General features: G+C 44.1%; 3 protein-coding genes and 1 long non-coding RNA gene across 4 annotated transcripts; 2 read left to right on the top strand and 2 right to left on the bottom strand.

The window, feature by feature from the left end:
• Positions 1-12,686: 12,686 nt before the first annotated feature.
• Positions 12,687-13,375, top strand: LOC139404545 (uncharacterized). The gene is made up of 3 exons (XR_011633845.1): positions 12,687-12,770; positions 12,967-12,993; positions 13,103-13,375. It is a non-coding gene; the product is annotated as an uncharacterized lncRNA (long non-coding RNA).
• Positions 13,376-13,820: 445 nt separating this feature from the next.
• LOC139404547 (KRR1 small subunit processome component homolog) lies at positions 13,821-25,695 on the bottom strand. Its single transcript, XM_071147247.1, has 10 exons — positions 25,605-25,695; positions 25,129-25,304; positions 22,214-22,348; positions 21,931-22,056; positions 20,959-21,042; positions 19,777-19,833; positions 18,616-18,786; positions 16,535-16,612; positions 16,071-16,167; positions 13,821-14,815 (listed from the first exon to the last, which is right to left on the bottom strand). Exons 1-10 carry the CDS (start codon positions 25,678-25,680, stop codon positions 14,673-14,675), a joined length of 1,143 nt encoding a protein of 380 aa, XP_071003348.1. The 5' UTR covers positions 25,681-25,695; the 3' UTR covers positions 13,821-14,672.
• Positions 25,696-27,516: 1,821 nt separating this feature from the next.
• On the bottom strand, positions 27,517-38,868 carry LOC139404546 (uncharacterized). The gene is made up of 15 exons (XM_071147246.1): positions 38,785-38,868; positions 38,402-38,495; positions 37,834-38,106; positions 37,235-37,528; positions 36,578-36,829; positions 35,686-36,006; positions 33,284-33,369; positions 32,890-33,109; positions 32,397-32,558; positions 31,943-32,133; positions 31,596-31,747; positions 31,148-31,405; positions 30,598-30,751; positions 29,935-30,067; positions 27,517-27,641 (listed from the first exon to the last, which is right to left on the bottom strand). Exons 1-15 carry the CDS (start codon positions 38,866-38,868, stop codon positions 27,517-27,519), a joined length of 2,799 nt encoding a protein of 932 aa, XP_071003347.1.
• Positions 38,869-40,351: 1,483 nt separating this feature from the next.
• LOC139404549 (crystal protein-like) lies at positions 40,352-49,346 on the top strand. The gene is made up of 8 exons (XM_071147249.1): positions 40,352-40,922; positions 41,166-41,367; positions 42,143-42,276; positions 44,271-44,398; positions 45,235-45,353; positions 45,704-45,844; positions 46,485-46,657; positions 48,894-49,346. The coding sequence occupies exons 1-8, from the start codon at positions 40,404-40,406 to the stop codon at positions 49,344-49,346; spliced, it is 1,869 nt and encodes a 622-aa protein (XP_071003350.1). The 5' UTR covers positions 40,352-40,403.
• The last annotated feature ends 22,032 nt before the right edge of the window (positions 49,347-71,378 follow it).

Here is a 71,378-nt window from a genome sequence, read left to right as displayed (position 1 = left end):
ATGGGGGTGGCAGCATCATGTTGTTGGGGGGGAGAGGGTGCTTTGCTGCAGGAGGGACTTGTGCACTTTACAAAATAGATGGCATCATGAGATGGGAAATTATTTTGAAGCGGCATCTCAAGACATCAGTCAGGATGTTAAAGCTTGGTCGCAAATCGGTCTTCCAAATGGACAATGACCCCAAGCATACTTCCAATGTTGTGTCAAAATGGCTTAAGGACAACAAAGTCAAGTTATTGGAGTGGCCATCACAAAGCCCTGACCTCAATCCTATAGGAAATGTGAGGGCAGAACTGAAAAAGCGTGTGCGAGCAAGGAGGCCTACAAACCTGACTCAGTTACACCAGCTCTGTCAGGAGGATTGGACCAAAATTCACCCAACTTATTGTGGGAAGCTTGTGGAAGGCTACCTGAAATGTTTGACCCTGTCACACCCTGACCATAGAGAGCCATCGGGGTTCTCTATGGTGTAATAGGTCACAGCATGACTAGGGGGGTTTTCTAGTTATTATAGTTCTATGTTGGTGTGTGAGTATGGTTCCCAATTGGAGGCAGCTGAATATCGTTGCCTCTAATTGGGGATCATACTTAGTGTGTCCCTTTTCCCACCTGCGTTGGGGGATATTGTTTTGTTGTGTTTGAGTGCCATTGTGAGCTACACATTTCACGTTCGTTATATCTTTGTTGTTTTTTTTGGAAGTTTCACTATTAATAAAATGTGGAACTCTCCTTGGTCCACTTATTTAGACCACGATCGTGACAGACCCAAGTTATTAAACAATTTGAAGGCAGTGCTACCAAATACACTCAATTAGTATGTAAACTTCTGACCCACTGGGAATGTGACGAAAGAAATAAAAGCTGAAATAAATCATTCTCTCTACTATTATTCTGACATTTCACATTATTAAAATAAAGTGGTGATCCTAACTGACCTAAAACAGGGAATTTTTACTGGGATTAAATGTCAGGAATTGTGGAAAAACTGAGTTTAAATGTATTTGGCTAAGGTGTAGGTAAACTTCCAACTTCAACTGTATATGTTAATCATTAACATGGTTTTACAACCATAAAACAAATGAGTGTGTCACCTTTCTGGGTTTATGCTGTCCTCATTTGAATCATGTTACAGGATGCTGGAGAAAAGGCAGGTGCAGCTGACAAATATCAACGTCGTTCCCTTTGGCATTTGGCAAAACGTAAGCATAAACAGCTCACTTTGCATGAACAGTTTATACGATAAAGGAACCTCTGTCAAAAGGCTCTTCTTTAATGCCCTTCTCCTGTTGTCTCCGTCAGATTGATGAGCACCTCAGATTCATGATTCTGAAGGATGAAGTGCACCCTGAATTGGACACCTGTATCATTGTTGAATATAAAGGTAGTCATCATGTCCTTTGTAAGAGCACGTGGTGCTAGCTTCTCCAGAGCCCTGGGTTCAATTCCTGCAGTCACAGGAAGTCACTTCATAAAAGGGTCTGCTAAGTGGTATATACACCGAGTGTATGAAACATTAGGAACACCTTCCTAATATTGAATTTCACCCCCCTTTGCCATCAGAACAACCTCAATTGGACTCTATTGGCATGGACTCTACAAGGTATTGAAAGTGTTCCACAGGGATGCTGGCCCATGTTGACTCCAAAGCTTCCCACAGTTGTGTCAAGTTAGATGGATTTCTTTTGGGTGGTGAACCATTCTTGATACACACGGGAAACTGTTGAGCATGAAAAACCCAGCAGCGCTGCAGTTCTTGACACACTCAAACCGGTGTGCCTGGTACCTACTACCATACCCCCTTCAAAGGCACTGAAATATTTTGTCTTGCCCATTTACCCTCTGAATGACACGCATACACAACCCATGTCTCAAGGGTTAAACATCCTTCTTTAACCTGTCTCCTCCCCTTCATCTACACTGATTGGAGTGGATTTAAATAAGTGATCATACCCTTCACCTGGATTCACCTGGTTAGTCTATTTCACGGAAAGAGCATGTGTTCCTAATGTTTTGTCCAGTCAGTGTACAAGTGCAGGTCACACATTCTGACTTTCATCCCACTTTATCCACCAACAGATTATACATCCATATAAAGATGGGCTCCATCAGGATAATTAAGACTCATTATTTTATTGAACATGCACATCCTGTCTGATTCAGGTCCTGGTCAGTTCAGTAGTAAAAGTATATGCCAGCGCCACCTGGTAGGCATACGATGCATCTTAAAGCCTTATCTCATTTGACGGGTGCATCTGATCCTGGTTCTCCCACCCAGGTCATATGATCCTCAACACGGTGGACTGCACCAGGCCAAACTACGGCCGACTGCCCCACAATGTAGACCTGATGATGAGCGACTTTGCTGGAGGGGCGTCTGGCTTCCCCATGACCTTCAGTGGAGGAAAATACACAGGTGAGGTGGACAGGTATACAGCATCCAAATGTATAGCCGGACAAATAACAGAGAAATGAATTGCTCCCTTGGGTTTTCCTGGCTATTGACTGCAGATGGAGTGAATTTCAATTGTATTTCCTCTCTCCTTATCTCCTCCTCAAAGCACATCGGAACAGATATGAGGTTACTTCCCTCAGATGTTGTCCTCCAATGCATTTTGAGGAGGAGGCAAGGGGAGAGGAAGCGAGGAATCAAGGAAACACAACTGAGATTCACTCATTGACTAGTGTCGATTTCACCCTGCAGAGAGCTGGAAAGCTGATTTCATCAAGAATGAAAGGAAGAAGCTCATGAACTACAAGACCCAGCTGGTAAAATCCTTGCAGCCCAAGATCTACTGCCCGTTTGCCGGTTACTTTGTCGAAGCACATCCCTCAGACAGGTATTACAAAATGTTTAATATTTTGTGTACAAATTCCGTTCTAGGTTGAGGTTAGGTTTTGACCCCTCTTATTGCTTCAATTGGAGTCACTCAATATAACTTGCATCCCAATTTGACATTGACAACTGACATAAGTTAACTGACAGGTACATTAAGGAAACTAACACGAAAAACAAAGCGGAGGAGCTCAATGCCCTGATCAAGAAGAGCGCTCCAGGCATAACAACATGGACACCCAAGCCAGGCGCTGTGCTCGATCTGGCACTGGCTCTGATGAGCCCCAGCCGGTAGGATTGCTCATCAATCAGCAAATCGTGTGTGTGTCCATGTCTGTCATATCAGTCCATACTCCATAGAAATGCCAACAATCATCAATAATCACAAATCACATTTTGGTGTTTGTTTCCCTCTGTTGTCAATACCATTATTACCTAACTTCCCTACATTGTTAACCACTATTACATCACTTCCCTACATTGTCTACCATTATTGCATCACTTCCTTACATTGTCAACCATTTTTACCTCACTTCCTTACATTGTCTGCCATTATTATCTCACTTCCCTACATTGTCTGCCATTATTATCTCACTTCCCTACATTGTCTACCATTATGTTCTCTTTCTACATTATGTTTTTTCCTACATCATTTAATTCCTTTTTAATGTTGTAACCCAGGTAAAATGCACTTTAAATCATGTATGATTTGACTATAACCACAGGAAAGCCATCACCGACCCTCCATCCGGGACAAACATCTATAAGGACAGTTGGGACTTTGATTTGTACGTGGATGAACTGAACAGGGCCATCACCGCTGAGATATTTAAACATAATTGCTGGATCCAATTTTATTACATCTGGGCAGGGTTTAAAAACTACAATCTAGTTGTCCGGGTAAATATTGCAGTCCATATAAAAGTCCTCACAGCTCTTAGTGCTCTACTGCACATCTACAAGCTGACTCCTGGGGTGGATTCATTAGTCGCAGACTGTTGCAAAACGTTTTTTCAACAGAAACCGATTACTGTTTACTCTTGGAACCAAACGGAAGCCTGAATTTGTCCAATAGAAACTTGTTTTCATTGCAAAATGTTTTTCGTTTGGATTAAACTTTTTTGCAACAGTCTGCAATTTAGGAATACACTCCTGGTAACTCCTGACTCGCATTCAGTAGGCAGTAAAACATGCAAGGACATTTTTAAATATTATTGGACAATCTCAATTTTAAAACGTTTCTAGGTTTTGTACCGACTGAACGCGACCCCTTCCATTCACTTCCTCTCTCTGCAGATTTCTGGAATGTTTAAAACATGTACGTACTCTCTCACGGACACAGACTAAGCCTATTCCTGAATTTAAAAATATTAAAAGCTCAATGGAGAATCTCTATCGAATTTTTGGGGGGTTCCAGGACTAGGTTTAATTTATGTCCAGGAAACTGCCCTTGGAACAGCTGATTTTGGCTGCTTGGATTGCCAGATGGGCAGGCTTGACACTTTAGGGACTATGACCCTTGGTTCCATTGTGCCAGGCATGTTCAATCAATTTGAAAAATAAAAATACATTTTTAACCCAAATCTAGTGGGTATGAGGGTCGAACTTAGAACAAATATTTTCCAATTCTTCTCATTCTTTTTCTACTTTTAAGATTCTGGTAATTCTTTAGATCTGTGTATTGATTCCGATTATTCTGGTTATTCATATTCTTATCTGATATTTATCATAACTGCAGGTCAGTGAATAATGCAAATTGTTTGAATTCCAACTAAACATAGCCTAACTGTTTGTAATATGTATTTAAGGTCATAGAGACAGATGAGGACTTCATTCCGATAGCCAATGGCTACAACTATCTTGTGGACTTCATGGATCTGTCCTTCCCTACTCAGAGGCCCACTAGAGAGCACCCTTATGAGGAGGTGAGCATGGCTACAACACCTGCTCACCTATATACTATTAAGTACACTGCACTCAACTTGAGAAGAACCAAAACAATCATTGTGGAGCAGGAACATAGCATGTTACAAATCTGTCATAAGGGTGGCAGGTAGCCTAACAGTTAAGAGCACTGGGCCAGTTAACGAAAGGTTGCTCGTTCAAATCCCTGAGCTTACTATGTGAAAAATATTTTGATGTTCCCTTGAGCAAGGCACTTACAGTGCATTCGGAAAGTATTCAGACCCCTTTACTTTTCCACATTTTGTTATATTACAGCCTTATTCTAAAATGGATTAAATAAAATAAATCCTCATCAGTCTACACAATACCCCATTTTGACAAAGCGAAAAAAGGTTTTAGAATTATTTTAGCAAATGTCAAGAAATTATAAAATACCTTTTTTACATAAATATTCAGACCCTTTGCTATGAGACTCGAAATTGAGCTCAGGTGCATCATCCTGTTTCCATTCATCATCCTTGAGATGTTTGTCCAACTTGACTGGAGTCCACCGGTTGTAAATTCAATTGATTGGACATGATTTGGAAAGGCACAGACCTGTCTATATAAGGTCCCACAGTTGACAGTGCATGTCAAACCAAAACCAAGCCATGAGGTCGAAGGAATTGCCCATAGAGCTCCGAGACAGGATTTTGTCGAGGCACAGATCTGGAGAAGGGTATCAAAAATGATCTGCACCATTGAAGTTCTCCTAGAACACAGTGGCCTCCCTCATTCTTAAATGGAAGACATTTGGATATTACATATTACATTCACAAATGCAGACTGAATACACATATTACATTCACAAAGCGTAAGGCAGACTGAATACACATAGTACATTCACAAAGGCAGACTGAATACACATATTACATTCACAAAGAGTAAGGCAGACTGAATACACATATTACATTCACGAAGCGTAAGGCAGACTGAATACACATATTACATACACAAAGCGTAAGGCAGACTGAATACACATATTACATTCACAAAGGCAGACTGAATACACATATTACATTCACAAAGGCAGACTGAATACACATACTACATTCACAAAGCATAAGGCAGACTGAATACACATATTACATTCACAAAGCGTAAGGCAGACTGAATACACATATTACATTCACAAAGGCAGACTGAATACACATATTACATTCACAAAGGCAGACTGAATACACATATTACATTCACAAAGCATAAGGCAGACTGAATACACATTACATTCACAAAGGCAGACTGAATACACATATTACATTCACAAAGCGTAAGGCAGACTGAATACACATACTACATTCACAAAGCGTAAGGCAGACTGAATACACATATTACATTCACAAAGGCAGACTGAATACACATATTACATTCACAAAGGCAGACTGAATACACATATTACATTCACAAAGCATAAGGCAGACTGAATACACATTACATTCACAAAGGCAGACTGAATACACATATTACATTCACAAAGCGTAAGGCAGACTGAATACACATATTACATTCACAAAGCGTAAGGCAGACTGAATACACATTACATTCACAAAGGCAGACTGAATACACATAGTACATTCACAAAGCGTAAGGCAGACTGAATACACATATTACATTCACAAAGGCAGACTGAATACACATATTACATTCACAAAGGCAGACTGAATACACATTACATTCACAAAGCGTAAGGCAGACTGAATACACATATTACATTCACAAAGCGTAAGGCAGACTGAATACACATTACATTCACAAAGCACAAGGCAGACTGAATACATATTACATTCACAAAGCGTAAGGCAGACTGAATACACATATTACATTCACAAAGCATAAGGCAGACTGAATACACATATTACATTCACAAAGCGTAAGGCAGACTGAATACACATATTACATTCACGAAGCGTAAGGCAGACTGAATCACATATTACATTCACAAAGTCAGACTGAATCACATATTACATTCACAAAGTCAGACTGAATCACATATTACATTCACAAAGTCAGACTGAATCACATATTACATTCACAAAGTCAGACTGAATCACATATTACATTCACAAAGGCAGACTGAATACACATTACATTCACAAAGCATAAGGCAGACTGAATACACATATTACATTCACAAAGGCAGACTGAATACACATATTACATTCACAAAGCGTAAGGCAGACTGAATACACATAGTACATTCACAAAGGCAGACTGAATACACATATTACATTCACAAAGAGTAAGGCAGACTGAATACACATATTACATTCACGAAGCGTAAGGCAGACTGAATACACATATTACATACACAAAGCGTAAGGCAGACTGAATACACATATTACATTCACAAAGGCAGACTGAATACACATATTACATTCACAAAGGCAGACTGAATACACATACTACATTCACAAAGCATAAGGCAGACTGAATACACATATTACATTCACAAAGCGTAAGGCAGACTGAATACACATATTACATTCACAAAGGCAGACTGAATACACATAGTACATTCACAAAGGCAGACTGAATACACATATTACATTCACAAAGGCAGACTGAATACACATATTACATTCACAAAGCATAAGGCAGACTGAATACACATTACATTCACAAAGGCAGACTGAATACACATATTACATTCACAAAGCGTAAGGCAGACTGAATACACATACTACATTCACAAAGCGTAAGGCAGACTGAATACACATATTACATTCACAAAGGCAGACTGAATACACATATTACATTCACAAAGGCAGACTGAATACACATATTACATTCACAAAGCATAAGGCAGACTGAATACACATTACATTCACAAAGGCAGACTGAATACACATATTACATTCACAAAGCGTAAGGCAGACTGAATACACATATTACATTCACAAAGCGTAAGGCAGACTGAATACACATTACATTCACAAAGGCAGACTGAATACACATAGTACATTCACAAAGCGTAAGGCAGACTGAATACACATATTACATTCACAAAGGCAGACTGAATACACATATTACATTCACAAAGGCAGACTGAATACACATTACATTCACAAAGCGTAAGGCAGACTGAATACACATATTACATTCACAAAGCGTAAGGCAGACTGAATACACATTACATTCACAAAGCACAAGGCAGACTGAATACATATTACATTCACAAAGCGTAAGGCAGACTGAATACACATATTACATTCACAAAGCATAAGGCAGACTGAATACACATATTACATTCACAAAGCGTAAGGCAGACTGAATACACATATTACATTCACGAAGCGTAAGGCAGACTGAATACACATATTACATTCACAAAGCGTAAGGCAGACTGAATACACATAGTACATTCACAAAGGCAGACTGAATACACATAGTACATTCACAAAGCATAAGGCAGACTGAATACACATATTACATTCACAAAGCAGAAGACAGACTGAATACACATATTACATTCACGAAGCGTAAGGCAGACTGAATACATATATTACATTCACAAAGCGTAAGGCAGACTGAATACACATAGTACATTCACAAAGGCAGACTGAATACACATAGTACATTCACAAAGGCAGACTGAATACACATAGTACATTCACAAAGCATAAGGCAGACTGAATACACATATTACATTCAAAGCATAAGGCAGACTGAATACACATATTACATTCACGAAGCGTAAGGCAGACTGAATACACATATTACATTCACAAAGCGTAAGGCAGACTGAATACACATATTACATTCACAAAGGCAGACTGAATACACATATTACATTCACAAAGGCAGACTGAATACACATACTACATTCACAAAGCATAAGGCAGACTGAATACACATATTACATTCACAAAGCGTAAGGCAGACTGAATACACATATTACATTCACAAAGGCAGACTGAATACACATATTACATTCACAAAGGCAGACTGAATACACATATTACATTCACAAAGCATAAGGCAGACTGAATACACATTACATTCAAAGGCAGACTGAATACACACATTACATTCACAAAGCGTAAGGCAGACTGAATACACATATTACATTCACAAAGGCAGACTGAATACACATATTACATTCACAAAGCGTAAGGCAGACTGAATACACATATTACATTCACAAAGGCAGACTGAATACAGATATTACATTCACAAAGGCAGACTGAATACACATATTACATTCACAAAGCATAAGGCAGACTGAATACACATTACATTCACAAAGGCAGACTGAATACACACATTACATTCACAAAGCGTAAGGCAGACTGAATACACATATTACATTCACAAAGGCAGACTGAATACACATATTACATTCACAAAGCGTAAGGCAGACTGAATACACATATTACATTCACAAAGCGTAAGGCAGACTGAATACACATATTACATTCACAAAGGCAGACTGAATACACATAGTACATTCACAAAGGCAGACTGAATACACATATTACATTCACAAAGGCAGACTGAATACACATATTACATTCACAAAGGCAGACTGAATACACATATTACATTCACAAAGGCAGACTGAATACACATTACATTCACAAAGCGTAAGGCAGACTGAATACACATATTACATTCACAAAGCATAAGGCAGACTGAATACACATATTACATTCACAAAGCATAAGGCAGACTGAATACACATATTACATTCACAAAGCATAAGGCAGACTGAATACACATATTACATTCACAAAGCATAAGGCAGACTGAATACACATTACATTCACAAAGGCAGACTGAATACACATATTACATTCACAAAGCGTAAGGCAGACTGAATACACATATTACATTCACAAAGCGTAAGGCAGACTGAATACACATTACATTCACAAAGGCAGACTGAATACACATAGTACATTCACAAAGCGTAAGGCAGACTGAATACACATATTACATTCACAAAGGCAGACTGAATACACATATTACATTCACAAAGGCAGACTGAATACACATTACATTCACAAAGCGTAAGGCAGACTGAATACACATATTACATTCACAAAGCGTAAGGCAGACTGAATACACATTACATTCACAAAGCACAAGGCAGACTGAATACATATTACATTCACAAAGCGTAAGGCAGACTGAATACACATATTACATTCACAAAGCATAAGGCAGACTGAATACACATATTACATTCACAAAGCGTAAGGCAGACTGAATACACATATTACATTCACGAAGCGTAAGGCAGACTGAATACACATATTACATTCACAAAGCGTAAGGCAGACTGAATACACATAGTACATTCACAAAGGCAGACTGAATACACATAGTACATTCACAAAGCATAAGGCAGACTGAATACACATATTACATTCACAAAGCAGAAGACAGACTGAATACACATATTACATTCACGAAGCGTAAGGCAGACTGAATACATATATTACATTCACAAAGCGTAAGGCAGACTGAATACACATAGTACATTCACAAAGGCAGACTGAATACACATAGTACATTCACAAAGGCAGACTGAATACACATAGTACATTCACAAAGCATAAGGCAGACTGAATACACATATTACATTCAAAGCATAAGGCAGACTGAATACACATAGTACATTCACAAAGCATAAGGCAGACTGAATACACATATTACATTCACAAAGGCAGACTGAATACACATATTACATTCACAAAGCGTAAGGCAGACTGAATACACATATTACATTCACAAAGGCAGACTGAATACACATATTACATTCACAAAGCGTAAGGCAGACTGAATACACATATACCAAATGAAATCAAATTGTATTGGTCACATACACATATTTAAAGATGTTATTGCAGGTGTAAAGAAATGCGTGTGTTCCTAGCTCCAACAGTGCAGTAATATCTAACAATTCATGTACACTGAAAGGAAAATTCCACCCCAAAACTATTTTGGTATTTGTTTCATTAGTCCATTGTATATATAGTCCCAAAAAGTGTTACATGTCAGCAATTTCAAGACACAGTCAGAAGTTTACATACACCTTAGCCAAATACATTTAAATCTAGTTTTTCACAATTCCTGACTTTTAATCCTAGTAAAAATACCCTGTCTTAGGTCAGTTAGGATCACCACTTTATTTTAAGAATTTGAAATGTCAGAATAATAGTAGAGAGAATTATTTATTTAAGCTTTTATTTATTTCATCACATTCCCAGTGGGTCAGAAGTTGACATACACTCAATTAGTATTTGGTAGCATTGCCTTTAAATTGATTCACTTGGGTCAAACGTTTCGGATAGCCTCCCACAAGCTTCCCACAATAAGTTCGGTGAATTTTGGCCCATTCCTCCTGACAGAGCTGGTGTAACTGAGTCAGGTTTGTAGGCCTCCTTGCTCGCACACGCTTTTTCAGTTCTGCCCACACATTTTCTCTGGGAATGAGGTCAGGGCTTTGTGATGGCCACTCCCAATACCTTGACATTGTTGTCCTTAAGCCATTTTGCCACAACTTTGGAAGTATGCTTGGGGTCATTGTCCATTTGGAAGACCCATTTGCGACCAAGCTTTAACTTCCTGTCTGATGTCGCTTCAATATATTCACATCATTTTCTTACCTCATGATGCCATGTATTTTGTGAAGTGCACCAGTCCCTCCTGCAGCAAAGCACCACCAAAACATGCTGCTGCCACCCCCGTGCTTCACGGTTGGGATGGTGTTCTTCGGCTTGCAAGCCTCCCCCTTTTTCCTCCAAACATAACGATGGTCATTATGGCCAAACAGTTCTATTTTTGTTTCATCAGACCAGAGGACATTTCTCCAAAAAGTACGATCTTTGTCCCCATGTGCAGTTGCAAACCATAGTCTGGCATTTTCATGGCGGTTTTGGAGCAGTGGCTTCTTCCCTGCTGAGCGGCCATTCAGGTTATGTCGACATAGGATTCGTTTTACTGTGGAAATAGATACTTTTGTACCTATTCACTCCAGCATCTTCACAAGGTCCTTTGCTTTTGTTCTGAGATTGATTTGCACTTTTCGCACCAAAGTATGCTCGTCTCTAGGAGACAGAACGCATCCCCTTCCTGAACGGTATGGCGGCTGTGTGGTCCCATGGTGTTTATACTTGCGTACTATTGCTTGTACAGATGAACGTGGTACCTTCAGGCATTTGGGAATTTCTCCCAAGGATTAACCAAACTTGTGGAGGTCTACAATTTTTTTCTGAGGTCTTGGCTGATTTCTTTTGATTTTCCCATGATGTCAAGCAAACAGGCACTGAGTTTGAAGGTAGGCCTTGAAACACATCCACAGGTACACCTACAATTGACTCAAAATATGTCAATTAGCCTATCAGAAGCTTTTAAAGCCATGACATAATTTTATGTAATTTTCCAAGCTGTTTAAAGGCACAGTCAACTTATTGTATGTAAACGTCTGACCCACTGGAATTGTGATACAGTGAATTATAAGTGAAATAATCTGTCTGTAAACAATTTTTGGAAAAATCACTTGTGTCATGCACAAAGTAGATGTCCTAGCCGACTTGCCAAAACTATAGTTTGTTAACAAGAAATTTGTGGAGTTGTTGAAAAACAAGTTAATGACTCCAACCTAAGTGTATTTAAACATCTGACATCAACTGTATAGAACTTTCAAAATACAGAAATGCAGCCGGTATGATGCATTTTGCATCATAAGATTCTGCGTTGTGCATCATATGATGCAAAATGAATCATTTCTGGAACACCTGGGGATTTTTTGAAAGGTTATTGGACTTATGCAACCTTGCACACATTGTACTTTCCCTTCGGCAAAAAATAAAATTATAATTCTAAGATGCTCTGATTTTAGAAATATGGAAACATTTTAGATAAATTAAAAGGATGTGCATTGCTTTCTCCAGGGGAAACGTGGTTGAGATGTTACCATACCAGAACGGGTTGGAAGAATGCAGCTCTTGTGAGGGTGCAAACAATCAATGCCAGGCCAAGCTCTGCCGTGAGTCTGTCAGCTACCATTTGCCACACCCAATAAAATAACAAGATGCAGGACAACCCTGTGGTCTGAATCTTCAACATATTCCTCCACAACACCCCCAATACTCTTTCCCTTGTACATGCTACACCTTCAACACCCAAAACCATGTTCTATTCGTGACATAATAAAGCTGCCTTGTTGTCTTCTCTCTTTACAGACGATCCAAAACGAGATGAACAGAAAAGTATGTTTTGAATACACAATCCTTCATTTAAATGAACTTCCTAAACCACAATGGCAGAATGTGTTCTTTGTGACCAACATTAGCCTTTACTTTTCTCACCTGTGTACAGGTTACAGATGGACCCCCGACTGGGACCCCACCCTGGCCACCTGTGGCCCCTGCTGCATGGCCATATTGGCCATCCGACCCCTGGCCCTTCTCCTCACCTTTGTCGCCGCATTTGGAGTACACAGACTGTACCCAAGCATATTTTTTTACGAATAGCTGAGAGGTTTAGATTAATTGACCTGCACTGTTCTCATTGTTGTCATGGCTTTCTCAATGTGGTCCTGTCTTTTTAAAATTCCTGCAGAGCCTCAAACCAAACTCCCATTGTGGTACAATAAAGTGAACTACTACTAAAATGTATATGCTGCTTTTGCTGCTTCCATTAATGTGTTAAAGGGAAAGTTTACCCCAAAACGTAACCAAAAGTTGATTTACTGACCTCAAGGAGTTATGCAGCAGTCTTTAATACAAACTCTAAAGTAAACAATGCCTAAAATAAGAGCAGGAAAAATAGTTCTCAAATAGCTCACATAAATTTCACAATCTGTGTTTCTGTTAAATTACATTTTTGAAAATAACTGTTTCTCCCCCAAAAATCATGTTTGCTTAACAATGAGCAATTGTTGGCAAAAGCACAAACAAGTCTGGGACCAGGCTCACCAACCACTGACAGCAGAACTCATAACGCAAGAGCTTATGAAGGTTGAAGAGCGGTGTCTAAAATCATCTCATTTGGCCTAACAGGAATATCAATTCTACAAATACAGAATAAGAGATTATCATATACTTGTTTTATTGAGTCTTTAGAAGTAGCAACACCAAATTACAAAGAATGCAGCCCAACACACAGTTCTCCTAAACATCACAATGCTATGTCACTGTTCAGCAGTCCTCTAGGCCCATTTCTGCAACACTTGACGTCTGTAGCAGCACACGACAACAATGTTCATTTAATCATGAACTAAAACTTTCAGTGCCTTTTCTCAAAGCCTGCAGGTATATAGCTTAATACCTTGTTAATCATTTATAATAAGGACTATAAAAAAAAGCTTTAAAAGCTTTTAATAGTATGCATGTTTTTTTTAATGAGTATATTAACAGACTAAGTCAGCATCATTATGAAACATTACTAGCCTTCCAATGCATTATACTTGCAGTCTTCATAAAGTAGAGTGCTTACTGTAAATATTAACATGGACAGGTGTTGGTGGAAAGCAGTACAAGTTGTTCTGAGGATTAGGACAAGAGGAGGAATCTGTGGCGTCGGGGATAAACCAGGTGAACCACATTCTGTGCACGTCTTACAAACAGTTGCTAAACAATATTGAAGAACGGGCCTCGGTCACAGGCTAACTAGGTAACACTGAGGCATTGGGTGTCACATATAGGGAGACACCTTTACTGTATACTGTCTCCTCTGAGGACATGGCATTCCATATTAATTTCCTCAAAACTATGAGGAAGATTCATTCATCTCTGTGAGGAATTGGGGATATTCTATTAATATCCCAAATACATCTTTAGACAAACCCATGTCCTGACAAACCTGACGTCCTTCACGCCAGTGATCTGCATACCTCGTTTGAATGCAGCAATAGTGAACATTGTCCATTGTCCAAGCTTTTCCAAGGTTAGCCCTTGTTCTTTTTCTTCTTGTCATAGGCGGGTTTGGTCTGTGGGACAGGGTTAACAGAGGGGGCTCCTAGCTTCTTGGTCTTGGCTTTCCTTACCTTAGCCTTGATGGCCTCAATGTTGATTTTGGCTTCTGAGGGAGCTAGATAAAAACATGGTAAAATAAAAAATAACATTAAACAGCTAGGTGTGGCTGTGTGGGAGTATGTGGTCAGGCAATGCTTCATTTAACCAGTCAGTTAATGATATCTAGAAGAATCATTTCAAAGTGCATCAAATCATTTTATTATAATAGAATGTTTCTGAACACCTCTATATTCATATGGAGTATAATATTTGTGTGCCTAACTTTCACACTCATTACTATTCACGATTCATTCAGGGTTATCCGTCATCACTCATTACTATTCACGATTCATTCAGGGTTATCCGTCATCACTTATTACTATTCACGATTCATTCAGGGTTATCCGTAATCACTCATTACTATTCACGATTCATTCAGGGTTATCCGTAATCACTTATTACTATTCACGATTCATTCAGGGTTATCCGTAATCACTCATTACGATTCATTCAGGGTTATCCGTCATCACTCATTACTATTCACGATTCATTCAGGGTTATCCGTAATCACTCATTACTATTCACGATTCATTCAGGGTTATCCGTAATCACTCATTACTATTCACGATTCATTCAGGGTTATCCGTCATCACTCATTACTATTCACGATTCATTCAGGGTTATCCGTCATCACTCATTACTATTCACGATTCATTCAGGGTTATCCGTCATCACTCATTACTATTCACGATTCATTCAGGGTTATCCGTCATCACTCATTACTATTCACGATTCATTCAGGGTTATCCGTAATCACTCATTACTATTCACGATTCATTCAGGGTTATCCGTCATCACTCATTACTATTCACGATTCATTCAGGGTTATCCGTCATCACTCATTACTATTCACGATTCATTCAGGGTTATCCGTCATCACTCATTACTATTCACGATTCATTCAGGGTTATCCGTCATCACTCATTACTATTCATTCAGGGTTATCCGTCATCACTCATTACTATTCACGATTCATTCAGGGTTATCCGTAATCACGGTAGCGTCCACATTATCCATATCATGAAAGCAACAACCAAAGTCTAGGAGGAAGGGTAGGCCAGCTGATAAAGATGAGTCTTAAGGCCGGCTTTAAAAAGCCCCAAGAATGTGGGGAAGAGAGTTTCAAAAGATCTGTGAGTGGGAGGAAAGGGCCTGGTTGCCTAACTGGTGTGGGACATGAAGCAGTCTGGCATGGCTTGAAGGAAGTGGGTGCAAAGGTCAGGTGGAGAGAAGGTAGTTAAGAACATAATTATTCAAATGATTCACTGTACCTTTGTTGGTCTTCTTCATAACAGGTTTCTCCTTAGGAGGAATAAAGGCCCTGTTTCGCTCCTCTTGCCTCTTAGACAACACCTCGGCTTGTTTCACCTTGGAAACACAGACACAATCAAATGGATTTGGCACAGTAAATCCTGTTGTGTGTCTTTTGAAGGTCATTAGTTTCTCATGCAATGCTATACAAACAGTAACTGGTGCATAGCTATCAAGTCCCGTGATGGTTGCGTCTTTTGAAGGTCATTCGTTTCTCATGCAATGCTATACAAACAGTAACTGGTGCATAGCTATCAAGTCCCGTGATGGTTGCGTCTTTTGAAGGTCATTCGTTTCTCATGCAATGCTATACAAACAGTAACTGGTGCATAGCTATCAAGTCCAGTGATGGTTGCGACACCTAAGGACAAAGCTGGGTCAAGTAACAGCTACGTGATAACAGCCAAGTGATATCCATGGTTACCTTTATCTCTTCCATCTTCTTCCTCTTCTTAACACTCTCTCGAAGGAAGAACTCTCCCGTTGCCAGTTCCTTGTCAATCTAGACAACCAGGAAACACAACAAAACAGTGAATCCAGGAACATGGGTATGAACAAGCTTAGTGATAGGTTTAGTGATGGATGGGTTATATCAAGTAGTTATAGACCAAGTCATCTGTTGATGTTAGGCTCTATGGCTGTTGTATGTTATAGTACAAGGATGATTAAAAAAGATTGGGAACTTCTAAGCAATTTGCGGGCCGGAAAAGGGGCAGTTTAAAATATATTCATAAGACGCTCAAGAGTGGTCTGGAGTAATCATTTACAGGCTTGGAGTAATCATTTCCAGGTCTGGAGTAATCATTTCCAGGCTTGGAGTAATCATTTCCAGGCTTGGAGTAATCATTTCCAGGTCTGGAGTAATCATTTCCAGGTCTGGAGTAATCATTTCCAGGCTTGGAGTAATCATTTCCAGGTCTGGAGTAATCATTTACAGGCTTGGAGTAATCATTTCCAGGTCTGGAGTAATCATTTCCAGGTCTGGAGTAATCATTTCCAGGCTTGGAGTAATCATTTCCAGGCTTGGAGTAATCATTTCCAGGCTTGGAGTAATCATTTCCAGGCTTGGAGTAATCATTTCCAGGTCTGGAGTAATCATTTCCAGGCTTGGAGTAATCATTTCCAGGTCTGGAGTAATCATTTCCAGGCTTGGAGTAATCATTTCCAGGCTTGGAGTAATCATTTCCAGGTCTGGAGTAATCATTTCCAGGCTTGGAGTAATCATTTCCAGGCTTGGAGTAATCATTTCCAGGTCTGGAGTAATCATTTCCAGGCTTGGAGTAATAATTTCCAGGCTTGGAGTAATCATTTCCAGGTCTGGAGTAATCATTTCCAGGCTTGGAGTAATCATTTCCAGGCTTGGAGTAATAATTTCCAGGCTTGGAGTAATAATTTCCAGGCTTGGAGTAATAATTTCCAGGCTTGGAGTAATAATTTCCAGGCTTGGAGTAATAATTTCCAGGCTTGGAGTAATAATTTCCAGGCTTGGAGTAATAATTTCCAGGCCACTCTTGAACTTCTAAAACTAAATAGAAATTACGCAGAAATAATGGACTCCTTTTTTTTTTAAGTGCCCTTTTTCCAGCTCGCAAATTGCTTTTGACTTACAAATCAGTTTTAAAAAATCTGTGCCCTCCGCTGAATTTTGAAATCCCAATGTGGGCCTGGAGCCAAAGTTATTACACACCCCTGTTACAGTATGTGGAAGAGGACTTGTCAATGTCCTGTGTTATCTTGAAACTGAACTTTAAAAATATATATTTTTTATTGTACTGTGCTTGCACTTTGTATGCTACGTTTGACGTGCCATCTACATGAAGATTAGTATACTGGGCTGACATGTATGACACAGGAACCGATACAAATAAATATATCATGCCTGTGTGGGGGTTCTGACCCACTAACCTGGCTCTCAGGCTGCTGCGGGGGGAGGCGGTTCTGACCCACTAACCTGGCTCTCAGGCTGCTGCGGGGGGAGGCGGTTCTGACCCACTAACCTGGCTCTCAGGCTGCTGCAGGGGGGAGGCGGTTCTGACCCACTAACCTGGCTCTCAGGCTGCAGCGGGGGGAGACGGTTCTGACCCACTAACCTGGCTCTCAGGCTGCTGCGGGGGGAGGCGGTTCTGACCCACTAACCTGTCTCTCAGGCTGCTGCGGGGGAGGCGGTTCTGACCTACTAACCTGGCTCTCAGGCTGCTGCGGGGGGGAGGCGGTTCTGACCCACTAACCTGGCTCTCAGGCTGCTGCAGGGGGGAGGCGGTTCTGACCCACTAATCTGGCTCTCAGGCTGCTGCGGGGGGAGGCGGTTCTGACCCACTAACCTGTCTCTCAGGCTGCTGCGGGGGGAGGCGGTTCTGACCCACTAACCTGGCTCTCAGGCTGCTGCGGGGGGAGGCGGTTCTGACCTACTAACCTGGCTCTCAGGCTGCTGCGGGGGGAGGCGGTTCTGACCCACTAACCTGGCTCTCAGGCTGCTGCGGGGGGAGGCGGTTCTGACCCACTAACCTGGCTCTCAGGCTGCTGCGGGGGGAAAGGCGTGTACTCCTTCTTTGTCGTCTTTTTCTTAGGCTCCTTGCGCTTGGTCAGGTTCTTGTGTCGGAAGTTGGGTAGGAATCGCTCCCAGCTCTGCAGCCGCAGCTCGGGGTCCTTGGACAGCTCGCGCTTGATCATGAGCGTCTGCGGCCGACCCCAATCGAACGGTCGCAAGAGGAAAGAGGGAGAAAGGTGTTGGAAGAATTAACTTGGATTATTGAAACGGAGGGCGGTTGAAGTCAGACGACATGCTGGTAACTACATGGCAAAGCTCCAGAAATGATGCAGTAGTTCAAGCCAGTTCCTTCATTAAAAAGGGGCAATCTGCAATTGCTACATCCATTTTTGTACTTTTAAATAAATAAATATATATATATATATCCCTTGTTCTTTTTCTTCTTGTCATACACACCCATTGATTCGTGAAGAGTATAATTCGGCAGAACCCAAAATATAAGATTGTTTGTAAACAATATCATTGTAAACAAACACGGTGTAGCTTCAACAAACATCTTTAAACTATAATTTTGACATCTTGGATCAGTCCTTGCATCCATAGCCGTCTATGAATTTGAGTGGTTACATTTCTCAAAGGCCCATCCCTCATGGGATTTAAAGGATTGCTCCTTTAAATCCCTTGAGCCACAGCATTAAAGAAGCAACACCTCACATTTTTGATTTATTTGACTGCTTAGAAACGCCTAAAATAGCTTAAGTATGGCTTCCTCCCTGACCATATTAAAAAAAAACAGTTTTGTTTTGCTAAGATTTTGGTTATTGTTGACAACCTCGTGTACGAGAGCCAATCGGAATAAAGGAATTTGTAAACTGTCCAAACACGATAAAAAACTTGAAAATAAGTTATGACAGATAGAATAAGTCGGTCTGGAGCATGTTGTTCTCAGCTGTCAAGGAACTTCAAACTTCCCCTTTTGGGATCATGGTAAGTTCAAGTCATCTATTCTAAAGGACTCCAGTTTGTTTTGGACTTCCTCTGTGGCGTCAACAAAAACCCCACATCCTCTTACATAGAACAGTGTCGGTTGCTTTAAGTTTACCACGAACCATGACAAAGTACCACATAGACCACCTTTCTCCTCCTCATTGGATGTGGAGGAGAAAGGTATCAATTACCTTGATGTTGTAGATGGGGTGGATGTTCTTCATGGTATCCAACACCACTTTCCGTACCTACATACGAAAAAATAATATTTTAGCAGATAATAATTGAGTCACTCAAAGCACAAAAAACAATTATTGCTCACTCCAGGGAAGTTAAATATACTCCCCCCCCCCCCCCCAATTTCGTGATATTAAATTGGTAGTTAGTCTTGTCCCGTCGCTGCAACTCCCCTATGGACTCGGGAGAGGCGAAGGTCGAGAGCCATGCATCCTACAAAACACGACCCTGCCAAGCCACACTGCTTCTTGACACACTGCTTGTTAATCCCGGAAGCCAGCCGCACCAATGTGTCAGAAGAAACACAGTACAGCTGGCGACCGGGGTCAGCTTGCAGCGCCTGGCCCGCCACAAGGAGTCGCTAGAGCGCGACGGGAAAAGGAAACCCTCCCCTAACCCGGACGACGCTGGGCCACATTCTCATTTACAGCAACAACCAGCGGAATAGTAACAGGGGAGAGACATTAGTCAATTGGAGGCTGGGGATGATTAGGTGGCCATGATAGTATGAGTGCCAGATTGGGAATTTAGCCAGGACACCGGGGTTCACCCTTACTCTTATGATAACTGCCATGGGATCTTTAGTGTCCACAGAGAGTCAGGACACCCGTTTTATGTCCCAATCCAAAAGACTGCACCCTACACAGGGCAATGTCCCCAATCACTGCCCTGGGGCATTGGGATAAAAAAAATGTAAACCAGAGAAAAGAGTGCCTCCTACTGGCCTTCCAACACCACTTCCAGCAGAATCTGGTCTCCCATCCAGGGACCGACCAGGAACAACCCTGCTTAGCTTCCGAGGCTATAGTGATAGTATGCATCTGAAAGGGATTTATTACCATCAATTGAAACATTTGTACGGCCTAATCTCCCTATGGAGAGGTGGGCCTAAGCCAATTCAATAAATTATTTGTTGCCATAGCAGAAATGGGCACCTGATGAATTCAACAGGCTTATTTCAGTGGTTCCAGTGTGTGGTTAAGAGAGAGAGCAGCATAGTGCTCAGTAGGGAAAAAGCATTTAGAAACGTAATGAAATGGAGAGGTACTACCTAAAAACACATATTTGCCTTACAAAATGTTTTGCTATGGTGTACCCTACTGAACATGGTCCTGATTGAGGAAATCAGCGCTTACCTCTTTGAGGCCGTTGAAGGGTCCCAGGGCTGACACAGTGTTCCCCTGCACCATGACGTAGCAATTGGTGAGCAGCTCCAATGCCTGAGGGGGAAACAGGTTAGATAAATGCCTGTAAGAGGGAGGTTGAATGTGTTCCACGGAGAGCAATCTCCATCCGCCGAGAGTACCGCTACTACGACCGCCGACAGTACCGCTACTACTGAACACCTGCACTGCCTCTCCGCACCTTAGCACAGACATACTTGCTGATACCAGACTTTTTTACTACTGCACAATTGAAACACTTGCCCTCCAATCCCCCCTTTCTCTGATACATGTGTAAATATTTGACTATAAATTGGGCCTTCCTGTATTATACTTACGCTAAATAGTTTATTCTATTCTACTGAGCCATTTACATTGTTTGTATTCTGATCTTTTATTATTGTTGTTGTTGTTATTGTTGTTGCACTGTCGTGAAGGAACCTGCAAGTAAGCATTTCATTGGATGCTGTATACCATGTGTATCCTGTGCTGTTTACCATGTGTATCCTGTGCTGTTTACCATGTGTATCCTGTACAGAAGACCAACAAAACTTTAAACTTCTTACTGCACAGTGCTTCTTACTGCACAGAATAATTTCCCTCTCCATATCCCCTACAAGAGTAAATATACTTACTTTGAATAAGTGCTTTTACTTTTATATTTATTTTGCACACTCTCCAGCTATATACTGTCCTCATTTTTTCTTCTACTTATTTGAATTCAATATTTTTGTTGTAGCACTGTTGAGAGGAGAGCTTGCAAGTAAATGTATACACCCTGTGCATATGACAAATAAACTTTGATTTGATGAGCTGACTGATTCTGAAACGTTGGGAGGTGTTAATAACACTATGCTGCCACCTAGTGATGCTAACATCTAAACACAAAACTACTATGTATCACATTGAACGCTCTCCCTGGCTGCATGGTTGAACAAGACGCACCTTGAGTGTAGATCCTTTAGGTCCGATGAGTCTCTGCCTCCTCTTCACAAACCGTTCTCTGGTTCTGACCAGCGTGCCAATTTTGATGATGTCACACGCCATGTCATCCTCCAAAATACGCACGGCCTAAAGGTGGAAGACAGAAGAAAACATCAACCAAATGAAGATGCTTGTACTGGTTTCTTTCTTTGGGGTAAGTATAGAGTTTTGACTATTCTTCCACATTATCAGGATCATTGTTGGAAGTTCAACTATGAATTGATGAACAAGAGAGCATGCCTACCTGCTCAAAAGGCACACTTCTGGCCAACAGCTTGATGAGGTCCCGTGCCCTCACAACGGCATATGGGTCAAAGGTCTTTTTGGTGGTGCAAACAGTGATGCTGCCCTCGATCAAATCCAGGGTGGCCTTGATGTGCTGTTGATGAGGAAGAAAAGAACATCAATGTTTTGGACAATTTAAAGGCTGTGTGCCTAAATCTAGGAGAGGATCATTCATCCTCACATGGCTACATATCTGCATGTTCACAGACACCTATACACGGGCTGATAAGAATGGATCAACTCTTGTCAACATGTAACATTATTCTTAAAGCTGGAACCCTTAATGGTGAAATTACCTCGTCACATTGTGATCTTACAACAAATAAGTTACTGCAAACAAAATGTCCCCCTGAGACATCATTGCACAGTCCAGGGGAGGCTGCTGATGGGAGGACAGCTCATAATGGCTGGAACAGAGTGAATGGAATGGCATCACACATGGAAACCATGTGTTTGATACTACTCAAACCCAGCCATTACCACAAGCCCATTCTCCCCAATGAAGGTGCCACCAACCTCCCGTGTTGCACACGCTATAGAACAGCAGAATACGTACTGCCATTTCTTACCACCGCTCGACACACCTCTCCTCTGTTTCATCCACAAAACAAAAACAATAACATAGGTGCTGGTCCAGACAGTGACACCACAGACAGATTAATGAGCCAGATATTTCACCGGATGTGTAAATGTGAAGCATCCGGTTGGCGTTGCTACAAGGGCTGGGGGGTATACCATATTTCATGATATACTGGTATTGATGCAGGGACCGGTTTGGGGTTTTACTTTACCTTCTATACTGAATGTTTGGTTTGTTAAATGTGATACACCATGTGTAATGTCAATTTTTATAATTCACTTCGCTACTTGAGTCATCTCGCTCCACTTTCTCTCCGTGCCATTTTCCACACAGACCTTGTCACTCAAGGAGCGCATTTGATGTTCCTCAACCACGAGACACTTGCCTTCAGTCTGCATGGTCAATGTATCAATGTTGATGACAACAATGCTTTTCACTTTGCTTCTTAATAATAATCCACTAGCGTTCTATAATGACACTATTAGTTTGTGTTTCTTACATCAGCAAACAGCTAGTCTGTCTTTTCTTAGCAAGTTGCCCTAAATCTTGAGAGACAGTAATTGTTAGCCACTAATGCTAATAGCTAGCTAATAAAGACACTGAGTATGAGCAAACGTAGCTACCTAACACAGCCTGATAATACCAGTGATGGTGTAGATCTAAATCAGCATGTTGTTTGTGCAACAGTATCTTCAAAATCAAAGAGGAATATGCAAAGCAAGAATATGTTAGCTACATCAAGTAGCTAAGAGAACACATGAAATGTAGCCAAAGCTTTGGGGTCCCCTAGGAAACACTTACTAACAATTTAGTTCCTACCCAATCACAATAACTCCTCACGGGCATTTTCATTCGTTGTCATCTCAAACACTGTATTCAAAGAGCCCACTATTATAATCTAACTATAGAATTAGAATAGTCATTATATTTCCATGATTCCAACAGTTTTGCTCTAATTCGCAAGTCACATAGCAATTGCAACATTTGGTTAAAAATACATCCTAGATTATTTGCCCATATCGTGCAGCCCTATGTGGCAGTGTGGAAATTATCAATTGAGCAGTGGTGTAAAGTACTTAAGTAAAACATACTTTCAAGTACTACTTAAGTAGTTTTTTGGTATCTGTCCTTTACTATTTTTTTTAAACTTTTGACAACATTTACTTTACTACATTCCTAAACAAAATACTGTACTTTTTACTCCATACATTATGACACCTAAAAGTACTCGTTACATTTTGAATGCTTAGCAGGACAGAAAAATGGTCCAATTCACGCACTTTAAGAGAACATCCCTGGTCATCCACTGCCTCGGATCTTGAGGACTCACTAAACACAAATGCTTTGTTTGTAAATTATGTCTGAGTGTTGGAGCCCCTGGCTATCCATACATTTTTTTTAAAACAAGAAAATGGTGCCATCTGGTTTTGATAATTAAGTTAATTATATCAATTACATTTCCTTTTGATACTTAAGTATATTTAAAACCAAATACTTTTAGAATTTTACTCAAGTAGTATTTTACTGGGTGACACTCACTCGAGTCACTTTCTATTAACGCATCTATACTTTTACTCAAGTATGACAATTGGGTACTTTTTCCACCACTGCAATTGAGTGCATGAAATGCAGAAATGATAAGTGCTGAAATTTGTTTTGGTTGAAGTTGAATTGAACAGTATAAAACAATCAGAATGGAGACCCATTGAAATCACTTATAATGTATGTGTTGCCACCCTAGGATCACTCACTACTCAAAGCAAATGTAGAACCTTTATTATTCAAAAACTAAAAAGACTGTCACACCATACATTTTTTTTTAAATACCGTGATATAATATTATGGCCGTATTGCTACTCACAACCAAATATGGTGATGAGAGGAAGCCCACTGCCCGGCAGTGTGAGATGATGGAGCGAGATGGATTTTGTCCGACATTCTGCTAATTTTCTACTATTCCTACATCATTTTTTAAACGTTTTAATTATATATTGCCATTGACTCTGGAATAGACCCTATAACTGCCCCGTGGGTTTAGTTCAACTGCCCATCAGAGTCCAAAATACATTTTATATTCCAATAAACAATGGAGACACTATAGCCTCGAGACATTGTTAAAGCTATAACTTCGATCTCATGGATGGTTAAATCCTTGCATTCATAGCTCTGAATATGAATTTGAGTGGCTACATTTCTCCAGCAACTTCCCTCAGCTTTTAACCAAACCCGTATCAGAATGGAAGCTTTGTTATTATTTCAACTGCATATTTCCCTTTTAAATTGGCTTAACTTACTGAATCGCCTAATGCTTTTTGCACCAGTGGCCAGCATTCTTTCAGGTATGCCTCTCTATACTTCGGAAAGAGAGTGGCGAAACTGCTCTCCTCCAGTAGACCTTTGGGGTTGTCATCTTTTGTGAATGCTGGCTCCTTCCATCCATCGGGAACAGCGAAGAGTTGAGATTCATCCACTGAAAATACAAGATTAAAGCTAGGATATAACACACCTAACGTTATAGCTAGCTTCATAACTAGGTAGGTAAATTGCATGCACGTTTTCCCATAGAACAAACGTTATTTCACTGAGAACAAATTGGTAGCAGTCTTCAAGCAGTGCTCATACTAGCAAAATAAATAATCATGAGGCCGGGCGCGAGCTACACAAATCAAGGGAAATCAGGCTTCTGCTCAGATACATGTATCCAGAAACGTGGACTATTATTAAGAAATAATACATTTGTTTCTGATACTAGACAATGTCGTTGTAATACCTTGGTTTGTGTTCTTTTTCGACTTCTTCTCCGACCGCGTTTCATTCACGCTTCCCTCGTTAGTGGAGGACGCCATTTTTGTGATGCCGGAAATATAGACCGGAACTGCGTAGTTTGGAACTAAGATGAGGGTTGCATTCAAAATTGCTGCGTTGCATTACGTGCTAAGAGCGTTCTTGAAACTATATCCCAATGTGTAAGAGTCTTTGCAAAATTGTGCCACAACAACCCTTTCGATCCTTACAATATTTGCTATTATTTATCTATCCTTCATATTGATTTGTCGTTCCTATCACTACATTATTGGAGCGGTAGGTAGCCTAGAGCCTAGATACGATCAATGATTTGGACAACATTGATTCTTGGTTTTGTCGGGTTTAGCTGTACAGTGCGTCTCTACAATGTGTGTGATGATCGGTGTTCTATTGACTTGAATATGATTTGTGTGTGGTTGGTTTGAGTTTTGGTAGCCGTTTTTTAGTTTTCGGCCAGTAACCGAAAGGTTGCTAGATCGAATCCCTGAGCTGACAAGGTAAACATCTGTCGTTCTGCCCCTGTACAAGACAGTTAACCCACTGTTCCTAGGCCGTCGTTCTCATTTCGGAAGTCACTGGTGTCTTCAGAACTCCTATAGCTAGTTGCATTGAAATAGCTATAGAAAATGCTCCATTATTAAATACAGTTTTGCAACAATTTATACGCCGCCATTTTTTAAGTGTTAAGATTTTGGCTATTAATTGTAACTAGCGTTAGCACATTGCCTGGAAGTCTATGGGAATAGCTAGCATGTTAGCTGCTACCATAGATGTCAATGCATTGTGCTTATGCCTAGAAGTATATGGGAATAGCTAGAATGCTAGCTTCTCCCATAGACGTCAAGTCAATGTGCTAATGCTAGTTAGCAACTTCCTTCAAAGTGCATATTTATTGGAGTTGCGGGCAGTGCGCCTCTCAAACACTTCGGTATAATTAAATTGGCTTGAACAATATAAATGCAACAATTTCAAAGATTTTACTGAGTTAGTTCATTTAAGGAAATCAGTCAACTGAAATAAATTAGGCCAGTTATCTATGGATTTCACATGACTGGGTAGTGGTGCAGCTATGGGTGGGCCTTGGAGGGCATAGGCCCAGCCAATCATCATGAGTTTTTCCACACACAGGCCTTATTAGACAGAAATACTTCCAAGCCTGGTAAGGTCTACAGTTGTATTCAGTGAATGTGACAAACAGTTTGATTTGATGTCTGAGTGTTGCAGTGTGCCTCTGGCTATCGGTAAAAAAAAAAAAAGTGCCATTTGGTTAAGGAATTTTAATTATTTATACTTGTACATTTTTGCAATTACATCTACTTTTGATACTTAAGTTTATTTAAAAGCAAATACTTTTACTCAAGTAGTATTTCGCTGGGTGACTTTCACTTGAGTCATTTTCTATAATGTCTCTACTTTTACTCAAGTTTGACAATTAGGTACTTTTTCCACGACCACACACACACCATTCAGGTGGATGTATTATCTTGGCAATGGAGAAATGCTCACTAACAGGGACATACAAATTTGTACACAGTATTTGAGAGAAATAAGCTGTGTGTGTATGGACAATCTGTGATTTTTTTTATTTCACCTCATGAAACATGGGACCAGCACTTCACATGTTTCATTTATATTTTGGTTCAGTGTAGTTAAGTCATTTGATATATTGGCAAGTGGTTTGGGTGTGCCCGTCACAATTTGTCGACTGAGGTAGCCTACCACCAATAGCATTAGAAGCCACCGTACACCTACTGGTGGCATTTAATGTTAATTGTTCATTTTGGCAATATTTACTTAGTGAAGACATCTGTACAAAACATATTGAATGAATCCCTGATACTCAGGACAAAAGGAAAAATAGATGTGGTTCTGTGTTTTTATTGAGGCCTTGCTCTCTCATAATAATTCATTATAGCCTTTGTTGCGCTCACACCAAGCATCGTCAACATCAAGACACCCATGGTTCCTCCCACAACGTAGATCATTGTCAAAGCCTCATCCCCTGCAAGGAAACAGACACATTGAATTATAGCTGTACTCTGTAAGGGTGATGTGTATGCTTCCATACACCCGCAATTTGTTTAATAACCTTTAAAATGTTGATACATTTTCAACTTGAACTTTCCGGGTCTTCTCAACTCCCATCTCTAGTTGCAGGTGAAACATTGGAATTTAGTAAATGCTCCATAATCAAATAACATTTTTGCTTCATGAAGTAATAGAACAGGATACCTTTAGCATCTGATATTTTAAGTATAAATTGTCCACCAATATTTGATTTTAAAAGACGAAGTTCCCATTAATATTGACCACATGGAAAATGTAATTAAATCTGATTTCTAATAATACTTTTACCCGACTTAGGACCAACATTTCTCCATGTTTTCACCATCATTGTAAAGCCCTAGATATTTTTGCTGCTTTGACAAAGTCTTTTCTGAAGAGTTATTTATTTCATACGATTAGAGATACATTAAGAAAAAAACTTGTCCCTCATTTTAAGGTCAAACCTGTTACGTGAACTGAACTCACGTTTTAATATGATGAACCTAATCGATTTTAAATAATTTTTTCAAAAGACACATCTTAGTCAAATCATAATGTAAAAGCTGGTTCTACTCTTTCTGGTGGAAAACTGAGCAGGTTGAGCATAACATGTTAATAACCCCGTTAGCCATATACAGGCTAGAAATGTTTTAACAGTTAAATTTATTTTGTAAAGCTTGCATTCAATTGTCCCTCCCTGTTGCATACAACAAACTTCCATCCCCCGTCACAAGAGGATTTAGGGCTGATTTAAGATGAAATCGTCAACCCTGTCCCTTTAATTGACACTTACAATTACTATAGTCAGTGCCTATTATTTAACCTTGATGGGGGAAAAAAACAAGTATTATGTTGAACATGTGTTCATTATGACAGAATGTTAAAATCAGGTGAAAAAAAAGAAAAGTTACAACACCCAAAAGGGACAAATTTCCTGGAACCACCCAACAATTATACACCAGCATCTTAGTCATCTCTCATTGATTGGGACAGGCGGGTGTCAAAGCGATGGCATTTACAAAATGGCCTCCAACACTCTACTCAGCACACTGGATGCAGTCTATCACAGTGCCATCTGTTTCATCATCAAAGCACCATATACCACCCACCACTGGCCCTCGCTACATATTCGTCGCTAGACCCACTGGCTCCAGGTCATCTATAAGTCTTTGCTAGGTAAAGCTCCGCCTTCTCAGCGCACTGGTCACCATAACACCCACCCGTAGCATGCGCTCCAGCAGGTATATCTCACTGGTCATCCCCAAAGCAAACACCTTTGGCCACCTTTCCTTCCAGTTCTCTGCTGCCAATGACTGGAACAAACTGCAAAAATCGCTGACGTTGGAGACATATCTCCCTCACTAACTTTAAGCATCAGCTATCTGAGCAGCTTACCGATCGCTGCAGCTGTACACAGACCATCTGTAAATAGCCCATCCAACTACCTACCTTACCCCCATATTGTTTTTATTTACTTTTTTTGTTGTTGCTCTTTTGTACACCAGTATTTCTACTTGCACATCTATCACCCCAGTGTTAATTTGCTAAATTGTAATTACTTCGCTGCTATGGCCTATTTATTGCCTTACCTCCTTACGCCATTTGCACACACTATAGACTTTTTCTATTGTGTTATTGACTGTACGTTTTACACATGGAATAAATACTGTTGTTTGTCTCTCACTGCTTTACTTTATCTTGGCCAGGCCGCAGTTGTAAATGAGAACTTGTTCTCAACTGGCCTACCTGGTTAAATAAATGTGAAATAAAATAAAGAATTGACACTTGATTTCTGAGTTGCGGTCATGACATGAAACACTTTGGCGTGGACACCTAAGTGTCTTGATCGATCCGGAAGATCGGAAACAGACAATATGGTGGAGTACACATTGTTAAGATCACCTCATTGAGCAATAATGTATTTCATTTTATAAACTGAGCATTTTCTAAGTTCCAATGCTCCACGACGGCAGTTGAGAAGACACTGGTAAGTTCCAATTATGGAAGTATCGCCATGTAACAGTTTGTTGAAAAATTGCTGCTGGTGATTTACACGAGTTAAGGTGTAACTGCTGCATGGAAGCATTCACATATCCCTGTTACAAACTGAATTAGTATCCAATACATCATTTGGAGCATCCCCAGGTACCACAGGCCTGTTCAAGAATGTTACAGAAGTTTCAGAAATAAATGTATAGATTAAAACGATATCGGCAACGCTCAAAACGTTTCACATCACACCAACTCACAGTTGGAGAGTTTGGTCCCTGGTGCCGCCTCGGGGGTGACCATCAGTGGTCCTGCAGACACGACCACAGCTACATTGATGTATGGATCCCATCTAGCTGTTGATCTCTTTGAAAGTCTGTGGGTGGTACAGTTCTACAGAGAATCATAGGAAAATAGGTATAAAAACAATAATGACCAAGTCATTACTAATAAATGTGCATAACTGTTTGTCCGATCAATACAGATGTTTGTTGAGCAAAGGTGAATATCAGCTTTAAAAAGATGCACTATGCAGAAATCTCAACCATTTCCTGGTTGCTAAAATGCTAATAGTTTGCCTAATTTCAGTTTGTGACTAAACAAGTAAGTATAGTGTAAGAATCATTATACCATCTAAACCGCTGTGAAATATTTTCAGCCGTTGGAAGCTGGTGTACAAAAACTAAAGAGACACAAAAACTAAACTTAGAATTGGAAAGCATAGAAATAGCTCATATAGAAAGATCTACCGCTTCTTAGACTTACTTTCAATTAAAATGACTGCTCTGTAACACATTTCTATGTGTATTTGTAAGGTCTAATACATATGTCCTAATCATTCTTACCATTTTTAAACTGAACAACTACTAAGATTTTCAATATATTTATAATGGCAAATAGACTTGAACTTGTTAGAAATTTACCGTAGTACAGTCCTCATCGTGACTGCATATCCGGGCCAGGCAGTGCATGTAGATGGGTAACTCCTTGGGCATAGTGAACATGTGAATGGAGAATCTGCTCCTCTGTGACACACCGTTCACAGACAGCCAATGAAAGGTGCTGTCAACAGGGCAGCTGAGGACAAGAGAATAGGGAATGATCCCAAACTGCTTTTTTTTAAGTCTTGAAAATCCAGGGTCATGCCCAGTAGGTTTGAAACAGAAGATAATGTTTGAAAACATGGAGGTACCATGTTGTCCAAAAACAAATAATATTTTATACCTCAACAAAAGAACCCTATACTCTAATAACCTATCCCCACCATCACATAATGCCTCTACATGACATTTTATATTGCTCGATTGAACGCAGCCCCGAGTTTAGAATACCATATTTCACACCAGGGTCATATTCACTAGAAATCAAACAGAAGAAAATGGACTAAAACAGGCGAGGCTACCTGAACTTCTCCAATAACAAACTCTTGTTTTTTGTGTGCACAAATGAATATGACCCAGTACAGTAACCCACCCATCTAGGAGAAAGAAGCCCTTGGTTTCGTCTTGTGGATCCGGGCTCTCTGTGGCCCAGCAGGAAATCACTTCTAGCAGGACCTCCGAGGCGAACGTGTTGTTTGTCAGGAGGGCCACCTCGAAGAAGAGTACGTCACTGAGGTGGAGGGCGATGGAGTCTCTGTAGCCGTAGGAGAAGGAGTTGTCGCTGTACATGGTCATGGCCAGACCCAGCTGATGGGAGGAGTTGTACTCCACCACAGAGTGGGAGGTGATCCTGGAGGGGGTAGAGAGGGGATTCTGATCCATTGTATGAATCAAAAGATTACTTGTACATTTCAAAAGGTACCGGTAATATTCCCTCCATTTGCAAGCCTTGCCAGGCTACAGGACCAGTTTTTCCTTGTAGGTCACCTAATCAGAAACATCTCCTGGCCCCAGAATTACTCCGATCTATCTTTTCTTACCACTCCAGATCTACGTTTATCTGGGTGTTGCGGACATAGTTCCGGGGGTAGATGCACTTCCAGATAACCTTGAGATCTCTTCGTGTGATGGTCCTCTCTCTGCTCAAGGTCACTGTCAGAGTATTCCGGAACTCGATGTGTGTTCTGTTCACCTGGACACACACAAGCATGTAAACACACACACATTCGCACAAGCATACGCATGCACAAACATACAATCCCATTTAATCCGCAGTGCTGTGCACAATGGCATAATTACATTACAGTAGTGCTTGGCAGGTATCCAGTGTGACCGGTTATAGATTCCATTATAATCCCTTTGCATATCTGAATGCATGGTCACTCACCAGCCGTATCGTTCCACACTGCGAGGGTTTACGCAACACGTGGAAGTGGTAGAGCGTCTCGCTCTCCTCCATGGTACAACGGCCTTCATTCAAGACAACCGTCACGTCGCCACCAAAGTAGCCAATCAGGAAGGCTTTGGCGATACCTCCGGCCATCGATCTCGTCAGGCACTGGGTGAACATCCCTTTTTCTGTTGGAATTAATTTCTTTACCCTCAAAAGGATTCAGCGTCTTATTCATTAGGCACAGAACAGAAGAAACCAGACAAACAAGGAGGGACTGCCTGAACTTCTCCAATGAAAATGCTTGTTTTCCATTGCAACACGTTTAAAACAAAACGTTATCCGTTGTGTGCCCTATTGAACATGACCCATCAGTAAACAGGGGTGGTGTAGTATTGAATACAAAAAAAGGTACACCAACAGACATATTGATAACAAGAAGCTAACTGACCATAACAGACAGGATGTGAGGCAGGGGTAGGAGGGGGAACGAAGGCGGGCCCGACGTCATAGAAGCCATGTTGACACACACAGGTATAGGAGTTCAGAGTGTTGACGCACAAAGAGTTGGCATCACACCTGTTCAGGTCAGGCGTCGCACACTCATCTGGGTCTGTCCAAAAGGGAGGGTAAAGTTACCCCTAGGCGCTGCTTTTGGGTCAGTTTCTCATTTCCCCCACTAATGGTTAAGGTTAGAATTGGGAGAGGGGAAGCTGACTTTACAATGGAGCATAAAAAAACAGCAGCAGCATTCTGTGTAATGCACAGAGTTCCATTATTTCAGTGATAGTGTGCCAAGCAACATACAAACCCCACATTTGGGACAGGTAACCGCCTAGGTAGGCAAGAATTATAGTTTGAGCGCATCACACAAGTTTAAAAGACATGAAATGTTAAAAGAAATCTGACGATACTCCATGCGATGCTGTTAGTGGTTCTCTTACCATCCCAGTAGATGATCCCGTCCTTGACTGTGATATTGGGCGGCTGGAGGGACTGGATATGGTCCAGCTGCTCGCCAGGTGGTAGCGGTAAGTCTACGTCGGTTATGGAAGCGTCAAAGCCTTGAAAGGTAATCTTAGTTTTGGATTCGCCTTCCAGCTCCTTGAACGCAACCAACTCCACCCTGGTCTTAATTGGGTACTCTTTCAAAAGCTCCTCCAGCTATGGGCATGAATAAATGTCAGTGAGAGGGAGGCCAGGGTTGTGTTCATAAGACCACATGACAGAATTTTTTTATTTTTTGTAATATGTTTAAGTTAACGTTTCTTGTCAAGTCCAAGTAGTCCCTCTCGGTTTCAGTCAGTTTTATTCCATTTGGTGCCCAAAGACACTCACTAGTTTTTCGTAGATGCGCTTCAGCTCAGCCCAGGGCTCAGTCTTTGGGTCCAACACCATTAACCAAGGCACAATAAAGGCTAGAACTGAGAAAACAAAACATCAACCCTACAGCAAAACAAAGCCATAAACATTGTGTACATGGAAAGTCTGAGTATATAAGCCAAAGCAGTTTAATTTCATAAGTAATAGCATAAAAATGCACGAGAAGACAATTAACAAAGCACTCGTTTAAAGAAAACGCTTTAACTGATCATATCAAGTGCATGTAGAATAGCAAATCTGTTCCTGCAACATCCATTTCTTCCTCTCCTAAACCCACCCAACAATATAAACATCCATTTCTTCCTCTCCTAAACCCACCCAACAATATAAACATCCATTTCTACCTCTCCTAAACCCACCCAACAATATAAACATCAATTTCTTCCTCTCCTAAACCCACCCAACAATATAAACATCCATTTCTTCCTCTCCTAAACCCACCCAACAATATAAACATCCATTTCTTCCTCTCCTAAACCCACCCAACAATATAAACATCCATTTCTTCCTCTCCTAAACCCACCCAACAATATAAACATCAATTTCTTCCTCTCCTAAACCCACCCAACAATATAAACATCCATTTCTTCCTCTCCTAAACCCACCCAGCAATATAAACATCCATTTATTCCTCTCCTAAACCCACCCAACAATATAAACATCCATTTCTTCCTCTCCTAAACCCACCCAACAATAAACATCTGGCGTAGGTTCAGTAGACAAACGTCATGGAACACGGGATCGAAATGACGTTAATAGAGATAACGTGCTTCCTTACTCTACGCATCAGAGGCACGTTTGCACATACAATACCAGTCAATACCAGTCAAAGGTTTGGACACACCTACTCATTCAAGGGTTATTCTTTATTTTTACTATTTTCTACATTTTAGAATAATAGTGACGACATCAAAACTATGAAATAACACATCTGGAATCATGTAGTAACCAAACAAGTGTTAAACATGTCAAAATATATTTTAGATTCTTCAAAGTAGCCACCCTTTGCCTTGATGACAGCTTTACACACTCTTGGCATTCTCTCAACCAGCTTCATGAGGTTTTCACCTGGAATGCATATCAATTAACAGGTGTGCCTTAAGTGAAATTTCTTAATGCGTTTGAGCCAATCATTTGTGTTGTGACAATGTAGGGTTGGTATAGACAGCCCTATTTGGTAAAAGACCAAGTCCATATTATGGCAAGAACAGCTCAAATAAGCAAAGAGAAATGACAGTACATCATTACTTTACGACATGAAGGTCAATCATTACAGAAAATGTCAAGAACTTTGAAAGTTTCTTCAAGTACAGTCGCAAAAACCTTCAAGTGCTATGATGAAACTAGCTCTCACGAGGACCGCCACAGGAGAGGAATACCCAGAATTATCTGCTGCAGAGGATAAGTTCATTATAGTTACCAGCCTCAGAAATTGCATCCCAAATAAATGCTTCAGAGTTCAAGTAACAGACATCAACTGTTCAGAGGAGATTGCGTGAATCAGGCCTTCATGGTTGAATTGCTACAAAGAAACCACAACTAGACACCATTAAGAAGAAGAGACTTGCTTGGGCCAAGAAACACGAGCAATGGACATTAAACTGGTGCAAATCTGTCCTTGGTTCTGATGTGTCCAAATTCAAGATTTTTGGTTCCAACCGCCGTGTCTTTGTGAGAGGCAGACTAGGTGAAGCATGTAGGTGGTGTGATGGTGCTTTGCTGGTGACACTCAATTATTTATTTAGAATTCAAGGCACACTTAACCAGCATGGCTACCACAGCATTCTGCAGTGATACACCTTCTCATCTGGTTTGCGCTTAGTGGGACTATCATTTGTTTTTCAACAGGGCAATGACCCAAAACACCTACATAAGGGCTATTTGACCAAGAAGGAGAGTGGTGGAGTGCTGCATCAGATGACCTGGGTCCACAATCACTGACCATAACCCAAATTAGGTGGTTTGGGATGAGTTGGACCGCAGAGTGAAGGAAAAGCAGCCAACAAGTGCTCACCATATGTATGAAGACTGTTGGAAAAGCATTCCAATGTGACTACCTCATGAAGTTGGTTGAGAGAATGTGAAGAGTGCGCAAAGCTGTCATTAAGGCAAAGGGTGGCTACATTGAAGAATCTAAAATCTAAAATATATTTTGTTTAACACTTTTTGGTTACTACATGATTCCATGTGTGTTATTTCATAGTTTTGATGTCTTTACTATTATTCTACAACGTAGAAAATAGTAAAAATAAAGAAAAACCCTTGAATGAGTAGGTGTCCAAACCTTTGACTGGTACTGTATATATGATAATTCCACAACGTTGTGCCCTACTGAACACAGCCCAGATGACACCAACCTTTGTCTTCATTCGGCCTCAGGGTGGACGCCACCGGCAGCACGAGGGCGTTGACGGAAACGTTGACTCCATCGAAACACACCAGGGCCGGGTCGGCGCTCCACTCGCCGTCACACTCTTCCCACACGTCCAGGGCATAGCGCGCACCCTCAATGAGCCCCAGGAGGGGGAGCAAAGGCTCCATCAGCCAGCCTTGCTGGATGGTCGAGCCATTGTCATAAGACAGCTGGTACTGAAAGGCCAGGCCCTGTCCGGTCCCACCAATCCACAGCGCTGTAGAGTCCTCAGGACGGTAGCGCAGTTCTGAAACACCTCTGGGTCCTAGGAGAGAGAAGAACGGAGTAGGGTGCAGTTGACCCAAGATAGTAGCTACTAAAAAACAATTGGATACCACGAAATTGGGGAGAAAAATTCACACACACAAAAAAAATAAAAATAGGATTGGGGGAAGGGAATGTGATCCTAGATCTGTACCTAGGGGAAACATCACCCCTGAAAAGAGAGAGGAGAAAGCAAATACCCGCCCAACATAGCAGATACAGGTCTGCAATACTGTAGTGGTCTTCAATACTGGTCCTATAGTCTCTACAGGGTGGGCAGGTTTGTGTTCCAGCCCAGTACTGCTGCCATACATACTGTCTACTGAACTAATCAATCAATCACGAATAGTTGAATCAGGTGTTGGATTGGAACAAAAGCATGTACATAAAAGCATGTGATCGCACTTTATTTAATCACCAATCAAGCTGATTAAATGATTAGGTTATCGTTATTCATTTTATCCATTCAATCCCCCCTAAATGAATCTCTAACCTAGTCAAAAATAGACATGAGCTGCCCAAACATCAATCACGCAACCGCTCAACATGAGCCCAGTTTGGCTCCAGTTTACCTGTGCGAGCGAGTACGGTCTTGGAGCTCATGACCACGCTGTCTCCACACAGCGCCTCTACTCTAGCCAAGTACTGGCTGCACGGCAGAAGGCTGGCCACCGTGTGGCTGGTGAGCAGGGTGGTGTAGTGGAGCACCCCCTGGTGGTAGATCCTGAACATGGAGATAGAAGAAGTGTTCCTCACCACCCAGCTCAGGGTGTAGTTGTCCGGCCCCGAGGAGGTCTGCCACAGGTTCTCGATTTCTGAGTGGACTAAAGAGAAGGCCGATAGTCATTTCCAAAAGTGTTCACCGTAAGCAAAGTAGGAGAAAGGCAATTCAAGACTGTGTGAAACCAGTGCCTTGGATGAACAGATGTTATGGGTTTACTTTGGCTGCATGTCAATAGAAGTGATTTCCTCTTTTCTCCTTCCCCTCATTTGCAGTGATCAGAGAACTCTGTTAGAATAGGTGAAAACACCCGTCCTACCCTCCTCAGAACACCGGTCCTACCCTCCTCAGAACACCGGTCCTACCCTCCTCAGAACACCGGTCCTACCCTCCTCAGAACACCGGTCCTACCCTCAGATTTGCGCATATAAAAGGGAAGGAGACGAGGGGATGAAACTTAAGGCTATTGACACTCAGCCTAGCATAGCATCAACTAGGTGGATCTTACCAGTATTCCCTTTGATGAGGACCATTCTGCTGTGGCGAGCCTCCGTGCCTGCCTGGCACACCGTCTGCAGGCCAAACTTCACCCTGCTACAGGGCGGCAGGTCAGATTGAGAGAACACAAAGGTGTCCAGTGTGTGCCTGAATGACCTCTCCTCCAATACATGGTTGGTGCCATTGAGGTAGAGGACCGTGACAAGGAAGAAGGAGAACTTGCGGTTGTCGGGACAGTCCCAGGACACTGTGACACTGCTGCTGTTCCACGTCGTCACCTGGAAATGTCTGGGGACTTCTGGGTCTGGATATGAATAGCAATTATGCAGCAATATGTAACAAAGTAATTACTCCATAAATATCAATACAACACAGTGCTACTCATCAGTAGCGAGCTCATGGGACAGGACATAAGTTATATTCCTCAAAAATCTATACTTTATTATTTTATATCATCAAAAAGGCCTGTAAATAACAGTTTGAACCTCTAAGAAAGATCGGTGCGATTACACAGGGTGACAACGACTAGAGCTACCAAGAGTGTATTCACTAGGAACTAGTGTATTAGTTTTGCTACAGTATGCACTAATGAATACACCCCAACTGTACCTGTGATAGTGGAGAGACAGGTAAGCGAGTGGCTGCCTGCCACCTCCACACAGGCAGCATAGGAACTGCAGGATTCCAGGGCTGTGAAGCGGTAGTGGTTGGAGTGGGTACTGTCCACACTAAGGGCAGCGTAGGCCTTCATCTCAGAGTGGTATAGGGACACAGAGTGGACGGGGACAGGGGCAGCCGGGGGCTGCATCTTCTCTTTCCAGGACACCAGTAACATGGAGGTACTCCTGGACTCCAGCTTCAAGGGGTAGCGCACGGTGTGACCTAGGAGAGGAGATGGGAGTGATGACTACATTTATGACCTGCACACCAGTGGTATAGTAGGCATATTCCCAGATCATCACCTGAATTCTGTCTCCATCTTGATTTCACTTTTGCTCTCACTCCCTTTTGAGTCTCATGTCTGTCTGCCTTTCTGACGATCCATGTTTCCATCTACCTACCTTCATTCATCTCTCTCCTTCCATCTCCCTCCCTCCATTTATTTATCCCTCTCCCTTTGTGGCTCTCTCGGTCCCCCTCTCTCTCTCAAACAAAGACAAAGACGTAACAACGTTACCGAGCATGAGGATGAAGTTTGGATCCTGATAGAGGTACAGAGTGCTGTTTTCACACGCAAACACCTCATTGGTGGAGAACAACTCCAGGGCTTCCTAAGAGCGATAACATGAGAATGGACAAACATTAATCTTTCATTCAAAAGGGACATTATGGTGACACCAGATAAGAGGAGAATGTCATCACTTATATTACAGGTCTACCCACCAGAGTGCTATTGATGGGCTGTTGGTCAGGTTTATGTATACTTCTGAACTCAATGGAATGTGAACCTTCAAGTGAAGAAAACAATTATTATACTGTATCCTGATCTAATGAACACCAATGGTAATCTCAGAATCACAGAACTAAAATATTGCATAATTTGTTTAGATCAATGGATACAGAACAGTGTTTGTACTTAAATAAAGTCAATGAGTGGAAGTGTGGAAGACCTGGGAAGATGGAGAATATCCACTTCCGAACCATGACACCATAATGAAGTGTCAATTTGTGTTCCACAGTAGTGGCAACTGTCAAAGACGAAAATGTGTCCTCTCTCCAAATGGATTTCAATTTGGTGGTGTTCAACCATAAATGTCCTTCTGGCCAACTGTAGAGAATCAAAGTGAACAAGACACATAGGTGTAAGTTAGTGCCAAGTGCATGGTTCAGAAGTTTGGCATGATTATGTGTTTATGAAATACTGGACTTGTTTACCTCCCAAACAAGGAATTGTTGCTGATTTTCCAACATATGGAGAAAGTAAAACTACTGCAGCTTCCTGCAGATTGTAAGAAGCTAACGTTACAACCAAAACCTCGCGTCCCGGGAGGAAATTAAACTAAATATATGTTTGTGTGTAACTCATAATTGATGTGGAAACAGCATAGCCACTCAGTATCAATTACAAACACGACAATAACGCACTTAGCACGCACAGGCTACTTACCGAGAGATATCGTGTGAGGTACAAGAATGAACAATATAAATGGAAACGCGAAACAGGTCCTGCAAAAGCAAATTCGGTGTTCTTTATCAATAATCATGGCCACCTTAATTCACCATTAAATGAATAATACAAGAACGAAATTAAGTATATGTTTAGCCTACATGTTTCTTGCGGCTGTTATTTTGCACTCAGGTATGGGTAAGCGTGATTGAGTTGACGAAAACAAACGACTGACCTGACGTCATCGACTAATAATGACTAACAGGTGCAGGTCAATCTGATAGGGCCCACTGTCTTGGTGCAGGTTTGATCACAAATGATTTGCATAATATCATATATTATGATGTTTAACTAATGTTACAGATATGGATTGGGGGGAGGGGAATCTGATCCTAGATCTGTATCTAGAGGAAACGTCACACAGAGCAATATTGTGACCACCCAAGAATGAGCTGAGCTTCACATCATGGGAACCTATTATCTCGTTAGGTAAAGGAAAGACCACCTGCCTCCCATTACTGGAAGTGCATCACAGGGTCCTGGCTATCCCAAGTATATCAGTCATGAGTCCTAATTCACAGTTGTCTGACAAGGGAAGTTCTGTCTGAGAACTGTCCAATTGGCCAAATTAGTGTCATGAGTATCCACACAGGCCTCTGTAAGAACCAAAGATTCTTATTGTTAAACCCAAGATCGTTCACATGGGGCTTTTACATGGGAATCATTTTCACACTGTGAACACTCAATCAAGGAGGTGGGCAGAGCCAAGCGCAAACTATAAATATATTATTGGTGCATATTAGTGTTAATTTGCATATTTCTGTTAGGGAACGCCTACTCTCTTTGTCTTTGTCTTGATTGATATAGTCCCTCTGACCTGCCACTCGACTTCCTCTCCTTACCAAATATGGTATGAAAAGGAAAGCCTGAAAAGGAAGAAGCATTTCCCCCTTACTCATCTGTGTAGGAGTTTAGGCTTCCATTTTCTGCACCAGCTAGGACGCAACTGGAGAATGATCTGACCTGACTGAGAGACCCTGGCTAATACTTTCTAATAATTCATTCAGGAAAGATGGAGAGCTGTCACTGTTTCTTGCTGCTTTGCTCACTGGTCTTTGCGATGTCTTTTGCAGAGGAGGCAACGTTTGAGAATGAGATCGACCTTACAGAGTTTATTAGAAGGATTTCTTCCTCTGGACTACTGGTCAGGGATCAGCCTCTGGCTATCAACAGGGACCTTCGCGTTGAAACAAACTCACTGGAGGAGCTTGGAGATCCAGAGGATTCCATTCCCATCTGGACTGATGAGGAACCAGTCATCCAGAATACACTCAACACCAGGACTACCATCCCTGATATTCCTGACTATGGCCCCATAGTGTTGACCAACAATGGGTTGATCAAGGGACTCACAGTGGAAAAGTCCCACATATTTTATGGGATACCGTACGCGGACCCACCTGTGGCCACGCACCGCTGGAAGCCCCCCAGACCGGTGACCCCGTGGCCGGGGGTCCACGACGCCACGTACCCGAGGGACGCCTGTATGCAAGGCTGCAGTGGCCCTATATCTGACAGGTGCCCTCAGAAGGTAGGGGACTAACACAGATGGGCTCGATAATTATGTTGTTATGATTTAGCACAATGTTCTAGCAGTGTGTCATGTGCAGCGTGTTGACAGTGAAACATGAAATTAACAAAGTCCTGAATAATCTCCCGATAACATCCAGGAATGTCTTTGATTCATCAATAATGTGAGTATTTTATTTGCCGTGTGAAATGGCGTGTGAAATGTGAATATTTGGTTTCTGAAATGAAACGTGTCTTCCCATAGGTGAGTGAGAACTGCCTCTACCTCAACATATTTGTACCTCTGGATGTTAACTTCAGTTCCCCTTTACTGACAACCCTGCCAGTGATGGTGTGGATCCACGGGGGAGATTTCATTGCTGGCTCAGCCTCCAAGCCCCTGTACGATGGGAGGTTCATCAGTAACTTCACTCACACTGTGGTGGTGAGCATGGCGTATCGGCTAGGTAAGACAGGTGTTCTTTAGCTCCGGGGTGGAGTTTCTCTAGGTACATATCTAGGATCCGTTTCCCTAAACCTAACCTTAACCATTAGTGGGGGAAATGCCAAACTGACCAGGGTCCGTATTTCAAGGGAACGTCACCCTACACCTCTTCACTATACAACCTTTATCTAGTTATCCAGGCTAGTTTCCTTGAGATCAAATCGTTTCTTTCATAAGAGACCTGGAACAGGGCAGAGACAGTCCAGAGACCTTTTGTGATTCATTAGTGTGTTTGCTGATTACATTATCTTACACAGTCCCAAAACTAGGATGGTGATTTCAAACATTTCTGAACAGAGAGCTTGTCTGATTTAGCAGAAGACCCTGGGTATATCAACTTGCTGTATATATAATATACTTTTCTCAAGTGGACTTAGACTTCTACCATCCCCTCCTCAATAAATACCATTTGGTGGGTGTAGCGAGTTGCGACCCTGTGGTGGCCTGATCAATATGGGTATGTGAGACCATTGAGAAAAGGCCATTATCTGTGTGGGTGTCAGAAGAGGCTGGTGGGCAGAGATGGGAGGATGGGTTAATTGTAATGGCTGGAATGGCATAAATAGAACCATATCAAAACGCCATGTGTTGATGTGTTTGAATCCGTTCCATCAATTCCACTTCAGACATTATGATTAGCCAGTCCTCCTATATCTCTGCCCACCAGTCTCCTCTGAGAGGTGTATTGTTTTGTGTATAGTTTTTCATGGTCCAAGGAACTTGCTGTATCATTGCAGGGGCGTTTGGTTTCCTCGTCTCGGGAAAAGACCCCAAAACCTCAGCAACCGGGAATTATGGGATCCTGGATCAGCAGGTTGCTCTTCTCTGGGTTCAACAAAACATTGCTCTGTTTGGAGGCGACCCCAGCAAGGCAAGCACGTACACATTATCCTGGGTTGTGTTCATTAGAGCAGGCAAGGGAAAATATTTACAAATGTTTCGCAATGGAAAACGAATATGAGTGTTTCTTAGACTAGCCCACGTAGTCCCTGCCTGTTTGTCTGTTTTTTTTATCTATTTAACGCCTAATGATCCACAGTCACACAGTCATACAAAATGACAACATCTGATTTTCTTCCACCACCTCAAGTCCTTGATGATCTCAACGGACTCAAACTGATCTTTTTGTTTTGTTGCAGAGTTGGGCGTCACTTCTTTTTGTGCAGGGTTGGGGCTCAGGTGCAGGGTTGGGGCTCAGGTGCAGGGTTGGGGCTCAGGTGCAGGGTTGGGCGTTAGGTGCAGGGTTGGGCATGAAGTACCAGGTTGGTGGTCAGGGAAAGGGTTGGGGTCAATTCCATTTAAATTCAGTCAATTCGGGAAGTAAATATACATTTATATTCCAATTGTTGTCATTGAACAGTGAATTGGAATTTCTGTCTACTTCCTGAATGGACTGAAGTGAAATGGAATTGATCCCAACTCTGGTCAGGAAAAACTCCAGATACACTGACCTAGATATTCACATTCTGACCATGTATAGAAATACCTTGTTGGTTGTATTTCAGCAGTGGTTGTTGTTGAATGACCTCTATATATCCCGTGGTGCTGTCGTGACTGATTTGTAGTGAGGCCACACCACTGGGAGAATAACAGCCTCTGTGAGGCACAGCGACGCGCTCCTCCAGCCCTGATGACATTTCTCTGAGTGGTTATTGAGTGGGGGAAGGTGCTGTCCAGAGAAGAGCTCCTCCAGCCCTGATGACATTTCTCTGAGTGGTTATTGAGTGGGGGAAGGTGCTGTCCAGAGAAGAGCTCCTCCAGCCCTGATGACATTTCTCTGAGTGGTTATTGAGTGGGGGAAGGTGCTGTCCAGAGAAGAGCTCCTCCAGCCCTGATGACATTTCTCTGAGTGGTTATTGAGTGGGGGAAGGTGCTGTCCAGAGAAGAGCTCCTCCAGCCCTGATGACATTTCTCTGAGTGGTTATTGAGTGGGGAAGGTGCTGTCCAGAGAAGAGCTCCTCCAGCCCTGATGACATTTCTCTGAGTGGTTATTGAGTGGGGAAGATGCTGTCCGGAGAAGAGCTCCTCCAGCCCTGATGACATTTCTCTGAGTGGTTATTGAGTGGGGAAGGTGCTGTCCAGAGAAGAGCTCCTCCAGCCCTGATGACATTTCTCTGAGTGGTTATTGAGTGGGGAAGGTGCTGTCCAGAGAAGAGCTCCTCCAGCCCTGATGACATTTCTCTGAGTGGTTATTGAGTGGGGAAGGTGCTGTCCAGAGAAGAGCTCCTCCAGCCCTGATGACATTTCTCTGAGTGGTTATTGAGTGGGGAAGGTGCTGTCCAGAGAAGAGCTCCTCCAGCCCTGATGACATTTCTCTGAGTGGTTATTGAGTGGGGAAGGTGCTGTCCAGAGAAGAGCTCCTCCAGCCCTGATGACATTTCTCTGAGTGGTTATTGAGTGGGGAAAGGTGCTGTCCAGAGAAGAGCTCCTCCAGCCCTGATGACATTTCTCTGAGTGGTTATTGAGTGGGGAAAGGTGCTGTCCAGAGATGGAGCGATGCTGCAGAGTAGGGTTGCAAAATCCCAGGAACTTTCAATAAATTCTCTGGTTTTCCAGAAGCCCTAGTTGTGCCCTACTGCAGACCCAACACAAACACATTCGTTGGATCATGCAGAAAGAGAAATTGCTGGCATCTCATACAAACAGCTAGTACCACACGCTGGTTGGTTCAGTAAAAGTGATGTTGAAAGCCTTTCAGTTCTGTATCCCAACTCCATCAATCAAAGATAAACAGCTTTATCATCCTGCGTTATATCTAAATGAGGCATAAAACCATCAGGATTATGTGTTTGTGTACGTTGTTATTTTCTCTGTCTGTGGATATACAACACAACCCTGATTATGGCTCATTAACATCCAAAACAGGTGACCATGTTTGGGGAGAGTGCAGGAGCCCAGTCAGTGAGCCTCCATCTGATGGTCCAGAGCAGTAAGCCCCTGTTCAAACAGGCTGTGTTCCAGAGCCTACCCTTCTCCATCCCTCTCAAGACCAGGTCGGTGACCTCTAACTCCTAACATCTGGGTAGTGTTCATTAGGGCACACTGCAGCAAAAACAAGCATTTCTCATTGGACAGATCCACATTTATCTTCCTGTTTCAGTCCGTTTCCTTCCGTTGGCCGAATGTACACATGACTCAGCTGGTGGTCTTGATCGCTAACTCCTTTAAAAGATGAAATCCGCCGTAGTGGAAACGGTCCCACTGTCCGCCCCACCGCCGCCGTTGTTGTTGTTGTTTTGTTGACGAAGCTGAGCGTCGTGCAACGCAACAAAATAAATGTCAGTACGGATTCTACTGTTCTATCGCGCGTGCGATGATGGCAAAGGGAAAAATACAGTGTTCATTGTTTCCAGTAACTTCTTCGTTGTTATAATATCCCAAACAGACGTGGCGGTTTCACCATTCAGGATTTCAGGTTTAAGAAGGAGACCCTCACTTTGCTTCTATCATCTATATAGATCAACTTATCCTTCCCACATTTTGAATGAGTAATCCTTGCCATATGTGAAATTGACTACAAAAGTGAATCGCCGACCTTCCTGATAAGTGTTTTGTTATACGGCCTGCCAAGCTACAAGGAATAAATGGGATTAATTCAATAAAATTGAATTCAATCAATTAAATTCAATGTTATTTCTCCCCTCGGGGTTACAGTTTAGACATGCTAATGCATCCAAGAAGACGAGGTACCTTTAAGTTCCAGTCCATGTCCTAGTAAAACAGTCATTCCATCTCCAGCTGTCGTTACTCTCCTGGAAGAGATGTGGCACTACCTAATGTTCCCATTGAGCAGAGAGAGACTATCTGTGGTCTGTTTTCTTTGTTCCAGACATGATGCCCTGAAGCTGGGGAGGGACTTTGCCAGACAGGCCAACTGCTCTGTGAGCGACATCGTGTGCCTGCTGTCCCTCAGTCCTCAGGCTGTCCTCGCTGCCCAGATTAAGTCAAGTAGGAGACCAGTCTTCTTCTGTGTCTCTGTCTGTCTCTGACTGACCGTTTTTAGACCGAGTTGTGACCCAAATGGCCCCCTATCCCCATAGGGCTCGGGTCAAAGTAAGGAACAATTTGGGACACAACAAATGTTGACCCTCTACCTATCTCAGTTGGCCCTTATTCATGACAAAATCAACATCTCAGAGTTGCTTAAGTGTATTTCATTACAGAGCTAGTTGTTTAGCAGGGAGTCATTTTATGTATATTTGCAGGATGTATTTTGGTAAGTAACTAATTGTTGTTTTCTCTGACTCTCTCTTTCTTACCCTTCCTCATCTCTCTTCTCTCTCTCTTCTCTGTCTCAGGTTCCAAAGTGGTGAATCCCTTCAGGTTCCTGGAGATCTTTGAGACCTGGGGGCCCTACGTGGATGGAGAGCTGATCAAGGAGCAGGCTGTGACTGCCTTCCAGAAAGGCCACTGGCAGAAGGAGAAACCAGTCCTCCTTGGTATGGACCACTTGAAATACACTCACATTTAACCAGAACAGCTTTTAACGGCTGGCCCCATAACACTTAATACATTTAATTTGGCAAATGTCTTTCAGGACACTCCAAGAACAACTTACAGTATATTAAAAGTAGGTACTCTGAACTAGTGAAGACATCTGTTACACACTTAAGGTTACAGAGATGGTTCGGTGCATGTGTGATGACGAGTAACCATTGCCAGAGACCTGAAGAGTTGCATTGGCTCCCCAAGTCAATGCCTGGGCTTTGGCTAAGCTGGCTAAGGGTGTGACTTAATTAGATTGAGTAGTTGAATGTTAGATGGTGAAGTGCAATTGGTTCCCTCTCAGCTGGCCACTCGACATAACACATCTGTAGGAGAGATTCTTCATCCCTGATGTGTTCTGTGTCCTTCCCTTCTACAGGATCCATGGTTATATTCATACCAGGGTTGTGTTCATTAGGGCTCGCAAATGTTTAAAACATTCTATAGAAAATGTAAATGATTCCAGATAGTCCCTCCCTCCCTGTTTCATCCCGATTTCTTCTGTTTGGTGCCTAATGAACACAACCAAGATTATACCAGAACGTTTGGACCAACATTTTGAAGGCATGTTGTTGACGTACAACAACCTTGCAGGGACCACTTCAGAGGAGGGGGTGATATTTATGTACGGGGTCTTCACCAAGCCTGTGTCTGCGGTGGAGTGCACCGTCTACACCGCGGCCATCTTCAAACAGCACGCCCTCAGGATCCTACACAAGTACCTGCCCCTGTACAAGGACATTGACCGACGGGACATGCTGGCTCAGGTAAAATATGACTTTCACAAAGGGTGCGTCCCAATAATCTCTCCTTTCTCCCAAAGTGTGCACTTGTTCACTTCCCTTAATGGATTTGGCAGGAAATTACTGGTATGGAAACTCCAACCTATGCCTACACCAATCCAATGCTTTTAAATGAGTAGTGAACGGGTCCAGACATCAGGAAGACGAGATCATTGGGACGTAGCCAGGGAGAAACTCAGTGTTGTCCATGCGAACATGTTAGATAAAAGACTAATCGAATGTAAAAAGGACATTGATTAATCATCCAAAAAGTAATGTTTTACATTAAAGTCAACAAGTTTTGGCAATGTTCATTGTCAGGCTCCAGATCAGTGGTTGTAGGGCTAGACTGTCACATCTGCAGCCAGTGGACTGTAGAGAGAGACCTCGGAGCGTGATGAGGACACATCTGCCCATCTCCTCGCTTCATCTCACCGCATCTAGATGAGCCTTGTTGAGCTCTGGGGAGAAGGTTTCAGTAGGTACAGACCTAGGATCAGCTTCCCCTCCCCCAATCCTAACCTACAAAAAATGATAAACTGACCCAAGATAAGCGTCTACTCTAGCGGTACCTTCACCCTACTCCCCATGCTGAAAATCTCTTACTCAATTCTCTGTGGGAATGATCTGTCCAAGTCATCAAAAAAATCAGGACGGACTTAATCATTATAATTATATGCTACCAAATTTGTATTAGGTTCCGATTCTTTTTTTGATTAACCAAACTATCACAATAACCCAGAGAGCTGGGTTTCTAACTGCCTGAATTATTTTAGAGGTAAACGCTTTATATTTTCTGATTTTAATCTGTGTAGAGATGGGTTACTTCTGATCGTTTGGTTCTTCATAGTGCAACTCCGCATGATTACCAGCAGAGGGTGCTAAAATACAAATTTCTGTTTAGGCTCCTCCCATGGCCATCCTCCTCAAAGAATCATTAGTGGTGCTGTCTGGAGCAGAGTGCCATTGTCTCTTTGAGATGTATACCACACAGTGGAAGCAGATCTTTATTAAATAAGAGACACAGAGGAAGACTACCCAATCACAGTTTCCCCAAGCTACAGATCTAGGATCAGCTTCCCCTCCCCCCATCCTAACCTTAACCAGTATTGGGGGAAATGCAAAACTGACCAAAGATCAGTGTCTAGGGGCAACTTCACCCAGTCAGCCAGAGAGTTGACATCAGATAGAGCCATATTCAGTATGCAGCCCAGGCTATTTCACTACCAGCTCAGGCTAGATGATGTTCAGTGTGGATTACAGGATAAACTGACTCCAACCACACTAGAGACAACAACAGACAATGAATACATAAACTGCATCAGTAGAATACATGCATTCACTGTAGTGAGGGAAACGCTCTCATTTCCAAGTCCACATCCAAAATGTGAAACAGAGAGCTCGGATGGTAAATAGCCTCAGGTACTTTCTCTGGAGGTTTTGAATCTAAAGTGAGAGATGAGTGTGCTGAGAGAGGCAGGGGGCAGAAGGTGACACTCCCATACCTGTTTAGTATTCATATACAGTTCACTGTCTGTGTGTGCCCAGTGAAGAGGAGCAGAATAGGAGGAAGGACCCCCCCCCCCCCCCTTCCTAAAGGACAGGTCCCAGGGGAGGGGAGGGTCATGACAAATGTCAGCTATTGCACTGAGGCCACATGGCTCAGCCTGGGAGGTGCGAAGGAGAGGTAAAGGGGAAGAGAGCGGGGGAGAGAGAGAGAGTGGTAGAGAAAGTGAACTGGGGAGAAGGGGAGATGAAGTGAGCTGTTGAGCAAGCGAAGGGGAGGTATCTGTGACCAACAGATGCATATCTGTATTCCCATTCCTGTGAAATCCATAGATTAGGGCCTAACGAATCTATTTCAATTGACTGATTTCCTTATATGAACTGCAACTCAGTAAAATCTTTGAAATTGTTGCGTTTTATATTTTTGTTCAGTGTATATCCTTTGAGGACACTGAGGGTTACAGGTGTTCTGGATGATTCTGTGCCGCGTAGGCGGCTGCACTGAGTGTTTTCCTGAGTATAGTTTCCAGGTAACAAGCGAGACAAAATGCTTTGAGCGGCAGTTCTGTAGCACACACACTAGCCACTAGGGACTCTTTTCTCTTTGTTGAACTCAATGACCTCTCTGTTTAAGCCCAGATTCTATTGACCTCAATGATCTCTCTGTTTTAGCCCAGATTCTATTGAACTCAATGACCTCTCTACTTCCCTCCAGATTGTGACAGACTACGTCTTCCTTTGCCCCTCCCGCAAGGCAGCCCGGGCAGGCACCAAAGTGGGCAGCGCCGTGTGGATGTACGTCTTCGACCATGTGATATCGGACCACAGTGTGTGGTCCGGTCTGTCCTTCTGCTACGAGCACGTGTGTCACGGCGCTGAGCTGCCCTTCCTCTTCAACACTGCCTCCATGGCTAACTTCACGCTGGCCCCACCCGAGAGGCTGCTGTCCAATCGGATGTTGTGTTACTGGGGGACATTCGCCCACACCGGGGACCCGGCCTCACGGATGCAACAGAGCGGCTTCTGTAGACAGCAGCGCCTGCCGGCCTGGCCCCGCTACTCGGACACCAGCTCCTGGTTGGTCATGAACTTCACTGTCCGCTCCCATGCCCAGGTGGGCACCAGGGACCATATCTGTGACTTCTGGGACAAGCTGGGCATCTATTAGGGCATGGGGTGGGCATGGGGCGGGCAATGGTGTTGGTATTGGTTATGTATGCATACATAGAGTGGGGGAAGGAGGGGAAGACGACGAGGGGAAGAGAAGAAGATGATGGGAAGGAGGGGAAGGAGGGGATGAAAAGATGCAGTCATCCTTCTCTCCCCTGACGTATGAAACATATCTGTGTATCTACTTTGGAAGGATTGCATGTTTTTAGTTTTCTAACCATTTCTCATACCCAGCTGCTTCATTTGATGTGATTTGTGCAGTGACTTGTTGGCTACTTGAGAACTCCTACATGAATACCCCACTGTCGCTGTACATGTGAATCAGTTTGGATAATGTTTTTTCTATGACAAATAAATCACAGTGAGAAATACTCAATGTTATCTTCGTAAAAAAGCATGGCCATTGGGGGAGAGAGAGAGTGGTAGATTGGTCATTCAGATGCATGCTGGGTCAGAACGACCTGAAAACATACATACTGATGATTGACATCTAGTAGGTCTCCCTAGCTTACTCGTTCCCCCCTCTTCTCTCTAGCTCTCTTTCCATCCCCCCTCTCTAGCTCTTTCCATCCCCCTCTTCTCTCTAGCTCTCTTTCCATCCCCCCTCTCTAGCTCTTTTTCCACCCCCCTCTTCTCTCTAGCTCTCTTTCCATCCCCCCTCTTCTCTCTCTAGCTCTCTTTCCATCCCCCCTCTTCTCTCTCTAGCTCTCTTTCCATCCCCCCTCTTCTCTCTCTAGCTCTCTTTCCATCCCCCCTCTCTAGCTCTCTTTCCATCCCCCCTCTCTAGCTCTCTTTCCATCCCCCCTCTCTAGCTCTCTTTCCATCCCCCCTCTTCTCTCTAGCTCTCTTTCCACCCCCCCTCTTCTCTCTAGCTCTCTTTCCACCCCCCTCTTCTCTCTCTAGCTCTCTTTCCATCCCCCCTCTTCTCTCTCTAGCTCTCTTTCCATCCCCCCTCTTCTCTCTCTAGCTCTCTTTCCATCCCCCCTCTTCTCTCTGGCTCTCTCTTTCCATCCCCCCCTCTTCTCTCTGGCTCTCTCTTTCCATCCCCCCCCCCCTCTTCTCTCTGGCTCTCTCTTTCCATCCCCCCCCCCCTCTTCTCTCTGGCTCTCTCTTTCCATCCCCCCCCTCTTCTCTCTGGCTCTCTCTTTCCATCCCCCCCCTCTTCTCTCTGGCTCTCTCTTTCCATCCCCCGCCCTCTTCTCTCTGGCTCTCTCTTTCCATCCCCCGCCCTCTTCTCTCTGGCTCTCTCTTTCCATCCCCCCCGCCCTCTTCTCTCTGGCTCTCTCTTTCCATCCCCCCCCCCCTCTTCTCTCTGGCTCTCTCTTTCCATCCCCCCCCCCTCTTCTCTCTGGCTCTCTCTTTCCATCCCCCCCCCCTCTTCTCTCTGGCTCTCTTTCCATCCCCCCCCCCCTCTTCTCTCTGGCTCTCTCTTTCCATCCCCCCCCCCCTCTTCTCTCTGGCTCTCTCTTTCCATCCCCCCCCCCTCTTCTCTCTGGCTCTCTCTTTCCATCCCCCCCCCCTCTTCTCTCTGGCTCTCTCTTTCCATCCCCCCCCCTCTTCTCTCTGGCTCTCTCTTTCCATCCCCCCCCCCCTCTTCTCTCTGGCTCTCTCTTTCCATCCCCCCCCCCCCCTCTTCTCTCTGGCTCTCTCTTTCCATCCCCCCCCCCCCTCTTCTCTCTGGCTCTCTCTTTCCATCCCCCCCCCCCCTCTTCTCTCTGGCTCTCTCTTTCCATCCCCCCCCCCTCTTCTCTCTGGCTCTCTCTTTCCATCCCCCCCCCCTCTTCTCTCTGGCTCTCTCTTTCCATCCCCCCCCCCTCTTCTCTCTGGCTCTCTCTTTCCATCCCCCCCCCTCTTCTCTCTGGCTCTCTCTTTCCTCCATCCCCCCCCCTCTTCTCTCTGGCTCTCTCTTTCCACCATCCCCCCCCTCTTCTCTCTGGCTCTCTCTTTCCACCCCCCCCCCCCCCTCTTCTCTCTGGCTCTCTCTTTCCACCCCCCCCCCCCCCCCCTCTTCTCTCTGGCTCTCTCTTTCCACCCCCCCCCCCCCCCCCCCCTCTTCTCTCTGGCTCTCTCTTTCCACCCCCCCCCCCCCCCCTCTTCTCTCTGGCTCTCTCTTTCCATCCCCCCCCCCCCCCCCCTCTTCTCTCTGGCTCTCTCTTTCCATCCCCCCCCCCCCCCCCCTCTTCTCTCTGGCTCTCTCTTTCCACCCCCCCCCCCCCCCTCTTCTCTCTGGCTCTCTCTTTCCATCCCCCCCCCCCCCCCCCTCTTCTCTCTGGCTCTTTCTCTCCCTTCCTACCAACCCACATGCTCAGAGGCATAACATAAAGTATCGATTTCACAGCAGTAAGTTCAGATCAATAGAAAAGGTTATCTAGAATCTCAAAATGGCCCTAAAGGCAACTGAGGTCATGTTCCCTCTACTTCCTTGTTTAAACAGCAGGGCTACAGATCTAAATGCATTTGCAATAGTGGTGTAGGGTGAATTTGCCCCTAGATGCTGGTCATGGGTCAGTTTTGCATTTCACCCACTAATGATTTGTTTTTTTAAATATATTTTTTTAACCTTTATTTAACTAGGCAAGTCCGTTAAGAACAAATTCTTATTTTCAATGATGGCCTAGGAACAGTGGTTTAACTGCCTGTTCAGGGACAGAACGACAGATTTGTACCTTGTCAGCTTGGGGCTTTGAACTTGCAACCTTTTGGTTACTAGTCCAACGCTCTAACCACTAGGCTACCCGCCACCCCAAATTAAAGTTAGGATTGAGGGAGGGGAAGCTGGTCCTAGATCTGTTCCTTGGGGAAACTTCACAGAGCCTCAGACTACTCATGTTATCCTAACCATAATCCACTATAAGATAGCAGGCATAAAATGATTAATTCACCTGTGATATATGTCATCTTGACCTGTATTCACCACCACCCGGATGGTGGGTATAAAGCTCTGAGGACAAATGGTATTCTATCATTGAATTGTAATATATATGGAAATAAGCCGAGGGGAAATGCAATAAATTTTTTCAGGCCTGATGTTGTGGCTCTGTATTTCAACATGTCATTTTCCCCCTGTTGTGGAGTTTACCCCCTGCGTTGCTAGCATTCAGCCACTACATTGATTCAGTGTATTTACACTGCATATCTGGAGCACATGGTTCTGTCCCAAATGGAGCCCTATTCCCTTTACGGTGCATGGGCCCTGGTTAAAAGTAGTGCCCTATGTTGGGAATCAGGTGCCATTTGGGAAGCAGTCCTGGAGTACATGGCTCTCAATGTCAACGGAGGCCACTGTGATGTGTCCCTATTTTCCTCTCTCTTATGGTGTCCTCTCTTCTAGATGCCAAACTCACTGCAGTCTCTGACCTTTTCCCTCTACAGTGCCAGCCTATGCCACACACACACACACACATACACACCCACTTGCATGTGTGCATGTAAACACACACACGCCAGGACACACACACACATAAGCACAGACATACACATACACACACTGCCTGTACAGTCCCACACTGATTATGAGATGTGCTGACACCAAAAGAGTGCCAACTCAACCTCATTAACACTGAGCTCTACTGGATGTTCCCCTGCCCTTACACAGTTGTCCAATACCAACATGAACTGCATATCAACCTCATTAACACTGAGCTCTACTGGATGTTCCCCTGCCCTTACACAGTTGTCCAATACCAACATGAACTGCATATCAACCTCATTAACACTGAGCTCTACTGGATGTTCCCCTGCCCTTACACAGTTGTCCAATACCAACACGAACTGCATATCAACCTCATTAACACTGAGCTCTACTGGATGTTCCCCTGCCCTTACACAGTTGTCCAATACCAACATGAACTGCATATCAACCTCATTAACACTGAGCTCTACTGGATGTTCCCCTGCCCTTACACAGTTGTCCAATACCAACATGAACTGCATATCAACCTCATTAACACTGAGCTCTACTGGATGTTCCCCTGCCCTTACACAGTTGTCCAATACCAACATGAACTGCATTACAATGCCATCGATTGAGTGATCAAAGATGGCTGGATGTACAATCAATGGCAGCTAATCATAGCACCACACTAATGGCTAGTTCCTGACTGGGGTTCTCTCTCTCTCTCTTTCCAAATCTTATGATCATCAGCGAGGACGAGAAAACTCAGAGAGACTATCCACCTCATCCACTTATAATGAGGGAATGGCCTGAGTCAATGGCTGATTGTCACTAGGATCTAAATTATCTCTGGCACTCTTTGCGAGCAGAGGCTTTGCATGGATGCATTCCAAAAATATCTGATTATGGCCACGATGGCGGCAATTAAAAATCAGATGACAGCTCCGCTCGGCACATCGGCCATGCAGCCAGCCAGGATGCAGAAGTGAGAAGTGCTGTTGTTGTTGACGGTGGAGACTTTGAATGAAGCCTTCACATGGAAGAGAGACTAAATTAGTTTTAAACATTCTGGCCGTGAAAAACCCTTGTAAGTAAAATCCCACAAACACATACTGTGATTTTACAGTTTTTCTGACTACATCAGGCTGTGTGACAATTAGACAAGCTATTACAATTAGATAGGGAGGAAAAGGATACAGAGGATCACATTTTTTTGAAGATTACATTTTGACTGATTGACTCCTTTGGCATCAGAGGCAACTGATGGAATAAGAGGCCTCAACCCAACCAGTATTCATCCTCTGAAATTGCCTCAACGTGTTGAAGTCTCAAGGGCAACTGTGAGTGGAGATGAAATTAGTCCTCTTGTCGTTGTGAATTCAAAATGACTCAGAAAAGCTCCTAGCAGTTGTCTCTAGAGCTCTGTGTAAAAGTTTACTTGTTTTCCAAATGGCACCCTATTCCCTACATAGTGCACAACTTTTGATCAAAGCCCTATGGGTCCTGGTCAAAAGTAGTGCACTACATAGAGAATAGGGTGCCATTTGGGACGTTATCCTTTGAGTTGCTGTTTTCGTGTTCTGGCTAATGTCCAGCTGTTGTCTTACATCTCAATAAGAGAACATTGTTTTGTCTTGTGTGCTGGGGGCATGTACCAGGGAGTACAAAGTCCTGTCTTGTCTGAAAACGAGCAGATATTATTCCTCTCTTTGGTACTCAAATAACAGTCTTTGATACGTTTCATTTCTGAAGACGTTTGGACACAAAATAGCTACCAATGGGTCATTGTGAACGCAGATAAGATAAGTACGTAAGAGATGTGTGTTATTATGAGTTGAATTGAGGGGTACTGCAACAACACCATGGAGTCTGCATGCACAGTTGAAGTCGGAAGATTACATACACCTCAGCCAAATACATTTAAACTCAGTTTTTCATCATTTCTGACATTTAATCCTAGTAACAATTCCCTGTCTTAGGTCAGTTAGGATAACCACTTTATTTTAAAAATGTGAAATGTCAGAATAATAGTAGAGAGAATTATTTATTTCAGCTTTTATTTCTTTCATCACATTCCCGGTGGGTCAGAAGTTTACTTACACTCAATTAGTATTTGGTAGCATTGCCTTTAAATTGTTTCACTTGGGTCAAACGTTTCGGGTAGCCTTCCACAAGCTTCCCACAATAAGTTGGGTGAATTTTGGCCCATTCCTCCTGACAGAGCTGGTGTAACTGAGTCAGATTTGTAGGCCTCCTTGCTCGCACACGCTTTTTCAGTTCTGCCCACACATTTTCTATAGGATTGAGGTCATGGCTTTGTGATGGCCACTCCAATACCTTGACTTTGTTGTCCTTAAGCCATTTTGCCACAACTTTGGAAGTATGCTTGGAGTCATTGTCCATTTGGAAGACCCATTTGCAACCAAGCTTTAACTTCCTGACTGATGTCTTGAGATGTTGCTTCAATATATCCACATCATTTTCTTTCCTCATGATACCATCTATTTTGTGAAGTGCAGCAGTCCCTACTGCAGCAAAGCACCCACACAACATGATTCTGCCAGCGGGTACTGTAGTGGGTACTGTAGTGGGTACTGTAGCAGGTACTCTATTGGGTACTGTAGCGGGTACGGTAGTGGGTAATCTATTGGGTACTGTAGTGGGTACTGTAGCAGGTACTCTATTGGGTACTATAGCGGGTACTCTGTTGGGTACTGTAGCGGGTACTGTAGTGGGTACTGTAGCGGGTACTGTAGTGGGTACTGTAGCGGGTACTGTAGCGGGTACTCTATTGGGTACTGTAGCGGGTAACCTATTGGGTACTGTAGTGGGTACTGTAGCGGGTACTGTAGCGGGTACTGTAGCGGGTACTCTATTGAGTACTGTAGCGGGTACTCTATTGGGTACTGTAGTGGGCACTGTAGTGGACACTGTAGTGGGCACTGTAGTGGGTACTGTAGCGGGTACTCTATTGAGTACTGTAGCAGGTACTGCGGTGGGTACTGTAGCGGGTACTCTATTGGGTACTGTAGCAGGCACTGTAGTGGGTGCTCTATTGGGTACTGTAGTGGGTACTGTAGTTAGTGGGTACTCTATTGGGTATTGTAGTGGGTACTCTATTGGGTACTGTAGCGGGTACTGTAGCGGGTACTGTAGTGGGTACTCTATTGGGTACTGTAGTGGGTACTGTAGTGGGTACTGTAGCGGGTACTGTAGTGGGTACTCTATTGGGTACTGTAGCGGGTACTGTAGTGGGTACTCTAGCGGGTACTGTAATGGGTACTGTAGCGGGTACTGTAGCATGTACTCTATTGGGTACTGTGGTTGATACTGTAGCGGGTACTCTATTGGGTACTGTAGCGGGTAATGTAGTGGGTACTCTAGCGGGTACTGTAATGGGTACTGTAGCGGGTACTGTAGTGGGTACTCTAGCGAGTACTGTAGCATGTACTCTATTGGGTACTGTGGTTGATACTGTAGCGGGTACTCTATTGGGTACTGTAGTGGGTACTGTAGTGGATACTGTAGTCCTTATTCCAGCCTCCCTCAATGTCACCCTCTCCACAGGGACACTGGCTCAGAGGTCCTGCAGGCATAAATTCCCATTCAAGTGGCAATTAAAATTGAGAAATTCAGTTGATCAGCTTTTATTACTTTGTAATACGGAAACAACGTGAATGTAAATTGCTATTTTCGGAAGGCCCTAGGACCAGGTTCCGCTGAGTCGCATAGTTGTACCCTATTCTCCAAAGGTTTTGCCATGTAATAGAGAAGCGTTGAGAGATTTGTGCTAGAATTGCATTGGTCTCCAGAGCTCCAGAGTGTAACTTCAATAGTGATTGTGCAATTAGCAATTTGTAGAACACATAATTCTGTCTATCCAGCAGATTTAGGAGGGAAATAGAACATGTGGAAAACAGTAGATTAAAATGGTTTAACATTGCTTTGTGTACAGTCAACTCTTCCAATGACATAGCATCATGGCAGGGCTATTGTGACATTGTAAACCACAGTTCATTCAGTTTGTTTGTGTATGTGAAATACAACCGGCAAACAAACACACAGAAACATCTGTGTACAGGCATATTGATTTCATAGCATGGAAATAAAAGTGTAGCTATGCATACTCGTCCTGGAGGAGAGGGGGGGGGGGGGGGGGGGGGATAAATTATTTGTTAGGCTGTGTAATTGATTTGTGTTGCTGTTGTGATGCTAGCATGCGCTGCACAAGCTCTCAGCCAGAGGGGAGGCCCAAAGGTCCTCTTCACCAGCGCGTGGGAGACATGCGCTAACGCAAATGACAGTTTCCCTCGTGTCACACCGCTGGTAGAATGGAGGGTGGTGGGGGGAGGAAGTGTGTGTGTGTGTGTGTGTGTGTGTGTGTGTGTGTGTGTGTGTGTGTGTGTGTGTGTGTGTGTGTGTGTGTGTGTGTGTGTGTGTGTGTGTGTGTGTGTGTGTGTGTGTGTGTGTGTGTGTGTGTGTGTGGAGGGGTAGGGGAGCGGGACAAAGATCTCTCTGTCAGGGCTTTACCATCACCGTTGATTAGTGATGTTCTGTCAACTGCCATTTGCGGCTAATTAAACTAGAGTGCAGAGAGGCTAACGGTCAGCGGCCCGGCACGCTGGGCGGAGGGCAGGACATAGGGGACAGGTTCAGCTGTGTTGGGAATATTAATGGGCCTGGAGGGGGAAACAGTGGTCAGGCCCTGCGTGCCGTTGACAGAGAGAGGGCAAAGGGGGGCATTACTCTCTTCCTTGAGTTAACTGTGTATCTTATCAGACTCAGCCCCACAGGCTGTCGCTTTTATGGGCCTTCAAATAAAGTGCTGTTCTCCCTTTATGTGGAATAATTTTGTGGCGACACTCTCGGAGCTGCATGGAATTCTAATCCGGTCACCCTCTTCCGAACCACTAAGGCATCTTCCTCCAGATGATATGAAAATGACACAGGAGCGATAGACAGCACAATCTGTCAACCCATATCATTAGCCTCTGGAGCTCCATCTCCACAGTCATGTTATTCTCCCAAAAGGAGAGTGTATCAGTGAAGCATAAACCCTACATAAACACAGGGTGGCAGGTAGCCTAGCAGTTAAGAGTGTTGTGCCAGTAAACTAAAGTTGGCTGGTTCGAATCCTCAATCCGACTGGGTGAAAAATCTGTCAATGTGCCCTAATTGCTCCTGTAAATTGCTCTGGATGAAAGGGTTGACTAAAATGTAAAGTTTTGCACTTGGGGTCAGACTCAAACATGAATGTATTTGCTTAACTAGTGGCTGAGAATTGAGATTAGGAGACCAATAACAAATCCTATATGAAATCCATAGGTGAATTTGAATTTGTTTGCCTCGTACGAACCATCCTGATCTCTCGATCTTACATTCTATTTCGCTACAGAATGTAAGCTCAGGAGATCAGGATGGTTTGTACCATGCTAGTTGGGACCACCCTTGCCCCTAGGACAAGCTACAGAATGTAAGCTCAGGAGATCAGGATGGTTTGTACCATGCTAGTTGGGACCACCCTTGCCCCTAGGACAAGCTACAGAATGTAAGCTCAGGAGATCAGGATGGTTTGTACCATGCTAGTTGGGACCACCCTTGCCCCTAGGACAAGCTACAGAATGTAAGCTCAGGAGATCAGGATGGTTTGTACCATGCTAGTTGGGACCACCCTTGCCCCTAGGACAAGCTACAGAATGTAAGCTCAGGAGATCAGGATGGTTTGTACCATGCTAGTTGGGACCACCCTTGCCCCTAGGACAAGCTACAGAATGGTTTACACACTATAATTGTATTCAAAATGGCACCCTATTTCCTATAGGGGAATAGTGTGGAATAGTGTGCCAGTTAGGGAATAGTGTGCCTGTTCAGACTATTATCAACCTCAGGAACACATAGGAAGATGGGAGAGAGATGAGATTAAGAATATCAGTGACTAGTCATTATGAACAAGAAAATCATCAACATCAATAATACTAACTATCAACACTATTGCTATCAACATTAACATTACTGTTGTAATGTGTTCATTTCCCTTCACTCTGCCTGAGAGCAACCTATTTTTATTCTCCTATCTACATGCACACAAAACACCTATTTAGACTGGTAACCGAGCCAAACGCAAATATTCTTAACCCACTTACCGTAAGGCGTAGTGGACCATAACACACATTACATTTCCCAAAACGCAATTAGACATGCCCTAAACGGCCAGTTCAGGTTCAATTAAGTAATTATCAGTCACATTGATGTAGCCAAGGTTGTTAATTACAAACTGTGTGGATACAGTGAGTAAATGAGCTCTGACTCAGCCAATGTATCCTGAATGAGCACCTTGCCTTCATGTCGAACACCCTGAGAGACATACCAGTCACGTTGTACTTTGGACCGAACTGCAGCCACCTTCCATTCTTTATAGTCTGGCTTTGAAGCTACCATAAAAAGCCCACAGCTTGTCTGCCAACTATTTCCCTCAGGTACCACTACTAATACCAACTATTTCCCTCAGGTACCACTACTAATGCCAACTATTTCCCTCAGGTACCACTACTAATACCAACTATTTCCCTCAGGTACCACTACTAATGCCAACTATTTCCCTCAGGTACCACTACTAATGCCAACTATTTCCCTCAGGTACCACTACTAATGCTAACTATTTCCCTCAGGTACCACTACTAATGCCAACTATTTCCCTCAGGTACCACTACTAATACTAACTATTTCCCTCAGGTACCACTACTAATGCCAACTATTTCCCTCAGGTACCACTACTAATGCCAACTATTTCCCTCAGGTACCACTACTAATGTTAACTATTTCCCTCAGGAACTACTACTAATGCTAACTATTTCCCTCAGGAACTATTCCTAATGCTAGCTATTTCCCTCAGGAACTACTACTAATGCCAACTATTTCCCTCAGGAACTACTACTAATGCCAACTATTTCCCTCAGGTACCACTACTAATGCCAACTATTTCCCTCAGGAACTACTACTAATGCTAACTATTTCCCTCAAGAACTATTCCTAATGCTAGCTATTTCCCTCAGGAACTATTACTAATGCCAACTATTTCCCTCAGGAACTACTACTAATGCTAACTATTTCCCTCAGGAACTATTCCTAATGCTAGCTATTTCCCTCAGGAACTATTACTAATGCTAACTATTTCTAGCATTAACTCGATACACTTCAGCAGGCGTGTTCCAATCTGAGCCTGGAGGTCTGGAGTACTGCTGGTTTTCCAGCCTGGTTGTTTTACCTGTTCTACCTGATAATGAATTGCACCCACCTGGTGTCCCAGGTCTAAATGAGTCCTTGATTAGAAGGGAACAATGAAAATCAGCAGTGGAACTGGCTTCGAGGTCCAGATTTGAATTTGCCTGCACTACATGTTAGACTTGTAGCTTGGTGCTGCTGTATTCAGGTACAAAGGTTTGATTCTTGACATAGCTCATACTGTCAACATACTGTCAATTTTCTGGCATGACCAGCTAAAAAGAGTGTTGAATCTTTCTCTTACTCTCCGCAGTTACAGAGTTAGATTAACCTCTGATGCTCTGAGCTACAGCTCACGTGTAATATTTAAACTTCCTGTAGACAGTGACCAAATTCTTCAACCCATCAGACTGCTTCTCCTCAAAGAGACCAAATGGAAAGCAAACATCAACAGACAGTTTCCCAGATTAAGATTAGTTCTGGACAGCAACATTTTGTGTGTGTGTGTGTGAGAGAGAGAGAGACAGGCCACAATGAAGGTGTGGGTGAGGTCCATAATGGATGGAGGGGGGAGGTCCTGTCTACACTCCCAGGGGGGGCGCAGGGGGACCCTGTCTCATACATGACCCCCATTCCCCCTCCGCACTTCTACTTGAGGATGTTAAAGAGCATGTGACTTCATGATGTATGTCTACAACGAAATGAAAGAGACGCAGTGGAAAAACTAAAGAGACAAGTAGATTTGATGGCATGTTTTGATATAGTGGTGCAGGAAAGATTTATAGTAGTTTTCACATGTACTACAGAATACACCCTTTCTGCCTGCTTTCTCATATTCCCCTCAGACTTCTCCTTTCACCAAAATAAACAGTAGCAGCAGCATAACCTTTCCTACTACTTAACGGTATCCTAATCCAGTGCTACGCCCCAAATAGCACCCTACTTCCTATCAAGTGCACTACTTTTGACCAAAGCCCGAAGTAATGCAGTATAAATGGGAATAGAGTGCCATTTGGGATGCACACCCAGTGTTACCGGACAGCGGTAACAATGTTATTCCAATGCCTCCCCCACCCACGGCTACGTTTAACTGTAGATGCCCAGATTGCCCACAGGCCCTATCAAAACACATTTCACAGTAGCTAGTCTTAGCTACAACAAAACCCTTGGTCTGTTAGTTATTCTGTCCTCACCCAGGGCAACGAACGGGGAGCGTGACACACGATCTGGGAGGAGGATGAGGATGTGAGGGGGCGGTTTTCCTGAGGGTGTGTCTGTGTTTATTCTTCTATCCCGGCTGTCTGGTTGGTGTGCCTGTGCGTGTGTGTGTGTGTGTGTGTGTGTGTGTGTGTGTGTGTGTGTGTGTGTGTGTGTGTGTGTGTGTGTGTGTGTGTGTGTGTGTGTGTGTGTGTGTGTGTGTGTTGACACAGCACGTTATCCTACTCCCCCACCACAGACATAGACAGGCACACACACACACACACAGGCACACACACACACACACAGACAGACTCAGACACACACAGGCACATGCACACCCACGCACACACACTTAGACACGCTGGTGGAGTATTTGGTGGAGCCATGTTGATCGCCAGAACCCCCTGGTTCTGCTGTGGTCTCCTGTTGAGATTCTGTGGTCTCCAGTTGAGCTGCTGTGGTCTCCTGTTGAGCTGCTTAGTAGCTTCCTGTTGAGCTGCTGTGGTCTCCTGTTGAGCTGCTTAGTAGCTTCCTGTTGAGCTGCTTAGTAGCTTCCTGTTGAGCTGCTGTGGTCTCCTGTTGAGCTGCTGTGGTGTCCTGTTGAGCTGCTGTGTAGCTTCCTGTTGAGCTGCTGTGGTCTCCTGTTGAGCTGCTGTGTAGCTTCCTGTCGATCTGCTGTAGTCTCCTGTGTAGAGCAAAATTGCAAGATTATGTTATAATACTGTAATTGCATGTGGTGGTTGTCTTATGCAACAGAATAAGGGGTTATTAGAACACTCATATCTGTGTGTTCTACTGAGGATGGGCCTCTGGGAGATTTAACACTGACAGAAGATATATGATGTCTTTGGGTGATAAACCTAAAGAGATCGTAATGTTTCTGTTCTATAAGGTACCAGGGAGAGATGGCTCAGGGCTAGACCCTGGTTTCTACACAATGAGGGCAGTATTTACAGCAGATACTGTTTGCTGTGAATTATTAGTAAACTTGTGACCCATTCCATACATCTGTTGTTTGTTATGAACATCCAGGAGGATGGACTTTGCTATAAAATGCTGTGGCTCAAATCCGCTCATTAAGTTCTGTGATCACTTCCAGGGGTGGTTACCAACCAGCTCCATTACTGTCTGAGCTGCAGCTCTCTGCTTCTTGTGTTTACTGCTGTGGTCTCCAGGGGTGGTTACCAACCAGCTCCATTACTGCAGTAATTACATAATAAAGTTACTTGTTTTGAGGAAATGTAAAAGTCTCTCCTTCTGATTACAATAATTCCACGACATCCGTTGAGCTGATGTGGTCTGTTCAGCTGCTGTGGTCTCCTGTTGAGCTGCTGTGGTCTCCTGTTGAGCTGCTGTGGTCTCCTGTTCATCTGCTGTGGTGTCCTGTTGAGCTGCTGTGGTCTCCTGTTGAGCTGCTATGGTCTCCTGTTGATCTGCTGTGGTCTCCTGTTGATCTGCTGTGGTCTGTTCAGCTGCTGTGGTCTCCTGTTGATCTGCTGTGGTCTCCTGTTGATCTGCTGTGGTCTGTTCAGCTGCTGTGGTCTTCTGTTGATCTGCTGTGGTCTCCTGTTGATCTGCTGTGGTCTCCTGTTGATCTGCTGTGGTCTCCTGTTGATCTGCTGTGGTCTCCTGATGATCTGCTGTGGTCTCCTGTTGATCTGCTGTGGTCTCCTGTTGATCTGCTGTGGTCTCCTGTTGATCTGCTGTGGTCTCCTGTTCAGCTGCTGTGGTCTCCTGTTCAGCTGCTGTGTAAACACAAGAAGCAGAGAGCTGAAGCTCAGACAGTGCCTGTGTCTGACATGGCACCAACATATTCCCTCTATGGTGCACTACTTTTTTTACCCGAGCCCTAATGAGGGGAATAGGGTGCCATTTGGAACATAGAGAATCATTGTACCATCTAAACCGCTGTGAAATATATTTTTCGTAAGCAAAATATAGTATTTTCAGCTGTTTGAAGCTGGTTTACAAAACTGAAAGTAAAAGAATGGGAAGCATAGAAATAGCACACATAGAACATATCTCCTTAGACTTGCTTTCAATGAGAATGACAGATCTATACATTTGGTTGGGTCACCCAAAAAGTTACATATTACAGCTTTAAGAGGCAAATATAAACTGACTTCAGCTTAATGTCTGTCACCTACTTCCTTCCCTGTCACCCAATTCCAACTTACAGGAATCTCTCAATGTCCCTTTAATGGCATTTTGGCTATCTAGTTTCCCTTCTGTTTTTATGAACATAATCTCTTCTCACTCAATGCCCTCCTTTTACCCCTCTCTGTGGGCACGTCCCAAATGGCATCCTATTCCCGACAGTGCACTGCTTTTGACCAGTGCTCATAGCGTGCCATTTGAGATGCACACTCCTGTGTCCTACCTTCCTCCCCTGACTCACAGTAGGGCTGCTTAGGGAGAGATAGCACCTGCAGACACACACTACCTCCTTTAACAGCCCCTCACCTGGTAACCCGAGTACGCCCCCCACGTCAACCTCTTAAAGCTGACTTAAAGTAAAGAATACAGCCTCCGCTGTAACCTGATGCTCTGACTCTTCTTTCCCCTCTCCTGACCCACAGATACTCACAGTATTTTTATATTTAACCTTTATTTTACTAGGAAAGTCATTTAAGAACAAATTCTTATTTAAAATGATGGCCTACCCCGGCGACGGTGGGCCAATTGTGCGCCGCACTATCTGACTCCCAATCACGGCCGGATGTGATTCAGATTCGAACCAAGGATTGAGTGACGCCTCTTGCACTGACATGCATTGCCTTCGACCACTGCACCACTCGGAAGCGGTCTAATCTAATGGCTGTAGATAACAACTGTGAGCCCCTACACACAAACCAGCACCCACTCACCTCACCTGGTTACCCGATCCCTCCACCCACGCCAACCAAACAGCCTTGCCAGGAACTGAGACCTTATACGGGTGGGAACAAGAGAGTGCTTCTGTAGAGACAGCTGCCCACCGCCTAGCATCCTGCTCTTTCACCTTTCCACTCCTTTAAGTCTTTCACTCTACCTTTCCTCTTCCGCTCCCCCCTCTCCACCTTCTCCGTCCTCTCCCCCTCTCTTCCTCCCCCCTCTCCCCCTCTCTTCCTCCCCCCTCTCCGTCCTCTCCCCCTCTCCCCCCTCTCTTCCTCCCCCTCCCCCCTCTCTTCCTCCCCCCTCTCCGTCCTCTCCCCCCTCTCCACCTTCTCCGTCCTCTCCCCCCTCTCTTCCTCCCCCCTCTCTCGGACCCTGCTGCTTCCCAGGTGGACGGGTCAGCTTCCTCTATTACTCCTTCACTACTACCTTCCTCTCCTCCCGCTCCTCACTCTCCACCCTCTCTTCACTCTCCTCCTTATACTCCTCCTCCCTTCACTCCTCCTCCCCCTCCTCTCCTCACTCCTCCTCCCGTCACTCTTCCTCCCTTCACTCCTCCTCCCCCTCCTCCCCTCACTCCTCCTCCCTTTACTCCTCCTCCTCCCTTCACTCCTCCTCCCCCTCCTCCCTTCACTCCTCCCCCTCACTCCTCCTCCCTTCACTCCTCCTCCCTTCCTCTCCTCCCCTCACCCCTCCTCCTCCTCCCTTCACTCCTCCTCCCCCTCTCCTCACTCTCCTCCCCCTCTCCTTACTCCTCCTCCTCTCCTCTCTCCTCATCACTGTCCTCCCCTTACTCCTCCTTCCCCGCTTCTCACTCCCCCTCCCCCTCCTCCCTTCACTCCTCCTCCCTCCCTCTCCTCCCCTCACCCCTCCTCCTCCTCCCTTCACTCCTCCTCCCCCTCTCCTCACTCCTCCTCCCCCTCTCCTTACTCCTCCTCCCCCACCTCCCTTCACTCCTCCTCCCCCTTTCCTCTCTCCTCATCCCTGTCCTCCCTTTACTCCTCCTCCCCCTCTCCTCATTCCTCCTCCTCTCCCTCCCTTCACTCCTCGTCCCCCTCCCTTCATTCCTCCTCCCCCTTCTCCCTTCGTGGTCCCAGCCAGTAGCTCAGTTCCAGTGTTTATTTATCCAGAGTGAGGGGGTTGGGGAAGGACACAGTGGGAGGAGGTGGCCCTCCCTCCCTCACCCTGCTATTTAAAATTGGGTCACACCTCAAATTGTGTGAAAGAGAGTGAAAAGAAAAACACCCAAGTACCTCCTCCTCCTCCTCCTCCTAGGAGGACTGGATAATGTAGGAGGACTATAAAATGTAGGAGGACTAAAATGTAAGAGGACTAGATAATGTAGGAGGACTAGATAATGAAGGAGGACTAGATAATGTAGGGGGACTAGATAATGTAGGAGGACTAGATAATGAAGGAGGACTAGGTCATGTAGAACGACTAAAGAATGTAGGAGGACTAGATCATGAAGGAGGACTAGATCATGTAGAACACTAGATAATGTACGGGGACTAGATAATGTAGAAGGAGTAGATAATGAAGGAGGACTAGGTCATGTAGAACGACTAAATAATGTTAGAGGACTAGATAATGTAGGAGGACTAGATAATGTAGGAGGAGTAGATAATGAAGGAGGACTAGATAATGAAGGAGGACTAGGTCATGTAGAACGACTAAATAATGTTAGAGGTGTAACGACGTTAGTCTGTAGAAGGAGAAGCGGACCAAAAAGCAGCGTGGTGGTTACTCATGTTCTTTAATGGAAAATGAACGATACATGAAATAACTTAAATCTACAAAACAACAAACGGAACGTGAAAAACCTATACAGCCTATCCTGTGACAACAAACACAGTGACAGGAACAATCACCCACCAACACACAGTGAAACCCAGGCTACCTAAGTATGATTCTCAATCAGAGACAACTAATGACACCTGCCTCTGATTGAGAATCATACTAGGCCGAAAACATAGAAATGCCCCAAAACATAGAAAAACAAACATAGACTGCCCACCCAACTCACGCCCTGACCATACTAAATAAATACAAAACAACGGAAATAGAGGTCAGAACGTGACAGTACCCCCCCCCCCAAAGGTGCGGACTCCGGCCGCAAAACCTTGACCTATAGGGGAGGGTCTGGGTGGGCGTCTGTCCGCGGTGGCGGCTCTGGCGCGGGACGCGGACTCCACTTCATCATTGTCTTAGTCCGCCTTATTGTCCGCCTCCGTGGCTTTCTCACCATGGCCACCCCTCTCAATGACCCCACTGGACAGAGGGGCTGCTTGGGACAGAGGGGCAGCTCGGGACAGAGGTGAAGCAGCTGCTCGGGACAGAGGGACAACTGCTCGGGACAGAGGGGCGGAAGCTCTGGACAGAGGGGCAGCTGCTCGGGACAGAGGGACGGCAGCTGCTCGGGACAGAGGGGCAGCTGCTCAGGTGGCCCCTGGCTGACTGGCGGCACTGGCGGCCCCTGGCTTACTGGCGGCCCCTGGCTGACTGACGGCCCCTGGCTGACTGGCGGCACTGGCGGCCCCTGGCTGACTGGCGGCACTGGCGGCCCCTGGCTGACTGGCGGCACTGGCGGCCCCTGGCTGACTGGCGGCCCCTGGCTGACTGGCGGCCCCTGGCTGACTGGCGGCCCCTGGCTGACTGGCGGCACTGGCGGCCCCTGGCTGACTGGCGGCACTGGCTGACTGGCGGCACTGGCGGCCCCTGGCTGACTGGCGGCACTGGCGGCCCCTGGCTGACTGGCGGCACTGGCGGCCCCTGGCTGACGGGCGGCACTGGCGGCTCCTGGCTGACGGGCGGCACTGGCGGCTCCTGGCAGACGGGCGGCACTGACGGCGCTGGGCAGACGGGCGGCTCAGGCGCGCTGGGCAGACGGGCGGCGCTGGCGGCGCTGGGCAGACGGGCGGCACTGGGCAGACGGGAGGCTCAGATGGCGCTGGGCAGACGGGAAGCTCAGATGGCGCTGGGCAGACGGGAAGCTCATATGGCGCTGGGCAGACGGGAAGCTCATATGGCGCTGGGCAGACGGGAAGCTCCGGCAACGCTGGACTGAGTAGCTCTCGTAGCGCCGAACAGGCGGGAGACTCCGGCAGCGCCGGAGAAGAGGAAGGCCCTGGTAGCGCCGGAGAGGCGGGAGACTCCGACAGCGCTGGAGAGGAGGGAGCCCCTGTAAGGATGGGCCGGAGAGACAGCCTGGTACGGGGGGCTGCCACCGGAGGGCTGGTGCGTGGAGGTGGTGACGGATAGATCGGGCCGTGAAGGCGTACTGGAGATCTTGAGAGCAGGGCTGGCACCAACCGCCCTGGCTGGATCTTCACCCTAGCCCGGCAGATGTGGGGAGCTGGGATGTAGCGCACCGGGCTAAGCACGCGTACTGGGGACACCGTGCAAACAACTGCATAACACGGTGCCTGACCAGCACCACGCCCGCCACAGTTAGCACTGCTAGGAGCACTGTAGTGCTGAGATGGCACAGGACGTGCAAGGCTAGGGAGATGCACAGGAGGCCTGGTGCGTGAGGCTGGCACAGTCTTCACCAGACCCCTCGCACGCACCTCAGGATGAGTATGGAGAGCTGACCCCGGTGCCATTAAATCCCTGACACGCTCCGTCGGGCGAATGTCGTGCCTCATGCACCAAACCAGCAATTCCCTCATATCTCTCTCCTCCAATTTCCCCATTAACTCCTTCACAGTCTCTGCTTCGCTCACCTCCAACACCAGCTCTGGTTCTGAGCTCCTCCTTGGCTCCTCACGATAAACGGGGGGAGTTGACTCAGGTCTGAATCCTGACTCTGCCACACTCCCCCTGTGCCCCCCCCCAATAAATTTTTGGGGCTGACTCTCGGGCTTCCGTTCGCGCCGCCGTGCTTGCTTCGCCAACCTCATTCTCCTGTAACCTTCCGCGCACTGTTCCATCGAATCCCAGGCGGGCTCCGGCACTCTCCCTGGGTCGACCGCCCACCTGTCTATCTCCTCCAAAGTTGTGTAGTCCAGATTCTGCTCCCATGTCCCAAAATCCTGATCTCGCTGTTGCTGTTCCTGCTGCTGCTGCCTCTGTTCCTTCTCCTGCTGCTGCTGTTGCTGTTGCCCGTTACCACGCCGCTTGGTCCTGTTGTGGTGGGTGATTCTGTAACGACGTTCGTCTGTAGAAGGAGAAGCGGACCAAAAAGCAGCGTGGTGGTTACTCATGTTTTTTAATGGAAAATGAACGATAAATGAAATAACTTAAATCTACAAAACAACAAACGGAACGTGAAAAACCTATACAGCCTATCCTGTGACAACAAACACAGTGACAGGAACAATCACCCACCAACACACAGTGAAACCCAGGCTACCTAAGTATGATTCTCAATCAGAGACAACTAATGACACCTGCCTCTGATTGAGAACCATACTAGGCCGAAAACATAGAAATGCCCCAAAACATAGAAAAACAAACATAGACTGCCCACCCAACTCACGCCCTGACCATACTAAATAAATACGAAACAACGGAAATAGAGGTCAGAACGTGACAAGAGGACTAGATAATGTAGAAGGACTAGATAATGTAGGGGGACTAGATAATGTAGGAGGAGTAGATAATGAAGAAGGACTAGGTCATGTAGAACGACTAAATAATGTTAGAGGACTAGATAATGTAGGAGGACTAGATAATGTAGGGGGACTAGATAATGTAGGAGGAGTAGATAATGAAGAAGGACTAGGTCATGTAGAACGACTAAATAATGTTAGAGGACTAGATAATGTAGGAGGACTAGATAATGTAGGAGGACTAGATAATGTAGGAGGAGGAGATAATGAAGGAGGACTAGGTCATGTAGAACGACTAAATAATGTTAGAGGACTAGATCATGTAGGAGGACTAGATAATGTAGGGGGACTAGATAATGTAGGAGGAGTAGATAATGAAGGAGGACTAGGTCATGTAGAACGACTAAATAATGTTAGAGGACTAGATAATGTAGGAGGACTAGATAATGTAGGAGGACTAGATAAATGGGGTGGCAACCTCCTAACTGTCAAACTGTGTTTCCGGGGCAACAACTCAGGACTGATGAGCAGCCAACACCCTTACAGTAGGGATACTGACTGCATGGCCACAGTGTATTTGTATGGCAGGGAGTATGGATTTCCCCAATGCTGTATACTATGGATCATTTTTCATTACAAATGCATTATTAAAGTCATACTTTGGGATTTTGGCAATGAGGCCCTTTATCTACTTCCCCACAGTCAGATAAATATGTGGATACCATTTTCATGTCTCTGTGTCCAGTATGAAGGAAGTTAGAGGTAGTTTCTTGAGCCGATGTTAACTAGTGTTAGCGCAATGACTGGAAGTCTATGGGTATCTACTAGCATGCTAGCAAATACCCATAGACTTCCAGTAACTGTGCTAATGCTAGGGAGCATTGGCTGGCAAACCTAACTTCCTGGTATTTTTGGCTCAGAAAACTTGGGGAGGCCAAATAAAAACACCCGCAGCTGCCAGTTGGGGAACCCTGCCATAATATACTGTATATTTCCATATTCATCACAGGCATCCTGTATAATGTGTTTTCCTGTGAGGAATATACCAGATCAAAGTCAGCATAGTACATTCATCACAAGTAGAGACATATAGCATGTAACGGGGACAGCCCAGTAATTGCATTCAGTGGATCATAAAATTGCATGAATTGCATCATCCTTGCTATGATGAGGCGGGGAGAGATGCATTGTGCTCCGGGTTTGGATGTGCGGCTCGTTCCATTGCAGGCTGAGTTAATTAAAAATCAACAGGGCATTGTGATGCATCAACCCTACTGGACACAGGCGAGAGAGGAGAGAGCAGGGAGGATTTCAGGCCTGGTCGAAAGTACTGCACTACCTAGGGAATGTGGTACCATTGAGAACGTAGGCTTGGTGTTTTGATACGGATGCTTACTCTCCCGCCCACTTGGTGAGACCTCATTAATTACCAACGCTCTCATCTGTTTAAATAAGGTGGACACACCCGAAGTTTATGGTGGTTTACTCTGAGGATTATTTGAAGAGGGAAAGCTAAAATAGAATGAACCATTTCTGTAAATGTGTTTCTTTACTTGTTCAACAGTGGAGTCATCTCTGCAGGATGGATTTCAACTGACTAAGGAAATATATTCCACACCACACAGGACTATTGATAACAAGCAAGCATGGAATGGACAACATTGATTATTATGGTCATATTTATCCAATCAGTACTCTCCGGAAGGAAGCTTCCCGTACGTACTGTAAAGCTCTAAGATCAGCTTCCCCTTCCCCAATCCTAACCTTAATCATTAGTGGTATCAGCTTCCCTTTCCCCAATCCTAACCTTAATCATTAGTGGGGATCAGCTTCCCCTCCCCCAATCCTAACCTTAATCATTAGTGGGGATCAGCGCCTTGAGGCAAATTCACCGTACTTCAACCAATAAGGATGTATTGTTACTGCTCATTGCGGTACTATGTGGATAATCAAATGATACCCATCCAAACCAAAGCAAACATGTCTTTTACTAAAAGCTTCTTTTTCTTCAACAAAAATACATGAATCAATGACTAGTCATTTACCATGCATGCAGGGTTAGCCAGTTATACATCAATGAGTCTATATCCCGCGTAAACCACTGAAATTGATATTTTGCCTGCATATAAATAAATGCATTTCTAGTCATTGGCCATACAGGGTGAGCCATTTATAGATACAGTATATTTAGGATATATATTAAATGTATCAAGTTGGTGTTTTCCATTTCTTTTCAGGATATGCAGAGAGTCGGGCAGGCCTAATGAGTTAGCTGGTGTCCCTCCTTTGCCCCACGCAGCGCAGCTCTGAACTCTCATTCTCAAGCTTGCCTTGCATGTTTTATTAATGGGTGACTCTGAGACAGGGACTGCATCCCAAATGACACCCTATTCCCTATATAGTGCACTGCTTTTGAACAGAGTCCTATGGGTAGTGCTCTATAAAGGGAATAAGGTGCCATTTGGGACACATCCACGGATATGGCCCTCCTTTTTCATAAACTTTTCTCCGTTAGCATGATCCTCCGACTGAGGCGTAAACAGTTTCATGGATTCAGTTCTCAGCCATTCTTGGCTCAGGATTGTTTTTATTATTACGCCAATGAGCACATCAGATTCATTCATGATTTATGTGAGAGATTCATGCATGTATATTTAGAAATGTGCTTGAATGAAAGGATGTTTAATAATTCATATTGATTTGGATTGGTTGGTCGGGAACTCTACACCATAAGGAGTGGTTTTGATCTTCATACCCAAACTCTGCATAGATGACATCATACAAATTA

Source organism: Oncorhynchus clarkii, unplaced genomic scaffold, assembly GCF_045791955.1.
Source record: "Oncorhynchus clarkii lewisi isolate Uvic-CL-2024 unplaced genomic scaffold, UVic_Ocla_1.0 unplaced_contig_1657_pilon_pilon, whole genome shotgun sequence".
NCBI lineage: Eukaryota > Metazoa > Chordata > Actinopteri > Salmoniformes > Salmonidae > Oncorhynchus > Oncorhynchus clarkii.
This window is presented reverse-complemented; position numbering and strand designations above follow the sequence as displayed.

Bases quoted from the DNA above. Each gene is read 5' to 3' on its own strand.
- LOC139404547 (XM_071147247.1), bottom strand. From the start codon at position 25,680: ATGGCGTCCTCCACTAACGAGGGAAGCGTGAATGAAACGCGGTCGGAG. The intron at 22,349-25,128 runs GTAAGTTAAGCC...CCTCATCAACAG, and splicing joins AAAAAGCATTAGGCGATTCA to CACATCAAGGCCACCCTGGA. The intron at 16,168-16,534 runs GTAACCATGGAT...TGTGTTTCCAAG, and splicing joins AGAAGATGGAAGAGATAAAG to GTGAAACAAGCCGAGGTGTT.
- LOC139404546 (XM_071147246.1), bottom strand. From the start codon at position 38,868: ATGGTTCGGAAGTGGATATTCTCCATCTTCCCAGGTCTTCCACACTTC. The intron at 38,107-38,401 runs GTAACGTTGTTA...CTCCTCTCCTAG, and splicing joins AAACTTCATCCTCATGCTCG to GTCACACCGTGCGCTACCCC. The intron at 33,370-35,685 runs GTTGGTGTCATC...TTGTTTTCTCAG, and splicing joins GAGGCCGAATGAAGACAAAG to TTCTAGCCTTTATTGTGCCT.
- LOC139404549 (XM_071147249.1), top strand. From the start codon at position 40,404: ATGGAGAGCTGTCACTGTTTCTTGCTGCTTTGCTCACTGGTCTTTGCG. The intron at 40,923-41,165 runs GTAGGGGACTAA...GTCTTCCCATAG, and splicing joins CTGACAGGTGCCCTCAGAAG to GTGAGTGAGAACTGCCTCTA. The intron at 46,658-48,893 runs GTAAAATATGAC...ACTTCCCTCCAG, and splicing joins GACGGGACATGCTGGCTCAG to ATTGTGACAGACTACGTCTT.